Source organism: Camellia sinensis, chromosome 13 (genome assembly GCF_055761805.1).
Source record: "Camellia sinensis isolate YWXY chromosome 13, ASM5576180v1, whole genome shotgun sequence".
Classification (NCBI taxonomy): Eukaryota; Viridiplantae; Streptophyta; class Magnoliopsida; order Ericales; family Theaceae; genus Camellia; species Camellia sinensis.
In genome coordinates, this window is record NC_138973.1 from 86766677 (window position 1) to 86838765 (window position 72089).

At 37.0% G+C, this 72089-nt stretch overlaps 3 protein-coding genes and 2 pseudogenes across 9 annotated transcripts; 3 read left to right on the top strand and 2 right to left on the bottom strand.

Annotated features, from left to right (window-relative positions):
* The first annotated feature begins 2304 nt into the window (after nucleotides 1-2304).
* LOC145805532 (secreted RxLR effector protein 161 pseudogene) lies at nucleotides 2305-2871 on the top strand (annotated as a pseudogene).
* Nucleotides 2872-17800: 14929 nt separating this feature from the next.
* LOC114276656 (small ribosomal subunit protein uS3x-like) lies at nucleotides 17801-26576 on the top strand (annotated as a pseudogene). Its single transcript, XR_014349202.1, has 6 exons — nucleotides 17801-17974; nucleotides 18097-18232; nucleotides 18367-18535; nucleotides 24988-25042; nucleotides 25136-25267; nucleotides 26113-26576. The product of XR_014349202.1 is annotated as a small ribosomal subunit protein uS3x-like (transcript).
* An 879-nt stretch (nucleotides 26577-27455) lies between these two features.
* Nucleotides 27456-31158, top strand: RPA1A (replication protein A 1A). The gene is made up of 2 exons (XM_028218462.2): nucleotides 27456-28007; nucleotides 29320-31158. The coding sequence occupies exons 1-2, from the start codon at nucleotides 27748-27750 to the stop codon at nucleotides 30926-30928; spliced, it is 1869 nt and encodes a 622-aa protein (XP_028074263.2). The 5' UTR covers nucleotides 27456-27747; the 3' UTR covers nucleotides 30929-31158.
* A 1089-nt stretch (nucleotides 31159-32247) lies between these two features.
* Nucleotides 32248-32619, bottom strand: PSBX (photosystem II subunit X). Its single transcript, XM_028218463.2, has one exon. It carries the CDS (start codon nucleotides 32617-32619, stop codon nucleotides 32248-32250), a length of 372 nt encoding a protein of 123 aa, XP_028074264.1.
* A 1778-nt stretch (nucleotides 32620-34397) lies between these two features.
* Nucleotides 34398-40703, bottom strand: LOC114276659 (mechanosensitive ion channel protein 10). Of its 6 annotated transcripts, none has more exons than XR_014349200.1 (8): nucleotides 40517-40703; nucleotides 38884-40423; nucleotides 38668-38791; nucleotides 37125-37418; nucleotides 36837-37039; nucleotides 35799-36114; nucleotides 34849-34946; nucleotides 34398-34759 (listed from the first exon to the last, which is right to left on the bottom strand). XR_014349200.1 is itself a non-coding variant. In XM_028218464.2 (7 exons), the coding sequence occupies exons 2-6, from the start codon at nucleotides 40308-40310 to the stop codon at nucleotides 35841-35843; spliced, it is 2322 nt and encodes a 773-aa protein (XP_028074265.2). In that variant the 5' UTR covers nucleotides 40311-40423; nucleotides 40517-40703; the 3' UTR covers nucleotides 34398-34759; nucleotides 35799-35840. The 6 variants fall into 6 exon arrangements, 2 of the variants coding, with proteins under 2 accessions (XP_028074265.2, XP_082758894.1); XR_014349201.1 differs by having other exon boundaries at nucleotides 34398-34769; XR_003634331.2 differs by having other exon boundaries at nucleotides 38884-40703.
* Between the last annotated feature and the right edge of the window lie 31386 nt (nucleotides 40704-72089).

A 72089-nucleotide genomic window follows, 5' to 3' on the forward strand; every position in this document is an offset into this window, starting at 1 on the left:
AGACTGTCGGAATCGCAAAGATCAACAAGGTCATTCCAAAAAGACGAAGTATGAACAGGCACACATAACTGAATTGGAGACTTTGTCTGATGGAGTGATTAAGATAAACCCGGCAACAGTTGTGTCTAAGGTAAATCTGATGGGGTCAAATTCCAAGGAATGGTGGGTAGACACCGGGGCAACACGACGTGTGTGTGCAGATAAAAAAATGTTTACTACCTATTAACAAGTTAAGGATGAAGAACAGCTTTTCGTGGGAACTCCTCTACTGCAAAAGTTGAAGGACAAGGGAAGATTGTGCTCAAAATGACTTCGGGCAAGGAGTTGACGCTTAGCAATGTTTTGCATGTTCTAGAAATTCGAAAGAACTTGGTGTCTGGATCATTGTTAAGCAAGAATGGTTTTAAGTTGGTTTTTGTTTCTGATAAATTTGTTCTGTGTAAGGATGATGTTTATGTAGGGAAGGGATACCTGTGTGACAGGTTATTCAAAATGAATGTACTGACTGTAATTCCTACTATATTAATAAGAACTCCACATCTTCTGCTTATTTGTTTGAGTCTTCTCATGTTTGGCATGGTAGATTAGGACATGTTAACTATGATTCATTGCGTAGATTAATTCACTTGGACTATCTACCTAATTTTTCTATTGACTCAAATCATAAATGTGAAGTATGTGTTGAGGCTAAATTTACTAAGACACCATTTAATTCAGTTGAAAGAAGTACTGAGCCTCTGGATTTAATTCATAGTGATATTTGTGATTTGAAATTTGTTCAAACACGAGGAGGCAAGAAGTACTTCATCACTTTTATTGATGATAGTACCAAATATTGCTATGTATATTTATTACGAAGCAAGGATGAAGCCTTAGAAAAATTCATTGAATATAAAATTGAGGTTGAGAATCAACTTGGCAGGAAAATTAAGGCATTAAGAAGTGATCGAGGTGGTGAATATGATGCTCCTTTTGGAACGTTATGTTCACAACTTGGCATCATTCATCAAACTATTACGCCTTATGCACCACAGCAAAATGGAGTTGCTGAGCGGAAAAATCGTACATTGAAAGAAATGATGAACGCCATATTGATTAGCTCAGGTTTACCCCAGAACTTATGGGGAGAAGCGATTCTTTCTGCTAATTATATTTTGAATAAAATACATCACAAGAAGATTCTTAAAACTCCCTATGAATTATGGAAAGGTCGGAATCCTTCTTTCAAGTATCTGAAAGTGTGGCGGTTTTTAGCTAAGGTGGCCATTCCCGATCCTAAAAAGGTCGAAATCGGACCTAAAACTGTTGATTGCATATTCATAGGATATGCACATAACAGTAGTGCTTATCGATTTTTAGTATACAAAAGTGATAATTCAAATGTGCATGTCAATACTATAATCGAGTCAAGAAATGCATCTTTCTTTGAACATATATTTCCTTGTAAATCTATACAAGAATCAAGTTCTTCTAAACGTTCTTATGAAAATGCATTTGATAATAATCAAGGACATATTGAGGAAAATCAAGAAGGAACAAATGAGGCAGAACCTAGACGTAGTAAGCGAGCTAGGACTAGTAAATCCTTCGGTCCTGATTTCTTGACTTATCTACTGGAAAATGAACCTAAAACATTTAAGGAAGCTATGTCTAGGCCTGAAGCTCCTTTATAGAAGGAAGCTATTAATAGTGAAATTGAGTCCATTTTACAGAATCATATATGGGAATTGGTGGATCTTCCACCAGGATGTAAGCCTCTTGGATATAAATGGATATTCAAGAGAAAAATGAAGCCTGATGGATCGATTGAGAAATATAAGGCCAGACTTGTAGTGAAAGGTTATAGGCAAACTAAGGGAATAGATTATTTTGACACTTATTCGCCTGTAACAAGAATAACATCCATTAGAATGTTGATTGCTATAGCGGCTTTATACAATCTTGAAATACATCAAATGGATGTTAAGACTGCATTTTTAAATGGAGATCTTAATGAATAAATCTAAATGGAACAACCAGAAGGTTTTGTAGTTCCAGGGCAAGAAAAGAAAGTGTGCAAGCTTGTAAAATCTCTTTATGGTTTAAAGCAAGCTCCAAAACAATGGCATGAAAAATTTGACAATGTGATGATGTCAAATGGATTCAAAATAAATGAATGTGACAAATGTGTTTATGTGAAAGACACAAAAAAAGGGTTATGTCATTGTTTGCCTATATGTAGATGATATGCTTATTATTGGTAGTAATAATGAAAGTATAAAAACTACCAAGAAAATGTTGAACACTAAGTTTGACATGAAAGACATGGGGATAGCAGATGTAATTTTAGGAATTAAAATTATTAAAACATCTGATGGATATGTTTTGTCTCAAGGTCATTATGTGGAAAAAATCGTTGAGAAATTTAATAAACATGATGATCGTCTTTCAAAAACCCCTGTGGATGCTAGTCTTCATTTAATGAAGAACAGGGGTGAAGGTGTATCACAACTAGAGTACTCCCGAATAATTGGAAGTTTAATGTACCTTATGAATTGCACATGTCCTGACATAGCATATGCTGTCAGTAAATTGAGCAGGTACACAAGTAATCCAGGGAAAGATCATTGGACAGCCATAATAAGAGTACTTAGATATCTAAGATATACTTGTAATTATGGATTGAACTATACAAGATATCCAGCAGTACTGGAAGGGTACAACGACGCTAATTGGATATCAAACACTAAAGACTCTAAGTCTACTAGTGGCTATGTCTTTACCTTGGGAAGTGCAACAGTCTCTTGGAAATCATCCAAACAGACGTGCATTGCTAGGTCCACAATGGAATCCGAGTTTATTGCATTGGATAAAGCAGGAGAAGAAGCATAATGGCTTCGACATTTCTTGGAAGATATTTCAATGTGGCCCAAACCTGTGCTCGCAATTTGCATTCATTGCGATAGCCAAACAGCTATGGCTAGCGCACAAAATAATATGTATAACGGTAAGTCTCGTCATATACGTCGTAGACATAATACCGTTAAACAACTGCTCTCAAATGGAATTATTTCCATTGAATATATAAGGTCAAGAGATAACATTGCGGATTCGTTAACAAAAGGTTTGACTAGAGAGCAAGTTATGAGATCATCGAGGGGAATGGGATTAAAGCCTACCAATTAAGAACCGACTTAATGGCAACCCAACCTAGCTGACTGGAGATCCCAAGATCTAGGTTCAAAGGGACAACCGAATTAAGTATGATTCCTGACCATCACTAAAGAGAAAATCTCTTACCCATTTCTATGATAACAAGTGATGTCTGTAGCGAGAATTAGGATAAGTTTTACTTTTAACGAAGTTCATATCTTGGAAAACCAAGTAGGGTATAGCAGAATACTCTTAATGAGCATCACCTCTATGAGTGTGAATTGGGCCGATTCTATGAGAATGCTAAGGCTACATTCTTTAGAGCACTCATGAAAACCAGGTATTGCCTAGGGCCAAAACGGGCACAACCGAAAGAACCAAGTTGTGTATGAAAACAAAACTGTGTGAAAGTTGTTGTCTCGGTTTACACTAACGGCAGAATAGTTCAAGACATCATGTTCACTGATCAGCCAGTAAACCCGATAGTTTTTCACAAAGGAGGGTTCAAGGCCACAAGCTACCTATCCTATGCAGGATGTTTTCAGTTTTGTATTTTCTCAGGTTGCATGTTGTTGCATTTCCTTTTCGTCAATTTCATTCATGTGGGGGATTGTTGGAAAAATGGTTTAAATTCTGTTGTTTCGGAAACTTTATGCTAATTATTATATAGGACCCACAAGTCATTTATTGAGGGTTCGAGTAGCAATGTATTCGTTCTATATGGTGGACAAGATTATATAATTAGTGAGTCAAAACCATTTATAGGTGAATGGTAAATTGACTTCTAAAGTGAGGTTTATGAACATTAGACATGTTGTGGAAATTCTCAAAATGGTGTTGCATAATTTTGTTCCACATTCTTGTTCTACACAGGAAAATTATGAACATTTTGGAGAAGATATATAAGGTCCTAGATAAGTTGGGTTTGGGTCAAGCCCATTACTTATTTTCTTGGGCCAAAAATTTTGAATTGTTATTAGTTCGTTTGCTTGGAAAGTTTGAATTTTATATTCAAATTTGCAACAGACATCAACGAACAAATTTCAAAGTGCACAGACGTGTCTTTCCGAAACAGGTTTTCATTGCCTTTATTAAGGCAGTCCTCCGTCCTTTTTATTTCCAAGAAAGAAAACATTTTTTCCAAATCTTCATTTTCCTTCTCTATTCATCTTGCATATTCCATTTTTAGAGTTTAAGTTTGAGAGAGTATAAAGCACATATTCTGGTTCGCTGTACACATAGAGTTAGTGCAAATTCTGTGTGTGGTGATTGTTGTATCCTGGAGACAGGACGCCCATTGATCTCGTGCACCAGTGGAGAGGGCGTAATTCTGTCTTAAAGACACAGTGTCCATACACTGGCCTCAATCACATTTTCATACCATTGTTTAATCTGCTATAAAGTTGTAAGTTTTTTTTTATTTGTTTTATTCATTCGTATGTAAATTCGCATGTAATTAATTTACTGAAATTATTCTCCAACACAACTGAAATAGAAGTTGCAATCCAATTCAACTGTCATGTAAACGTAAGTTGCACTAACATTGTTATTGGATCAAATCTGTAACACCTTGATTTTTTTCAAGCCATAAGAATATACTATCCCTTATTAATTTTACTCCATTTCATATTAAACATTTATATAAGATAAAGACATGAATGGAATACCTCAAGTAATGATTAACTGCTTCTCTTTCTCCTTAAACTTCTCCAAAAGATTTTATGTTCATCTTACAATGACATTGTTCTCAAAATATAACTATATGACATTAGTAGTTCAAAAAGCTAGAGAGAGAAAAGAACAAATATAGTACACTAATGGCTTACACCTTTTTAAGATGATGGTCTTGATTACACAAAATAGGAATACTATCTGGATGATTTAACTTGAAGCTGTATCACATATAGCATAACAAAAGAGCGTTCGTGCCACCAAAATGTCCCATCTTCAACTCAACGGGGTGGGACTCCATTATCTTGACTTGAAATTGTTATTTTGATAAGAATGAGCAAATCTTGACCTGAAATTGTTATTTTGATAAGAATGAGCAAAATAGCCCAGTAGAAATATATTTAACGGAGAATATGAACATTTGATATAAGCATGATCGTGTTCATGCAATGTAATGACAAAATCCATCCTTTTCTTTTTACAAATAAAATGATGTTCATGTACTTTTACTCAAAATCAACCAACATCAAGTACTGGGTAGTAAATGTGCACTAGAAAACTCAAAGAAAGAGCCAAATACATATAGATAGGATTTATTTATCAAAAATAGTCTCACATTTACCAAATCAATAAGGAAGGGCATTTAGGAGCTTAAAATCAATAATTTCCCCACATTCTCTGGCATCAATCTCGAAAGCGCAATTGGTCACCTAGAAAACATCTTATTGACATTTTTTCGGCATCAAGCCTGAGACAAGGCAATTGGACACCTTGACTCTCCGCAGGGGTACCAACACAATACTCAATACATTTGAAAAGCTGACTCTCTACCCGGTTTACTAAGCCATTTACCCCATTTCCAATGTCTCAGCATCCATGTGAATAAAATAAGATGAGTTCAAAACTATGAGATGCAGTGCGATACAATGTATGAGTTTGTAAAATATCATAATTTAGTTAAGGTTTCAATTAACTTTATAATAAATAATATTTTAAATCCATAGAGGAAGTGAATCACCACAAAACTACAAATAGTTTCCACAACAACCCATCATTTCAACAACATTCCCAAGAATTCATATATTTCTCAAGATTCCCAAGCATATCCACTAAACATTGACTTAATATTATTAATTTGTTCCCCAATCTCTTCTTTATAACCAAAATCACAAATTAGGGTTTTAACAAATTTGGGGATTCCCCTTATTTCCTTCATAAATCAAGAACCCTCAAGGAAATAGCTATTTTTACACGAGCATTCAAAACATTTAAACTATTTGAGGGAAACTCCATTTTCAAACGCTAACACCCTTTTTAATCAAAGCCAATCACCTCACACATCAATACTTCTAAGAGATTACTACATACTCACATCAAAATGTAAAAATACTAAGTTAAAGGTATTCCTACCTCAAGGAAGAGATAAAAGAGTTGAAGGCCCAAAAGTTGATGGTGACGAAATCACAATCCACTTACACCCAAACGTAGCTCTTGACGTGCTCTACCTTTTATTCTCAAGAACTAGGGGTAAATTTCACCTCTAGGTAGATGAAACCCAAGCTTAAAGCTCTCAACAATGAAGGAAAGTGAGAGAGAGAGAGAGAGAGAGAGAGAGAGAGAGAGAAAGATAATGGAGAGAGAAAAGAGTGAGCAAAAGTATGGAAAATGAGAGAGTGGGAGGAAACGAGAGAGAAAGAGAGAGAGAGAGTGTGTGTGTGTGTGTATGTGTGTGTCTATTTATAGTAGAGGGATAAAATAGATTGTGGGGTCACTACAACAATTTACACTTTTAGCAATCAAATTTGGTGACTAAAACAAATTTAGTCACCAAAAGTGTAACAATAGGCGACTAAAAAAATGATTGGTCAGCCTTAACTTAGGTTTTGGGCTACTAAATTTTTTTAGTCGTGGTATATTAATTTTTGCCGACTAAAAAAAATTTAGTTGCCAAAAAAGTGTAACAATAGGCGACAAAAAAAAAAAATATTGGCCGGTATTAGTTTAGGGTTTAGGCTACTAAATATTTTTTTAGTCGAGATATATTAATTTTTCCCAACCAAATAATAATTTAGTCACCAAATAATTAAAATAATTTCATGCAAGTTTAATTTAGTCTTCGGTGACCAAAAAATTGGTCACTAAATATGTATTTTCAATGACCAAAAACAAATAGTCAGCAATGGCATTACATTTCTGGTGACCAAAATTCTTTTTGTCGGTGTTAGTTCATATTTTTGCTACTAAAATAATTTTAGTCGCCAATGTGTATAAAATTTTAGTGGGAAATATTTCATATTGGCACCCAAGTTTTTGCCCAAATCTCTTAGTCTTCACACGGTTCTTTCCTCTCTTGCTCTCTCCCTCTCCCTTTCCCTCTCTCTCGTTCTCTCTATCTCTCTCACAGAGAATCAATCACCATTGCCCCTCATCTCACTGTCGCACACGACCATAACATTTGTTAATCTTCCACCATTGAACATCGCCACTGCAATTTATCATTGCCTCACCTCCCATCAACATTTAGGTTATTCTTTGTTCTTTTCTCTTTCTCTCTCTCTCCCTTCTTCTATTTCCCCATTTCACTCTAGCTTTAGGGGTTTTTTTTTTTTTTTTGATGCTGTAGGATTTTTATTTTTGTGTTTTGATGAGTTTTGATTTTTGTTCTAGATTTAGAGTTTTTTGAACTGATTATCGAGTAAATAGGTCTCTTTGCTTCAAATCTATTTTCAAGTATTTTAACTGAAAAGTTTGATATTGATTCTTTTGCTTTTCTGTTTTTTCTTTTCATATTTTTTTTGGGGGGTTAATTTGTACAATTTGATACACCACTCAAGCTTGTTTGGGGGAAATTTCTAAATGAGGTTATCTTGGTTGTTTCTTCTACACACGATAATTGACTTCTACCTAAAGCTTTGATGATTACATTAATGGAGAGATAGTTGAAAATGTAGAAGATATATTCATTTATGTGTTTGTGTGTAACACATGCATTTAGTACTAATATATAGAGTTTTTTTTTTTCTTTCCATCTAACAGAAAAATAAATAAAGAAATTGGATTTAGCAAAAGGCACTAACAAAACAAAAGGAAACAATTAAAACCTAATCAACTTTAGCTAATCTATCCAGCAATGGACCAGCTTTCATAATATATCTATGACAAAATATTGTTGATGTTATCCCAGGTAGGCAATCTAAGAGGGGTGAATTGAGTTTTTAAATAAATTGTCAAATTAAAAATTAACCCAAATAAATAAATATGCTCAACAATATAAAATAGAGTAATGAAATTAAATGAGCAAAGGGAAGATAAATCAAACACAACAATTTATAATGGTTCAGCATGCCGGGCCTACGTCTATTCCCCAAGTATCCTCCTCGGTAATTTCTCCACTATTTTTCAAATAGCAATACACCACTAGCTTCACGGATGCTAGTGAACCTTTACAACAAGTGACTAATCACGATCATTCTGACTAGTTTAGAATCCGGTGCCTAGTCACACATCACCATGTGATTTTATCCCAAAAATCACTTACAAAAATTCTCTCTTTTTACAAGAATAATATGAATAAGGGATAGAAAATCCTTTCACAATTTTGCTCAAACTCTTAACAAATTTTCTCACAGAAAATATAACTCAATGAAGCACAATACAATATTTGACAATATCACAAAATTTCTCTTCTTCACTTCTACTTTTTCTCCAACCAAAATACTTCTTATATAGCCAAAACATGTATCTGTTGGAGGAGGGGAGGCGCTCCTTTTCTGACTTTGGAGATGTTGCAGCTCGGGCACACTAACACGTGGAGCACGGGCACCAATCATTTTCAAATATGGCAGGCGGAGGGATTGAAAATATAGACAACAGTCACTTTTGATAAATAGTAATTCAATTTTTTTCAATCATTTCTCGTAAAAAATAAAGAGTGCACAGTAACTTGCATAGTAACTTTTCTATTAAAATATTTAATTGCACATTAACTTCCCTTTTAAAATCTTTATAATTATTGTAAAGATTTTAGATACTCTCCAATAAAAATAACAAATCATCTCATGTGAGTATATCAAATTTTGTCAAAAGAAAACAACTCACCAATATCACATTTGTCAAAAGAATACAACCAATCAATATCAATTTGTCACAAGATGAATAGTGACCAACCGCATTTTTCAAAACATGAATAGTAAAATTCATAAAATATTTTTGTAAAATCAGATCTTGCACAATAATTTCGATTTAAATAATATTTATAACAAATACATCATACAATATATATTTTAACAGAGAATATTTTGTGTCAAAGAATATAAAAATATGTATATTAAAAAATCGCAATTTATCCCATAATATTTCAGACATCATCAAAATTAAACCACTGGATTAACAATTGATTTTCAAGAAGTTATCACTCTGTCCTATCATGTTACTGACTATGACAAATTGAATCCCTGCATTACTGTCACGACCCGAACCCGCCCCCATGGATTAAGGACGTAACCGGCCAGTAATCCTAAGATCACCTACGGCCTCAAACCAAAACAGACTTAACACATCAGAGTAAAGGGGACCAAAGGGAAGCCAAATTTAAAACTTTGTCCATAGAGCTGTGCTTACATGGCACATCAAAACAAACCATACATATGTACGTTAATAACTCACAACAAAAAGTGTAATGACATAAGATTCTATACAGACAGGATCATCTAAACTAAGTCAACCCATGAAAACTATACACAGACGTATTCAAAACTTCGCCGACCTGACAAAATGTAAATATATAACAAAAGGGCGAAGACGGGTCTCATGCGTGAGACACAAGGGCTGACTCTCTCAAAACCTTAGTTGCTCCATACAGACTTCACTGAGGCTGGGTCTGGACTTCTCTTGGCTCACCTACAAACACATGAATGAGCGTGAGCGAAAGCCCAGTGAATAATATCAAATCAGATACAGGAGTTACATAACAATGTAGAATAACATGTTCCAAACGGCCTTAGGCCCAATTCCTATTTCTATTTAACAGATATATAACCATACGAAATTCAAATCAAGTGACTGTAGCTCCAAACATTCTGGCCTTTGGCCCATTCAGATTTCCATTCATGTCAAAACGGCCTTCGGCCCGTTCATTTACGTCAAAACGGCCTTCGGCCCATTCATTTCTATCAAAATGGCCTTCGGCCCATTCGTTTACGTCAAAACGGCCTTCGGCCCATACATTCATGTCAAAACGGCCTTCGGTCCACTCATTCATGTCAAACGACCTTAGGTCCATTCATATATGTCGAAACGACCTTCGGTCCACTCATTTCTATCAAAACGACCTTCGGTCCATTCATATATGTCAAAACGACCTTCGGTCCACTCATTTCTATCAAAACGACCTTCGGTCCATTCATTTCTATCAAAACGACCTTCGGTCCATTCATATATGTCAAAACGACCTTTGGTCCACTCATTTCTATCAAAACGACCTTCGGTCCATACATATATGTCAAAACGGCCTTTAGCCTACTCGTTCATGTCAAACGACCTTCGGCTCCTTTGGCCTACTCGTTCATGTCAAACGACATTCGGCCTACTCATTCATGTCAAAACGGCCTTTGGCCTACTCATTCATGTCAAAACGACCTTTGGTCCATTCAAAACGACCTTTGGTCCATTCATGTTCATCAAAACGACCTTGGGTCCATTTATGCTTATTGAAACGACCTTGGGTCCATTCATGCATTCATATCAGACTTACGTCCACAATCCCACAACCCCAATCAGCAATTCATAAAGCTTAAAAGGGAGTAAACAATTGGACATTCACAAGCATTCAGATATCGATATTACTCACCGTGAACGGTTTGTGGATTTGCCCTGGAACTTGACCCTACACATTTCATGAGCACAAAAGGGTCACTAACAGCTCAATCCGTTCTTTAATTCACATATTCCTCTTTAGGCTTTATTATTATCTCATTAACTCATTTACAATGCTTAACATATGCCTAAGAGTGCTTGGAAGTGAAAGAGAACGGAAAACAGAACACAAAGTGCAAAAACAGAATTTCAGAAAATAGGGTCCCCGCTCGAGCGTGGACTTCCCCGCTCGAGCGGACGCTTAAGTCTGCGAAAGTACTGGTTGCCTTCTATTCCAGCTCGAGCGTGCGCTCGGCCGCTCGAGCGGACCGCCTGTCTACATAGCTCCCCGCTCGAGCGTAAACTTCCCCGCTCGAGCGGGAACCATGTCTGCAGAAAATGCTGGGAGCTCGATTTCTCAGCTCGAGCGTCACTTCACCCGCTCGAGCGGACGTCGAAAATCTGGGAATCCCAGGTTGAGTTCTTGAGCTCCATTCCGACTTTTAACCAACAAATCATGCATGTTGGAGCTCAAATATCACATATAAGTATACTAACAAGGTATAAACACCAAAACACCTTATTATGGAGCTCAATTTCAAGGATTAAACACTTGCATGTCTCAAATTGACACCAAACTCAATTCTATCATACATATTCATGCATTCAAAGCTCTCATCTTCAATTATTCAGGCATGCATGCCCATTTGACTTCATATTCACTTCAAATAATGTAATTAGTGCTCATTCCCATAAAATTTAACAAAGACATGCTTGCATGTGGGATTACACTACCAATCTTTCACAATTTCCCAAATTACATGCTAGATTTTGTGATTCCATAGTAATTCTTTACATGCAAGCACATATCAAGCCTCAATTTCAATAAAACCAACTCAAATCATGCTCTTGATCACAAACAACCCTTGAACACACAAGATTACACATTAAACTCATGAATTCAAGAATCAATGCTTACCTAGGGGCTCAATTCTTCCAATTTATGGTCAATTCTTGAGTTAAATCTTCAAATTCCCAAGCTAGAGCCAAAAATTGCTCAAGTCTCTTCCCTTCTCTCTCTATAGCCGGCCTCTCTCTCACTCTCAATTGTCTAACTCAGATTTTGAGTTCTAAGAGAGCTAAATGAGAGTGCAATACAAATATACAACAAGCCCCACTAACAAATATTTTAATATAAAATAATGGGGTACTTAATTTATCAATTTAATCAGTTTAAATTGACCAGAACCAATTTTCAATTAAATTTCACCGTAGGCTCTAAAAATTATGCCAAACACGATGGCGTAATCAATTTCGGGTTCTGTGGCCGATAAGGCCTTCAATTATATTTCCAAAGCCGATAAATCAAACAGATATTCCTACGGTGAACAGATAACAATTCAAAACCACATAATGGCACACAAAACCATAACAAACGCATAATCGTATACACATTAAGGACCAATTAGCATATTACGGAACAGGGGTATTACAATTACATTGCAGGATTTCCTTCATCACTATTTCTTTATTAGCTTTAATTGACTTTTAACTTTTTTTACATGGGTTATTATATCACATGAAGCATTTACTAATAATCAGTTAGTATGATGTTTAATAATCTCTATACTTCTCCAAGTTTACTTCATTTTTTCTTCAAGGAGATTTTTACTTCATTGATCTTCTCAGATATGATACTAGTTTACTGCAAGGATCGGGCCAACTTAAACTTTTAATTATATTAATAGAGACCTAGAAAAGTTTATTTAATCATAACTAGAACTCAAGTCCAATTTTTTGGCTAGTTGGCTTAGAAAGGGAGCATAAAGACCTCTAGCTATCTTCAAAGAATTGGCATTCTAAGTGGTGAAGCTAATGAAAATTGCATTCTCTGTAATGAAGAGCTGGAAGACTTAAACCATGTGTTGCTCTTTTGTTTTTTTATCTGGAAGGTTTGGTCTCATATTATCAGATGGTAAGGCTTGCAGTGGGTATTACCTGGCTCTGTGAATTGCTTCCTACAGCGGTGGGCTAGTATTAAATTTTAAAAATAGGATGATATAATCAAAAAGGCCATTCCTTTGGCTATGTTCTAGTCCATTTGGAAACAGAGGAATAATTGAGTATTTAAGGGGTTACACCCAGATATAGGGGAGTTGTGTGAGACTATTAAATTGAGGATTGTAATGCGGATCAAATTATCTTGCCCCTCCTTGGATTTGTCAGTTAATGATATTATTTTCAACTTGCAACAAGTCAAAGTTTGCATTAGGGGGATTGGTTAGCAGACCTGGAGTCTTTTGTCTCTTTAATTTGTTTAGTGGATTTAAATTGATATAGTTTATAATGTCCGTAATGGCTCAAGCTAAAATAGCTTGATACAAAACAACTAAAAACATTACATACTCTTTGCTAGAAATGAGTCTCATCAAAAACATAATATGATGGGTATGTCTAATATATCTCCTGTTACGTGGTACTTACTAGGTTTATTTCTGGTCAGGGACGGAACTAGGAGAAGACTACGGGGGGCCACGGCCCCCCTGTTTCTGGGAAAAATACGATTTGTCATGACATTTAAAAAATATATATATCTAATTTTACACATAAAATGGCCTCCCAGTATAAAAAATACATATCTCACTCTTTTTATTTTGCACCAATTTTTTTTTCATCCTATTACAAATTGCTTTTATGGTATTTGAATTTTTATTTTATTTATGTGTATAGATATAATTTATATATCATATTGTACATACATGTGTGCTTATGTATATGGTGAAAATTTTTATGTGTCTTTTAGACCTTCCGACGATGAAATCCTAGTTCCGTCCCTTTTTCTGGTGGTAGCGGTAGTGGTAGCGGTAGTGGTAGGGGTGGCGGCGGCGGTGGTGGTGGTGGTGGTGAGTTTATAAAAATGTTTATTGATATTATGTTTAGTATTTATAAATTCAATCAAAATTAAGTAAGCTTTATATGACTTAGAATTTTCTTAAATTTTAGCCTACATTTTAAGAGGCACTTAAATTTTTAAGTGATATCAATTATGATTATCAAACGTACTTATTTAAGAGATTTAGTCAAAAAAGGGCGTTGGGAAGGCGAAAATGCAAAACCGCCCTCGAACCACTCTATGGATGTAACCAATAGCTTCCTTGTGACAAATAGGACATGTGGAGACAACTGACATGTAATTAGCATACGTATGTTGGGAGTTAGAGTCGAAATCATCTTAAACTTAGTCGAAAAAAGGCATTTAGAGGGCGAAGATGCAAAACTGCCCCCAAACGAATATAGATGTCACAAACAGCTTCCTCATGAAAAATAGAATCTGTGGGGCTAGACAACATGTAATTAGCACACATAGGTTGGGAGTTAGAGTCAAAAGCATCTTAAACTTAGTCGAGAAAGGGTGCTCGGAGGGTGAAAATGTAAAACAGCCCCCTAACCACTCTTTAGATGTCACGAAAAACTTCCTCATAATAAATAGGACTTATGGAGAGATATGGCATATAGTTAGCGCACTTAGGTTGGGTGTTAGAATCGAAAATGCCTTAAACTTAGTCGAAAAAGGGCGTTTGGCGGGGGCGAAAATGCAAAACAGACCTTGAACCACTCTATGGATGTCACGAGGAGCTTCCTCATGACAAATAGGACCTGTAGGGACAGACAACATGTAATTAGCACATGTAAGTTGGGAGTTAGAGTCGAAAACGCCTTAAATTTAGTCGAAAAATGGCATTCAGGGAATGAAAATGCAAAATAGCTCTCAAACCACTCTATGGATATCATGAGCAGTTTCCGTATGACAAATAGGACCTGTGAGGACAAACGTTATATAATTAGCGCATGTAGGTTGGGAGTTAGAGTTGAAAATGCTTTAAACTTAGTTGAAAAATGGCATTCAGGGGACAAATATGCAAAACAGCTCTCGAACCACGCTATGGATATCATAGGCAGCTTCCTTATGATAAATAGGACCTGTGGGGACAAACAACAAGTAGTTAGCACACTTAGGTTGGAAGTTAGAGTCGAGAACGCTTGAAACTTAGTTGAGAAAGGGCATTCAGAGGGTGAAAATACAAAACAGCCCCTAAACCACTCTATGGATGTCACGAGCAGCTTCCTCGTGATAAATAGAACTTGTGGGGAACATATGGCATGTAGTTAGCACACCTAAGTTGGGAGTTAGAGTCGAAAACACCTAAAACTAAGTCGAACATATTTAGATAATTAATTATGTCACATGTACTATTAATTATAGATAACTAATTTCTGAGTCTTCAAACATATTTTGTCACTGCTCTTAGTGTTAAATTTTACGAGTGATTACTATTATTCACATGCATTGTGCTGCTTGAGTCTATTGTAGTAATTCTACTAATATTTTCTATGGTAATAAGTGATGGCGCTTGTTTTCATGCATCTGCTATTTTAAAAAAGAAGGCATACAAAATGTCATCTTTTCAGTTAATACTTCAATCATGTCTAAGAGTATAATGGAAAAAGCATTGAAGAAGATGAACAATTTAATTCACTCTCTGATCTTTTTGCCTCAGTATCAAGTTTTGCATGCATTTTTGGTACTAATGGGTGCAAATTATTATTATTATTATTATTATTATTATTATTATTATTATTATTATTATATTTTTATTTTTTGTAGATGTATTTTGGCATGGACTTGTGGATATTCTATTTTTGTGTACAGAGTACAATTTACACTTTTGTATAATTTTGCTATTTTGTCGTCCTCTACTTTTGTGTGGATTGGTATTGGTAATTTGTACCACGCCAAATGGCCATTTGGCTTGGTAGTGAATATTTTTTATTTTTTATTTTGTATACAAAGGACATGATTTTCGTATGATTCTCTGTTTTGCATAGAATTATTATTTTAGGTTGGAATATATTTAACTTGTATGGAATTTGTTATTAAAAGTTATTCCTTTTGGGATGGTTGGAAGTAAAATGGATGCAAATTGCGGAATGGTTGATAGTATATATATTGTTTTATTTATATACATGGTATAGATTGCACAGAATACATACAGGTTGTGGACAAATTAGAAAAATATATATATATATAATTATGTTTTTGGCGACTAAACAATTGGTAGCCAAAAATGAAGTAAATATTTTTAGCAACAAAATAGTTTGTAGTTGAAAAAAAAAATGAAAAAAAAGATTTTTGGCGACAAAATATTTAGTAGCCATAAAATAAATAATAAAAAAAAAAGCAAACTTTAGCTGACTAAGACTTTAGTAGCTAAAAATAAAAATAAAAAAATGAAAAAAAAAATTGGCGACTAAAACTTTAGAGAAAAAAAAAAATCAGACTTTAGGCGGCTAAATTTTTAGTAGCTAAAAAAAATTACACTTTAGGCGACGAAAACATTTAGCAGCTAAAAAAAATAAGATGAATATAAAAAACTTTTTGGCGACTAAATAAATTAGTCATCCTAAATAATTTCAGTTTTTGGCGACTAAATATTTTAGTTGTTGAAAATGCAATATTAATGTTTTTTGAAATCTTTTGGCGACTAAAAAATTAGTCACTAATTGAGGACTTTTGGCGACTAAACTTTTTTTAGCCGCCAAATACCTTTCTCGACAATTATTCAACAACTAAATTGGCGACCAAAAAATTTAGTCGCTAAAAAGTTTCAGTGACTAAAAAGTGACTTTTGGCGACTAAAATTAATTGCCAAAAGTGTCATTTCTTGTAGTAGGTCTAAGAATATACCAAATATAAAGTCAAAAGTTTTGAAAATGTAGGGCCTAAACGTGGCTGGAAGTTTTTGTCTTTTTGTCAAGTGTTGACATCATGAAGATAGGTGTCGACACCCACATATAAAGCAAAGAATGGAGAAGTTCAAAACATGTAGGTGTCGACCTTAGATTGCCCGATGTCGACCCCCAAGAGCATATTGCACCTGTTCTTATTTCCAACCCGACGGTGTTGACACCCAGATAGGGTGGTGTTGACTCTAAAAAGCACAATGTAACAAAAGAAAAATCAGGGATGTAGGTGTCGATCCTAGGAAGTTTAGATGTCAACACTAAGAAGGAATGCAAGTGTCGACACCTAGAACAAAATTCCAAGGTTTTATAACACATTTTTGACAGTTCTAAACAAGATTAAACATTCTAAATCAAGTATTGATCGGATTTCTCACCCAACTAACATTGATATACACTAACCAAGGAATTTCAATAACAAAAATAATGGAATCAATTGTATCCCAAAGAATTATAATTCACAAGTGTTACAAAATCAATATTACAACATCACTAAATTTGAAAAGGATTCACCTACATTAACGCTCATGTAAGAGCTAGCCCATAGAAAATGGCTCCCTTCGAACTGATCTAAATGGTATGGAATGGAGCCATTCTCTGGTTTGCATTTATTTCACATCCCGTCAAAGCGAACAAAAGCACACCCACGTACACATGAAAGAGAAAAATAATTACATACAGATTTACATGGTTTGACCTGAATTGCCTATATCTAAGAGAGAGAGAGAGAGAGCTTCCACTATGAATAAATTAGAGAATACATGTGAGATGATCAAAATACTCAAAACCCACACCACTAACCGAACCCCATGCTCAAGGAAAGTTGAGTCCTTGCTCACCTCGTTACTCACAATATTTTTGTCTTAACCATTACATCTCTATTTTTTCTCTCACTATTCTCTCAATCTCTCAACTCTCTTTTCGAGAAACCCAATAGTCTACATGACTATTTATAATAGTCTACTTATGAAAATTCTAATTCCATACAATTAGGTAAATCAAATCGTACACATATTAGGTTTTGTAGTAAATTTCGAACTCTACTATTCTAATCCAAATACATATATAATGAGATCTACTTTTATCACTTGGGCAGACTAATCCTAACATATCTTTCCTCCTCTGGTCTCCCATGTTGGACTTGGAATGAGCCCATGGGCCTCTAATATGCTGATTTGGATTGTTTCCTTGTATCCTGATCTGATTTGGGTTGGAAAGTCTCTGTAGGCCCGTATCAATTCATATGGGCCTGTGCAGTACCAATTCCTCATTTAGGCCTGCCAAAGTTGGCCCCATCCCCAACAGAACAGAAAATAATCTCAAAACTAATTTTGACCGTCCAATTCGGACACTTTTAAGTTCATTTTCACCGTCCGATTATTTCTCTCACAATCCCCGGTGTTCAATCCCAAAACCAGCAAATTAGGGTTTGCGAGGCACAAACCAAAGCCTTCCATTGTCGAATTCTTCAATTCAGCATCCGAAAATGGCAGCTCAGACGAGCAAGAAGAGAAAGGTCAGTTCTCCAATCACAAATGACAATCAATTCATATAATGTGTATATATATATATATATATATATATGTGTGTGTGTGTGTGTGTGTATATAGTTATAGATAAGATTTGAATTTGTTACAGTTCGTAGCTGATGGAGTGTTCTTTGCGGAGCTGAATGAGGTATCGACGAGAGAGCTAGCAGAGGATGGGTACTCCGGAGTCACTCCGTTGCGCACTGAGATAATCATTAGAGCCACTCGAACTCAGAACGTTCTCGGGAATTTGATTCCCTCTAATTTTTAGGGTTTTTTATTTTTATTTGTAGATGATTCACAATAGTCCTCTAATTGCTGTAGAGTCATAGAATTATATATTTTTTTAATATCTGAATTGATTTGGGGCTGGTTTTATGAAAGAAGGGAAGGAGGATCAGAGAGCTGACATCGGTTGTACGGAAACGCTTCTAGTTTCCGGAAGCCAATGGAGTTGTACGCCGAGAAAGTCAATAGCAGGGACTTTGTGCTATTGCTCAGGCTGAGTCTCTCCGATACAAGCTCCTCCGAGCCCTCGCAGTTCGGAGGTATGTGCATTAATTTCATTTGATCATCATTATCTGATCTTAGGGAAACACTATGATATGTATAAGTAAAGAAAAAAATGACATGATTTCAAACTTTTGATTCCAAACCAGACCAAACCAGACCAAGCTTTTAAGTCTCATCAAATGGGGTCGGGTACATGAATCATTCTTCTTCACGCGGCCCTATCAAAGACCATTTCATTAGTCAAATTAAGTAGATTCATATCTCTATTTAAAACGTTAGTCAACGTTAATCTAGGCCTACCTCGTCCCCTAACACTTCCATCTACCGTTACAGTATCGCATCTCTTCACTACTGCCTCTGTTCGTCTCCGTTGAATATGACCAAATTATCTCAAACGATTCTCTCTCAACTTATCTTCTATCAGTGCTACTCCTATCCATTCCCGAATACACTCATTTCTAATCCTGTCTTGTCTTGCCTAGTCTTACCACACATCCACCTTGGCATCCTCATCTCAGCCACACTCATCTTATCTACATATTATTCTTTGGTTGCCCAATACTTCGTCCCATACAACATAGCTGGTCTAATAGCCGTTCTATAAAACATACCTTTTAGTCTAGTGGGTATTCGTTTATCGCACAATACCCCAGACGCACTTCTCCACTTACACCATCCCGCCTTAATCCTATGGGCCACATCTGCATTAATCTCTCCCGCTGTTGTGATAATCGACCCTAGATAACGAAAATGTTCACTCTTAGGCAATTCTTGGTTCTCAATCTTCACTTCTCCTCTGCTTTCATTGTTACTGTTATTAAATTTACACTCCATGTATTCTGTCTTAGTTCTGCTTATCCGAAATCCTTTAGATTCAAGAGTTTTTCTCCAAATCTCTAACTTTGTGTTAACTCCTTCTCTAGTCTCATCCATTAGCACAATATCGTCTGCAAAAAGCATGCACCATGGCACGTCATCCTGAATATTTATTGTCAACTCGTCCATAACTAAAGCAAAAAGATAAGGACTTAAGGTAGATCCTTGGTGTAACCCTAAAGTGATAGGAATTCATTTGTCTCTCCAGCTGGCGATCTAATAGTGGTCATCACCCCTTCATACATGTCCCTAATCACGTCAATGTAACCTTTTGTCACTCCTTTCTTCTCTAACACCCACCATATTATATCCCGGAGCACTCTGTCATATGCTTTCTCAAGGTCGATAAACACCATATGAATGTCTCTTTTCTTTTCTTTATACTTTTCTATTACTCTCCTTAACAGATAGATCGCTTCCATTGTTGACCTACCAAGCATAAACCCAAATTGATTTTCTGACACCTCTGTTATATCTCGCAATTGGCGTTCCATCACCCTCTTCCACACTTTCATTATATGACACTTTAGCTTGATTCCTTTATAGTTGTTACAATTCTGGACATCACCTTTATTCTTATAGATTGGCACTAAAATACTCTTCCTCCACTCATCTGGCATGTTCCTAGTCAACAAAATTTTGCTAAACAACCTAGTCAACCAACTAACTCCCTTTTTACCCAAACACTTCCAAGCTTCAATAGGGATATCATCGGGTCTTAAAGTCTTATTTGATTTCATCTTCTTAAGTGCAGTTTCCACTTCAAAGTTCCTAATCCTGCGATAGAACCTATAGTCTTGGTTTATCGTATTACTGGCTATTTCTTCCCTTATTGTCGTACCTCCATGTTCCTCATTTAATAGTTTCTCAAAATAATTATTCCATCTTTCCTTAATCTCATCATCCTTCACCAATACCTTAGAATCCTCACTCTTGATGCACTTTACTTGATTAAAATCTCTTGTTTTCCTCTCCCGTATCTTAGCAAGTTTGTATACCCTCTTCTCTCCCTCCTTACTATCTAGTCTAGTATATAGGTCATCATATACTTTCAATTTGGTCTCTCTCACTACTTTCTTGACCTCCTTATTAGCCAATCTATAGCTCTTAAGGTTTTTCTCAGTTCTATCCTTCTGCTACTTTTTAAAGCACTCTTTTTTTGCCTTAATTACCGCTTAAACCTCTTCCCTCCACCACCAAGTTTCCTTAGAGCTGGGTCCCGTTCCTTTCAACTCTCCAAGCACTTCCCTTGAGATTCTCCTCATACAATTAGCCATCGAGTTCCACATAGTGTTAGCATCACCTTCTAAGTCTCAAGGACCTTCCTTATCCATTCAATTCTTAAATATTTTTAGTTTATCCCCTTTTAGGTCCCACCATCTCGTCCTACGACGCCCACCATCCTTCTTAGCTTGGTATTGCCCTCTAAAATATAAATCTAGTACCAAAATTCTATGTTGAGAGACCAGACTCTCTCCAGGAATCACCTTACAATCATTGCATTTTAGGCGGTCCACTTTTCTTACTAAGAAGTAATCTATTTGACTCTTAACTAATCCACTCTTAAAGGTTATCAAATGCTCCTCCCTCTTATTATACATAGTATTGGCCACCACCAGGTCAGAAGCCAACGCAAAATCTAAGATACTTTCTCCAGCCTCATTTCTGTCACCAAAACCGTACTCACCATGCACCCTTTCATAACTTAGTTTATCTATGCCCGCATGGCCATTAAAATCTCCACCTATAACTAGGTTTTCTCCTACGGGTATCTCCTGTAAGATCTCATCCATTTGCTCCCAAAAATCCCTCTTAGTCTGATCATCTAACCCTACTTGAGGGGCGTATGCGCTAATAATGCTCACTATATTCGCTCCAATAACTAGTTTAACTAGCATAATCCTATCTCCTTTCCTGGTGACCGCCACTACACTTTCCACAAGACCTTTAGCAATTATGATTCCTACCCCATTCCTGCGTCTATCCTTACCACTATAATATAGTTTAAAACCGGTATTCTCAATTTCTCTAGCTTTCTCTCCCGTCCACTTAGTTTCTTGTATGCAAGCTATACTAACTCTCCTCCTAATCATAACATCTACCAATTCTATCATCTTACCAGTTAAGGTTCCTATGTTCCAAGTGGCTACCCTAAACCTATAGTCTTGGACTAGCTTCTTTACCCACGCTCGTCCAAAAAAGTGCGAAAACTTTTGCCTATTTTTCATCGCACCCAGGCGTCGATGCGGCGCCCCTTGCTCACTTTTCGAAAGAAGAAAATTAGTCATTATTAAAGGAAAAAAAAATAGCTTAACTAAAATAATATCATAACGAAAGAAGAAAATTAGTCATTGTTAAAGAAAAAAAAATAGCTTAACTAGGGATGCATATGGTACATCTTTTCAAAGGCATGTATATTAGAATTTCCCTTGATCTTATTGTCACTATGTAAATGCAATGTGGTTTGTGTCATATATATATGCTTAGTTTCATTAAAATAGTGGAGCTAGATTTTTTTGTGATTGGCTTCTGTAAATACTAAATGGTGTAAGGCCATTTCCAACCCGCCCGTAAAGTTTCACCCAAAATTGAGTAAAAGCTTTATTTGATATGAATTACACCAATCGACAAACTCAATTTAAAAAAAAAGAAGGTTTACTAATGGCAAAGTGGTAAATTTGAGAGGCACAAAATAATCTTGCAAATTTGAGTAAATATTTGAGTCTTCCTTAATTTGGGTCAAGGAGTGGAGACTCTTTTGTGTGGTTTTCACCCAAATTTAAATTTGATATAGGTTTTAGTCGTGGAGATTCCCTAGGGCCATCTTCAGCGTTTACTCAAATTTGAGTAAAAGGTTTACTTGATATGAACCCTTTCAATGGACAAACTCAAATTTAAACATAAATTTGAGTAAAAGCTTCACTAATGGTAGAGTGGTAAATTTGAATGCCACAAAAATAGTCTTGAAAATTTGAGTAAACATTTGATTCTCCCTTATTTAGGTAAAAATTTGAGTAAAACTCAATTTGCTATAAGTTTAATTCAAGGAGTGTAGAATCTTGTGAATGAATTTTTATTCAAATTTAAATTTGAAATTGGTTTGAGTCAATGATTGGAGATGCGTTAGGGTGTATATATCATTTTACATGTAAGTATGCACCTGGTTATTGCTAATTTGCCACATAATAATTTGGTCATAATGGATTTCCTCTGCTGTGCCCTATTGTACAGGGCAACAAGTGATTCATCATCTTGCTTGTTTATGTAGCTCTAGGAGTAAAATGTTTTATTTTCTGATTTTAGATTTATTGTCTGCATAGTAGAAGCAAATGGAGAACAATTAGTACTTACTTGATGAGTTTATTATTCGTTTTGAAAGAATCGCTTGCTATAATGATTGGGAATTAAATATTCTATTTGTATGTCATCTACAAAGCAGCTTGGTTTTTTTTCTTTACCAACTCTGTTTCTGATGATGACTACATTAATTATGTTCCTCCGTGCCATCATCCTCTTGAAATGTACTGGTTTTCATGCAGTAACCTTAGAGAGGCACATGCCACAGGAAAACAATGCTGTCTCCTTCTGATTTTGTCAGTTTACAGGCTATCTGACTCTGTTTAGATCTTTTTCTTTTTTTTTTTCCCACTTGTCTTTTCATTTGAATATATATATATATATATATATATTTTCATCTTATCAAGATTTATAGGGCAAATAGTTTATTTATCTACCATTTTTGTGTCTGAAACATCAACCATGCTTCTCTATGGTGAGGCTTGTAGGTGAATTGTACGACTTAGTTTTTTGATGGGACTGCCAGGGGCATCTTTAATTTCTGCATCATATGATCAAATTAAAGATAGTCTCTCTGTTTTAACCTATGAGCCTTGTATTGTATATAGCTCCTCATTTGTATATCATGTTATGAAAAAATCCAGTCTGTGTGAAACTCTCGTGTCAAATTTAGGAATTTAGAAGGCTAGATTCCACCATTGGTACAAAAAATTTTGGATTTTGTTAATGTTAAATGCTCGTGGCAGAAGTTGCATTTTACACCAACAGCCTTCAATTCTCGTTTTAGTCTATGTAGCACCGACACCTCATTTTAGTCGGACACTCCACGTGGTTTGTCAATATCTTTAATTATTATTTTTTTGTGGAACACTTTGGGGAGCCGTCTTAGACACGACTTAGGACACCTTTGTGAGTTTTTTTTTTTTTTTTTTTTTTTTAATTTTAGAAAGCCGATTTGGAATCAAAGTAAAAGATATGAAATCAAAGAGGAAAGTAACAAAAATAAAAATACACCCACTTATACATTGATTCCTCTATAAATTTATATTCATAGACATAGCTAATAAAAAATGTAAATTTTTTTTTGCAATATTGTTGCCATGTCTGTATCTAGGGATGTAATGTAAGAAAAATCGAAAAAATCATTTGAACCGGACGGGACCCGCTATATTTGGTTTGTTTTTTTAATAAGAATTAGTCTGTGCGATTTTTTAGTTTTATTTTTTTTGATTTTCGGTTTGGTATTGGTTCAAGTACCTTGTGCATTGAATTAAACTGAAATTGACCGCTTCAACATATATTGTATTTCTATAATATATATCTATATATGATATCTAATAATATAATGCCATTAATAAGTATAATAAATTATGAACCTTAATTTATTTATCTTATCATCCTTATAACCTAAATTAGTAAACCCTGATTATATATAATCTTAACTCTAACTCACTATTTTTTAAGCCTTAGCATTTATTAATTTTTTTGTTTGTATTTTTGTTAATCTAGAAATTGGAAAGTATTTACTAAATGGATGGATTGGATATGTTTAAAATGATGGACAAATGACTAATTCAATGTTTTACATAGATTAGTGACTATACTATAGTTTTAAAAAATTGGCTCAAATTTAAAAGGTCCTAAATTGATCAAACAATACTGAACCGAACCATTTCAATTGGTTTAGCTTAATGGGAGAAGCAGTTTGTATCGGTACTCAAAATAATAAAACCGACATTATTGGTTGAGTGGAAAGTTTCACTTAAATACTAACCGTACCGAACTGATTACATCTTTATCCATATCCTTGTTTTTTTTTTTTTTTTTTTTTTAAATTGCAGTATCCTGTGTTCGTACCTGTGTACATGAGAGCATCTGTGCCTATGTCTATACTTCTTAGATTTTGCTTCAAACTCAACAATCTATATGTAGTGGTTTTGTACTTGCTAACTCTTATGCTGCCTTCCCAAACTTTGACTCCGATTCTAGCTCTCGACTTGGAAAGTATGACACTGTCTCTGCTTATGTGTATATATATTTTTAGTTTTTTTTTTTTAGTCTTTTTGTTTTTGCTCTGAATTTTGTTTTGTTTTGTTTTTTTTCCCAGTTCATATTTTGGAACATTTTGAGATCTTTTATATATATATATATATAGATTTGTACTCATTCACCTGTTTTGCATTAATTTCTCATATTGCATTGGTTGTTTGCCACTTACAGAGTTATGCTCCTTGTTTTTCAAACCCTTAATGTTGTATTCTTGTGGCATAAATGCTCCGGGATTAATGAGCCTGACGGCTCTTTCCTACCTCAGGGCCTGCTATGGTGTTTTGAGATTTATTATGGAAAGTGGGGCAAAGGGATGCGAGGTACATTCACAGACTAACCTTTTGCCTTTAGTATTCAATTATTGATGATTTAATTTGCTTTTAAATGTGAATCTAATAGAGGTTAGTTTTCAGGTGATTGTTAGCGGAAAGCTAAGAGCACAGCATGCCAAATCCATGAAGTTTAAGGATGGATACATGATCTCTTCTGGTCAGCCAGTTAATGAATATATTGATTCAGCTGTCAGACATGTTCTTCTGAGACAGGTTTGTGTCTAATTTGCTTGAACACCCACAACAACAATAATTGGTTAATTACTATGAAGCACAAATACTCCAAAAAAGGTACATGTTCATATCTGATACTTATGAGATATGGATATGCTTTTACAACTGGATATGTATCGGATATGTTTGAAGAGTATCCAAAAAATATTTTTTGTTATTCAATTTTGAATACGTCTCAAATAAGGATGGATACGAGAAAGATGCGAAGGGGTCAAAACATAATTTTTGAAAGATTTTAAATATGAAACTCTAAAATTATAAAGTTTAATGCAAGTAACAAAATGCCAAAATATGCTAACAAAGAAAAAAGGAGGAACCCTAGCTTCTGTAGAGAATGAAATGAAGAAACGATGCAACACCATCGACCTTGGTAGGTCAGTCCTCTCCCCTTCTCTTTTTCTTTGTATCTTTATCTTCACCAAAATACCCCTCTTATCTCTCTCTCTTTCTCATAGATGAAGAGAAACAACTGGGAGTTGACATTGAAGATTCATAACTTCTAACAGAACTTGTTTTATTTGCTTGCTTTGTTTTTGGCATGTATTGAATTAATGATATTAACTAAATGAATAAACTCTTGTTTTTTGTTTTATTTTTCTGTACAAATGTATTCCCATCGTATCTGTATCATACTTTTTTAAGGTTTTGTACGTAGTATCTATATCCTGTATCCGTATTTGTATCCATGCTTCCTAGGTTAATTACCTATAGTGCCACATCTTCAGGCCAACTTTCTATACACCTGATTATCTTTCGATAGACTTTCTTTGAAAAAAAATTAAATTTCAAAGTGTCCTCCGATCATGTTCTTCTCCGTCATGCAGGGGGTACTTGGAATCAAGGTCAAGATAATGTTCGATTGGGATCCCAAGGGCAAGCAGGGTCTGGTAACACCACTTCCAGATCTCGTCACAATCCATACTCCAAAAGAGGAAGAGGAACACATCAGGCCGGCAATTATGCCAACTGAGATCAAGTCCCCCATGGCTTAAACCATTAGTACCAGCTGTTATTTGGTTTAGTTTCCTTCGAATCCATTTAGAAATTTTATTTTTTCAATATCTGAGTTAATAATGTTAGTCTCTCATTGATGGCTTGGGTAAACCATAAAAGAGGATGATGCTGGAGCATCGACCTACTTGCAATTTTGTTCTCTCTAGCAATTCAAAAGTTTTGTTCTAAGGGATGGTCTTTTCTATGAGGTTCTAACTTTGATATTGTATTGGAGATTGTTAGATTGGGGCTTCTAAGTTGATTTTATATGCTATGACATTCATTTTTGTTTTAACTAATTTCTTTTCTTTTTTCTTTTTTTTAAATATCTAGTATAAATGAATCTAGAAAATAAAAATATTTTGATTTTCAATTTAAAAAAAAAAATTTAAAAACAAAAATAACTCAACAAGATAACTCAATTTATAAATGGCCGCAAAAGAACGTTCAACCAAGCTTCTACATTTGCCTTCCCCATTACCATAAGAAGCAAGAGCATGTTTGGATGCTTTGCAATAGGCTCGGGAGCACAAAGTATCATGTCTCTTCGTATTTATAAATTGTCAAGTTTTGATTGAAATTTTGAAGGGCAAGTGCAAGTAGATTGAAATGTTAGTGTTCACGAATATGAAAGTTTATAGTATGTTTTTTTAATTTTCTAGTTATATCTAAAGTTCATAGATTTGTAATTAAATCAACTCATGAGCTAAGTGTGTAAATAATTTTCTATCTAGTATTATATTTGCTTTTTGTAATTTTCAAAAATAAAAAATAAAAAAAGTTTAAGCTTCTACAATAAAGTCACATAATTTTAGATACAATTTCATTCCAAAATGGGTAATGGTAACATTTTTAAATTCATATATATATAAAAAGAGTCAGTATTGTTCAATAAATAAAAATGAAAAACAAAAACACAACAGCTCTAATGAATTTATCTAATTAGTGTTATTCTCTGTTTATTATTTAAATATTGAATATAAATAGATGCCAATAAAGTTTTAAAATAAGAATGATGAAAAATAAAGTAAACATTTTAATGTAATTAATTACTAATATCATTTTTTTTTTCTTTCTCAGTTTTATTTACTGTTGACTTATAGTATATACTAAAATATTATATAATTTAAATTTTAAAAAAAAATATAAAATAAATACATAAAAGTCTTTCTTTGACGAGTGAGTGTGAGTCGGTACTTCCCTCCCCGCCAATCTTTCTTTGACGAAGAGAGTCTGAAATTGGCCTCTCAAAACAAACAAAAAAAAACAAACAAACAAAAAATCATCATAACTTCTCTGATAATCCATTGTAGTATACATCATCTCAGATTCAAATTCTGATTCAATTTTCCAATCGAAAACCTTTGACTTCAATTCAATTTTCATTTCAAATTCATTTCCTTTTCATTCACCTTCAACAATTTCAATTCCAAATCTCTATCTCTTCGATTCCTAGGGTTTCGTCTATGCCGATCAATTTGACTCCGAACGCGATTCCGGCAATAAACGCCGGAGATGTGAACTCGAAGCCGGTGGTTCAGGTTCTGGACATCAAACTCATCGGTAACAATCAGGAACGGTACCGTTTCATGCTCTCCGATGGTGTGTCGACTCAGCACGCAATGCTCGCTACTCAGCTCAACGACCGAGTCAAGTCCGGCCGAGTCCTCAAAGGTTCTGTCATTCAGTTGATCGAATATATCTGTAGTACCGTTCAGAATCGCAAGTACGATCTCTCTCGTTCTCTCTCTCTCTCTCTCTCTCAAGCCTCACTCGATTTTGTATATTTGAAATTGTTGCAGTTTGGAAAAATATAGGTTTAGGAGGTTGAATTGCATTAGTTATAATCTGAAGAGACTAGGATTTCAAGTGTTGATGGTGATTTAATTGCTTGGATTGATGATATATATCGATTGAATAGACACAAATTTTCACATTTATATATGCAAATGGTTGTCTGTATGCTGTATCTGAGTGACATTGATGCAATGCAATTCATGCCTCACTCAATTAGACACACACAAATGTGTGTACATTTATGTGTATCATTGTATATATATACTAGCACGCATCTTGTTTCGGAAAAATAAAATTGTAAACTATATGATTGAATTCAAAATCTGAAAATTGAAATGAATTTGCAAAATCAGAAGTTGAAAGATTTGAAAAAAAAAAAAAATGCCCATGTAACTGCTATAGAGACATTTTGATAAACCAAAAAAATGAGACAACAACACCAACTCATGCCTTCCATTTATAATAGTATAGATAGATAGAAGATAGATAGATGTCCTCTCTGTATGTGAACAACACTGAGTGGGGATGACTTGGTTGGCTGAGTTAAGGTGGGAATGTTTTAGGATTTAGAATTTTACTAGTCATAACGTGAAGAGGGGATGATTCAGTTGTTTTAAGGTAACTTAACAACCGTTGTCAATGATGTATAATTGAATAAACATGCAGACACATATATACACACACTGTGTGTTTTGGATTGGAGGTACTGTCAGCTGTAGAGGTACAAAGGCACTAGTCATGATTCTTGTCTAATTTGAAGTTGAACAGTAGATTTTAATGTGAAAGTGGTTGCAAGGTCTGCTTGTATAACAGTTAAAAGAAAGCACATATGATAAAATTACCAACCTTCTTAAGAATTTCACAATAGCTCACTTTAACATATATCAATAATAAGGCCATAAATCGTCATCAATGAATTTTCCAGTTTTGATTTGTAAAATAACCAAATAGAGAGTCATTACTGTTTTTCTTAGTGTGCTGCAAACTAGCTAGCCTGCATTTGCTGCAGTTAGTTTGCATTGGCTTTTTTATAAGTGAGGGAATTAAAACTTTGTGTCTCATACTCTAAAGACTATAACCCAAAGTGATATGGCTCATTCTAATTTCTTTACCACTTAATATTATGAATTTGTAAACATTGAACCCACCGGGGAAGGTTGCTTTCCTTTTCTGATGAAACTGGATCATGTTTCTGATTTTTAATTTCAGAGTGAATTTACATATTTGATTTCTAATTGCAGGATCATTGTTGTTCTAAACATGGAAACTATTATATCAGAATGTGAAGTAATTGGGAATCCAAAAGTGTTCATGGAATCTGATTCAGTAGGACAAAAACCAGTGCCTGATGACAGCTTTGGGCGCACAACTATGGCTACCAATAATAAGAGTGCCCAAAATGCTGGAAACAATATGCAGAGTTTTCACCCAACTGTTCAACCTCCATACCAACCGCCTCCAAATTACAAAGCCCATGGGTCAATTATGAAGAATGAAGCACCAGCACGAATAATTCCAATTGCTGCTTTGAATCCTTATCAAGGTCGGTGGGCAATCAAGGCAAGAGTAACTGCAAAAGGAGAGATCCGCCGTTACAACAATGCCCGGGGAGATGGGAAGGTGTTCTCCTTTGACCTTCTTGACTCTGATGGAGGTGAAATACGAGCCACCTGCTTCAATGCTGTTGTTGATCGCTTCCATGATATTATTGAGGTTGGTAAAGTCTATTTGATATCAAAGGGTAGCTTGAAACCCACACAGAAGAACTTCAACCATCTGAAAAATGAATGGGAGATATTTTTGGAGGCAACTTCAACGATCGATCTTTGCCCTGATGAAGATGGTTCTATACCACAACAGCAATTCTCCTTCAGACCTATCAGTGAAATTGAGGTTGCTGAAAATAATTCAATCATAGACATTATTGGTGTTGTAATATCTGTGAACCCTTCAGTCCCTATCTTGAGGAAGAATGGTATGGAAACTCAGAGAAGAATTCTAAATCTGAAGGACCAATCCGGCCGGAGTGTTGAGTTAACTCTATGGGGTGATTTCTGCAATAGGGAAGGTCAAAATCTGCAAGAACTGGTTGACTGTGGGCTTTTCCCGATTTTAGCTGTCAAAGCTGGGAAAGTTAACGACTTCAGTGGGAAATCTATAGGGACCATTTCTTCCACCCAGCTCTTCATAAATCCAGATTCTCCAGAGGCCCAAAGCTTGAGAGTTTGGTTTGATCAACGGGGCAAAAATATTGCTTCTCAATCTATCTCTAGAGACATGACTGGAGGACCAAAGAATGAGATTCGTAAAACTGTGTCTCAGATCAAGGACGAAGGCTTGGGAAGATCAGATAAGCCAGACTGGGTTACAGTGAAGGCATCCATATCATTCATCAAGACGGATACGTTCTGCTACACAGCTTGCCCATTGATGATTGGAGATAGACAGTGTAATAAAAAAGTGACAAGGTCGGGAAATTCAAGATGGCAATGTGACCGGTGCAATCAGGAATTCGAGGAGTGTGATTACAGATACCTTCTTCAAGCTCAAGTTCAGGATCATACGGGGTTGACATGGGTGACCTCTTTTCAGGAATCAGGTGAAGAGATTGTGGGTTGCTCAGCAAAGGAGTTGTACTTCTTGAAATATGAAGAGCAGGATGATGTCAGGTTTGCAGAAATCATCCGTGGCAGTCTCTTCAGAGAATATCTGTTTAGGCTCAAAATCAAAGAGGAAATGTATGGTGATGAACAGAGGGTGAAAATCACAGTTGTCAAGGCAGACAAGGTGAACTATTCTGCTGAAAGCAGACACCTGCTTGATTTGATCTTGAGAGTTCGCCCTCACTGAATAATTCAGAACTGAATTGAATGGTTAGTGATGCAGTACAATTAGTTCTGTGAAGAATATTGGTCCGATTATGTTTAGGAGGAACTGGCAATGAATTCGTAGTTACTGATTTTATGAATAAATGTCAACAAATATATATTCATGTTCACCAAGAACAAGGTACGGTTACATGTAATTCTTGATTCAAATTTTCCACTTCAATTCGGATTTTAGATATTGCAATTTGATAATTACTTGGCCGTAATTGATCTATTGATAATTTAATGCATTACTTAATAATTGAATATATTCAGTGAAAATTAAGTCTGTTTAATAACCACATTTGTTCTACAAAATTCTTACTTAATTCTGAAAGTTGAATGCGATTTCTTATGATTGTAGCACTACTGAGGTGTATCATCATCACCCCACCAATGTCACTACTATCATTGCTACCATCACCACCACCCCTTCATCCATATTACCACTCACCACAGCTAACACCAGCATATCAACACTAACACAACCATCACTGCCGTTTCCATCATCACTAACCACCATCACCGCTGCCACCACCATTACCATAACACTGCCGCCATCATTGTCACTCCACTCTTGCCACTACTGTCACTCCACTACAACCACCATGCCACCACCACTACTGTCGTCACCACCATCTTGCCTCCACTGTCAGCACCATTGTTGCCACCACCACTCACTCCACCACCCCATCACCACCCCACCACTACCATGTCTACCAGCTCACCGCCACAAATATAAAGAGTGCAAAATAGATGTAATAATAAATTTCAAAATCTAGTTGGATTCTTAACAGAAATTATAGAGCAATTCTTGCTAATTCAAATTGTGGAAAACTGATGTAAAGCTGATAGTAATTCTACATTTCTGATGATTTTTGGTGATTGAAACTGCTGTTGTTTTTTAGCTGTTATTATTGCTTCTAGTAAGTTGCAGCCACTGTACTAAGCTCATTTTATTGCCATAATTGTACTCTGATGAATGCGTTGCTGAAGCTGTTCTAACACAAGGATGTGTAGTATTCGTCTTGCAAAAAAGAAAAAAAGAAAAATGGAATTTCGATTCTGATGTTCGCATGCTTTCGATAGAACTAAAGCTAATAGAGTCGTCGATTACACACACATTATGGTGCTTGGATTTTGATCCTCAATTTGTTTATAGGAAAACGAGTCAAAATATTTTTTTAAAAAACGAGGTATCAACACACGCACGTAACACAGACAATGACTACAAATATTAGACAGATACATCAAGCTGGAAAATGAATGCCAAAGTACAATCCCAAAACAACTATTTCTCTCTCAGCCCCTCTTGACAGGGTCGAAGTTGGCGACTCCTACCACAAGACCAACAAGGACGGTGAGCACAACGCCACCGGCTACAATGCTGAGCAAGAAGTTCTTGAGAGAGGGCGAAACCCCGGATCCTGCAGCCTCGGCCACGTCCGGAATCACCATGGAGGCTGTCATTGCCGCCGCTGTTAATCCCGTCACCACTTTCTCTTTCATTGAAGCCTTGACTTCAAACTTCCCAATGGTTGTTTTTGATCCAACCACCGCTGCCTTGGAGGGCCTCACCGGCAGTGGCTTAAAGAAGGCGGCGGAGCTCGGAAACCTCTTTTGGGTGGCTGAAGTTAGTGGCGTTGCTGCCAAAATTGCAGAAGTAGAGGCCATGGTCTTGTCTTCCTCTTGTGAATTTTGGTAGTGTTCAATGTGAGGATGGTGTTGATATGGGTTGGTTTCGAGGGAGGAATCGGAAGTTGGATAGAGAGGGTATGATGAGTGGTGGAAAATTGAGATACATAGCTTTGTCATCCTCTATCTTTGTCCTAGGTGGCAGTTTCTCTACTGGGCTATGGTGGATAAGGTTATCCAATTCTATTACACCGCATTCTCCATCAATTTTAGATTTTGGATAGTGTACTCGCTAGGGTTTGACAGGCCATATTGGTTTTTTTTTGTTTTTTTGGGGTTGGTATTTTTGGAGAGTTGATGGTATGCCCAGGCCCAAGGTCACTACAGGATTGACCCATTAGACAGGAATAGAATCTCCCAGCCCTTCTGAGACTCAACCCATATTTGGTTCAATGACAGGAATAGAATCTCCGTATCAATTTGCCTCATCTCATTTTGATCTATTTAGTTCTAATTATATCAATTTTTTACTTAAAATTTTCATAATCTGTCAATTTAATCCAATCGATTCTTTTCTTTTACACTTAAAATGACATCAAGGGACAAAATAGTTCATTCACTTTTTTCAAGAGAAATTTTGTCTGTCAATTTGTAAGACTACTGCTATTAGTATGTCACTTTTTACTTTAGACCCCACCTCCTCCACCACTGACAATGGGGGTGTTTAGTGAGGCTTTTTTGAGCCAACTTATGACTTCTGGCTTTTAAAAAGTTATTTTGGACTGTTTGGTTAAACTTATTTCAAACAGTTTATGATTCTAATAACTTATTTGAAGTTAAAAAAACTGATTCTAAGAAGCTGCTCACCCCTTGTTTCTGATTATCAGCTTCTACTGTGGACATGTTAATTCACGATTATACTCTTAGATTTTTTTATTTTTTATTTTTTAAAAAATAGAAAAAGACCCAAATGGATTATAGAATATTATTATTATTTTTTATGTGAAATGTAGACAAATAGTGAATAATAAAAAATAAAAGTTAATTGAAAAAGCTACTTCACAGCTTATTTAACAAACACTACTTAGCAACTTAAATCTATAATCCAACAATTACACCAAACAGATTAACAGCTTCTGATTAAAGTCATAATTTATAATCTGTTAAGTTATAATCTATAATCTGTTTTAACAATTATACCAAACAGCACCAATCTCTTCCTGTCCAAACCTTTGCGTGCGTGCATGCACACACATTAAGGAAAAGAATAAGAGACAGCAATGGGATTTGGGAGAAGAAGGTAGGGATATCGCATATCACGACAGGGGGAAAGGGTTGGGGAAGCTGGCACTTAAGGTGGAAAGGGATTGAAAGAAGATGCAATGGGTTGTGTGCAGAGGAGGAGAGAGGAGCTAAAAGAGGGATGGGGAAAGGAGGAGAGAGGAGCGAAAGGGGGCAAAGGGGGTAGCGCCAAAGGTGGAAAATGGCTAGGGATGGTAGGCAAGGCAAAGGAGGGTTTGGTGAGTGGTGACTAGAGTTGGGTATGGATAGGGGAGGGTAGCCGAAGTTGGTGGCAACGGATAATTTTAATATGAAGAGAGGGTGTTAAAAACAATAAATTTTAAATTTTGTAGCTTGGGGTCAAAAAAAATTTCCCCGCAACTACTAACAATATTTAATTTGTAAGTGATTTATTCTCTTTTAACTTAATTATTTTGCTCCTAGTTTCCATTCAATTTCTTCATTCCAATTTTTTCATATATATTATTAATAGGACTAAATTATCGCAATGCAAAATAATAATGAAAAACTGATACTTTTAAAACTATAAAGATCAAATTAATATGACATAAATTATAGCAACCATAAGTATAATTTGCCAAACATAATGGAGCACTGAGAAACTACCACATTACAAATTATCAAATGAATAAACCTAAACTAGAAGTTTAGGATATTGTATAGAACTATTTTTGGTACAATACATTTGCAAATCAAAGATGAGGACTTGGTTTAGTTCAGAAGGCTGAAATTTTGGTACTGCAGCAAGAAGGCATTATTCATTTTCCAGGTTAGCAGTCCAGCTTTAAGAACTCTTTTTCCTCCAGAAGATGAAGCAAAATCACTGCCCGTGTTGTCTCCTCCGTAACTTGTTTACAGATAACTATCCTTCCAGCTCCTGCATTGTACTGGTCGTCAAATATAAAATAAATAAAAAAAAAATCCAAAACCATCTTTGGATGACAGTTTCAATATAAGATCCATTACCATCTACAGACACTTGACTGAGCTATCAGGTTCTCCATACATTCGTTAGCCAACCAGTTTGTTCGGAAACTCAATCGACAGGCAAACATTATCTATACCTTCATTGAATGCCACAATTTTGAAAGTGAGAGTCGAGCTTGGAGAGATGACAAGGAAAGATTAAGAAAATGGAGCTAGTCAATCCATGCTATTAGATTGGATGGGTAATTGGCTTTTTTATAGAAAAAGTGCAACAAGATATTATTCTTTCTTTTCAACAAACTAGTCAAGAAAAGAAAATAATAGACCTAATGGGAGCCTGAGCCGTTTAGAAAATGATAAATCATGCTTTATGAGAGAAAATGCCACCAAGTACGAGTTCGAATGAATTAACACAAGAAGTCAGCACCCCGCATGAACAAACTCTTGCGCACTAAGAGAGGGAGAGTGTAACATTCTCATCCCGGACTGTAGCAATATTGTGTGCTTTGTGCTACGCTCACACACTCTTGCGCACTAAGAGAGGGAGAGTGTAACATTCTCATCCTGGACTGTAACAATATTGTGTGCTTTGTGCTAGACTCACAAACTCTTGCGCACTAAGAGAGAGAGGGTGTAACATTCTCATCCCGCACTGTAACAATATTGTGCACTTTGAGCTAGGCTCACACGTCTTTAAAATGTGTTGTTACTAGAAAGGGATGTGAACTGGGATAGGCCCTCATGGCTTTAAAACACCGCTGTTACTAGAAGAGGATGTGAACTCACCTATATAGCCCAAAAGCTTTTCCTACCTAACCAATGTGGGACGGAATGCTACAGGGAGGTGCATATTCATGTGACATTGTGTAGAGTGTACAACTGTGGTTCTAGTGTTTTTTGATTTTTTATATGCCAATATCAGGCATCTATAACTCATGATACAAGCAGTCATGCAAGCTCAATATGAGGTAGAGAGCAAAGGTGCGTACTCGTCGGAGAGTAGGAATATTCTCATGCTAGCAAAATGATCATCAACACGAAGCATTTGGAAACATTGGGGCTGAAGACCCAACATAGCTGAGGTGAACTTCTTGAGGAAGAAGATGAAATTTGATACCAAGCTCCTCGAAGATTTTCTTTAGCTCAAGAACTAGGTCAGATCTTCGGTTGCCCCTCTCCACATAATTCTGAAAGTTTATGGTATGATTAACAAATAGTGCCATTTTCATCTTGTTCACATCCTCAATCTCCTTAACTTGCACGCTGTGGTTAGGACGCCAGTGTTGAGGTTTGCTCTCCAAGTACCTGAAAAGTACCCGAAAGCTGCCTTATTCAGGATGTCATCTAATTGAAAAAACAATATCAAAAGACAAAAAGAAAAAGATAATATGAAAATTGTATTTAATTTTCATTTATTTAATGGGAACATGCAAACACTAAAGGGTTAAAGTAGAACCATCAATTTATAAACAACAGGTTCGTCCTCTTTGTTGTCAAACTCTTATAAACAACAACAACAACAACAAAAGTTAACCACTTTGACAAGAATATGAAAAGAATTAGCAATAACATAATGAGATATGAAAAGTGACCATAAAAATGAGATGAGAATGTAGTTGGAATGTTTGATTATAGCCAGAATCTAGGAACATTTCCACACTTTAGCAGCTACATATCAGAAATTCAAGTGTTGAATATTCAAAATGCCCGGAAAATGAGCTTTGCAATCATGTGAAATGTGTAAACAACACATACATAGAAAGGTACTCGACTAACAAGATGTTTGCAAACAATAGAAGTCACCTGACATCAATTTTTCATGTGTTAATTCCCACAGAAAATAGAGAGTCGAGCCTTCAAACTCTAAGCTATAGCGGCCTTTGAAATAAAGCTTCATAATAGCATGGTTTGAGTGATAAAAAATCCTATAAAGATGACAACCTTGATCTAATTCAGTCCTTATGTTTACTTTGTCATAGTTATAGTGGTATACATTTGGAAGACCCAGAAGAATGGAGTTGACATACCCTTTTATTTTGGCTTTTAGAGCTACAATACTTGCAGCCGAAGTCGACACATCAATAGCAAACTCCACGGCATCACTCATCTCTGGGCTTCGATAAAAATTGCTGATTGGTTTGCTAGCCAAAACTGAATTCGGATAGAATATCTTTTCGTTGTCATATCTCAAGAAGATTGTTGTCAAAATGTTCATCTCTTCAACGACCATCTATGAAATTTCAACATACTATGATAAACAAATCAAACTAATTTCAGTACTGTAAACTTTATGTATTCTAGGCTGAGAGAGTTACCTGTACCCCATCAATGACACAACGATCACCTACATCGAATGGGTGCATCACAAATACAAAGATGAGGGCTTCGAATACAGTCTTACAAGTGTTTCCAAACATGAATGCCACAAGTAAAAGCTGAGATGAAATGAAGACGATCACTTGGGTTGTTGCAAATCCCATCAAAAGTAACCACACAATAATGATCACCACAAGTATAATTCCTGATAAAATTTTGTTCAGTTCCTCGATGGCTGTTTTAGTGTCGTTTAGAGAATGCGCCAGTGATTTACGTTCATTGTAGACATTTACCTGCAAACAAAGACTAATTTATTCGAGCCAAAAACAAAAGTCCCTGCATACTACAGGTTTTTCTATCCATCTATATGAAGTGGAAACATACAAATTGGTTTATATCCTTTTCCAATGTTATCTTATCAAAAAGAGCAGGCATATTCTGGACAAAACCACACAAGCATGTCCCCTAGGAATCTAGTATTATTATTTTAAACCCCGAACTCTCTGTGAAGGATAGTTTATATGACTAAACTTTCACTGAAATAAAATATCCACTTCAATAGTAGTCTAGGTCAATATTGCAAATTGTATTTTATGGAAAAATGTTCCATCTTTACGCAGCTTTGCAATCTTTCTTGTTTCCTTTAGCAGTAACTGTTACATGGACTCTTCTATTTCCTACAAAGGACCCGTGTCCATAATATATGACAAGGGTAAGGGTGTAGGGTATGTGCCCAACATCCGTACTCAATTTAGACACTTAGGCCACGTTTGTTTGGCTCTATAAGATGGAGGAGATTAAGAGTACGGTGTGATTGAATGAGGAGATTATTAGTGTAGTGATATTAGGTTAGAGATGTAAGATAAAGAGCGTTTGTTTGTACACCACCGAATTAGTAATACTATAGATAGTATTAATATACAATTAATATTTAGTATTTTTTTAATATTATATATTTATATATATTGGTTCTAAAAAATATAAATTTTGCTTAAAAATTCACTAATTCCCTCACTCAATTTCTAATCCTAACCTCTCTATGGGATTGGTAATCCTACCAATTCGGGCGCCCGGGGGGGGGGGGGGGTATTACTGGGATAGCTAATCTCCTCACGCATGTCTCCAACCAAACACTTTAAGTGGATCCCACGGACTATTAATCCAACCCTCCTCCCCAAAGAGCCAAATAAACATAGCCTTAGATCCTATAATTTTTTACAATGATTGAAAAAGAAGAAACTCAACTTTTGGATACGTATCCTACATATCCTATGATTTAAGTTTATGAAAATTTGACGCTTGGACACACACTTGCACCTAATACTCGTACCCAAATCCATGTAACATAAGTGGTAAGGTAGCACAAGTGATAGTTACATTTTAGGATACAATCAATATGGATGAGAGGAAATGTGAAATTCTATTAACTATTTATACTGGAAAAACACGACTTCATGAAGAAAATTATAAGAAAAGAAAAAAAAAAAAAAAAAAAACTTGCATGGAACCTATACGAAATAAACGAACCAACAGAGATCTCACCACCCATTTTTGTAAAGCCGATTTCTTAATCTTTCCTGTTTCTGCTACGCCCTGAAACATTGGGAGCACATTATCCACTTCGTCCTTTTTCAAGAAACGCAAGAGGTCCTCCTCTTCAATATACCTAGATGGTATAACAATAAAAACAATGAGACCATTCCAGGACAAGCAAACATAATGTAAGTGCGTAAAAATTCAAAAAAATAATATTCATACTTGCAGCCAGGCTTTGCAACATTTTTAAATATTCGATACGCAGCATCCCTTGCTTCCAACTCACTAGTAATCTCCTTATCTTTTTGCTCAACACCTTCATCATCAACACTCTCATCGAGTGCATTTGAAACCGTAAAAAGCCCTGAACCCCGTATCGCTGTAATCAATCCTTTCATGGTCCAAGCTGAAATCTTCTCTTGTTTCATTTTATGAAGCTTCTCTATGTCAATCACGCCTTCTTTCTGTACATGGTTTCCTTTCTTCATATTCTTGAAACTCAATTGACCACTAATTGTATTGCCAACCCTTTCTGCAAATTCCATCAATGGAGGCCCCGAAAGCGTCTGAAAAACATACTGCTGAAATATAGATTCTTGAATCCTGTCAAAGAATCTCGTGACATGAAAGGAAGAAGCCAATAGCTTTACCAGAAATGTCTTCGCCATCCACATTCCTGCCCCAATAAGACATGATGCAAGAGCCATCGTGACATAGTTTAAAATCCTTCTAGTCTTCCTTGATCGCTTGACCCCATGGTTTATCAACAGACACCAAGCCAGAAGAACCAAACCCAACCAAATGAAAACCCGAACACTTACTCTCAAACCATGAACAAAATACAGAACCTTCTTCTTAAGCAAAAAGTTCCTTTCAATCAAGAAAACAAGAACATTGATAAACCATCCAGTGAACAATCTACCACAAAAAATCACCAATACGAGCACACACCATTTCCAAAGTTCCAAACTCCAAATTGCAGCATCATGAAATTTTTGAACAGTTAAGCTAGCAATTAAAAAACCCATTATGCACATAAACATAACCCATTCAAGTAAAGCCATGATGTTCAATTTCTTGCACAAACTTTTATCAACTCTATGAGTTGAAGTCTTATAGACATCATCATCCTCCTCCTCTCCTCCTGGCGAAGCCAATAGCGGCGTTTTTGGAGTAACTGGGGTTGTTTTTACATTCTCTTTAGGAGTACTAGCATTGGTTTTGGGTGAATTTCTATAAGGTGAGCTTGAATGCACCAGTTGGCTGCTCTCTTCAACCGGATGTGAATCATTGGTATAATAAGGCTCCACCAATCTTGATTTGGGTTTTGAATACGCAGACCGTGGAATTGATCTTCGTCGAGTAACATTTTCATCTGGGATTTTGAGAGGCCTATCTGGTGTTGTGCATGATTTGGTTATCTCTGGAGAAGAAGAGTTTGGAAGTGTGGACATTTGAAGCTCTGTTAATCCAGCATTAGGAGAACCTGTTTGGGCATTCTTTGGAAAAGAGGATGACCCAGATTCCAGTGTTGTGAAACTTTTAGAACTCCCACTTTGATTGTCTTGGTCTCTCCTTGAAGATTCTTCAATACCCAAAATGGAGACTACAACTTCATTGTTACCCACCTTCTGTTTCTCACCTTCCATGGGAGCTACTCTGTAAGTGTTAGCATCAAATTGAACACTGGGGTTTGTTAGTCACCTCTGTTAGTCAAAACCACAAACAGTTGGAGTGCAAAGGTTGAAACTTTGAAATATCCCTGCAAAAATGGACAACTGAGTTGGGAAGTAGAAAAAGAAATGAAATTGAGTTGTTTAGGTTTCAGGGAAAAGTTGAGAGTAAGCTTGAAAACCTTGCAATGGCTACTCAAATCCCCAGTTTTTCTGGGCAACCAAACACAACGATCTCTCTCTCTCTCTCTCTCTCTCTCTCTCTCCCCCACCCTCTCTCTCGGTCGCTCAGTCTTGAGTCTCGGACTTTGCTTTTGACTTGTTGTCAGGACTGGGAAGGTAAAGACAACAGACATATTACCTCCACTTGAAGAAAACTTTGACAAAAAGTACGTAAATGTTGTTTTCAGAATAATTTTTTATTTTCTAAAATTAAAAATTAATGGAATAATTATAAAAAATAAAAAATAAAAAATAAATTTTTTTAAACTTTTAATTTTGTGACAAAACAATTCTTTATTTTTTAATTTTATCAATTTAAATTTAAATTTTTTATTTATTTTCAATCTAAATTATTTATTTATTTTTATAACTAAAATCGAAAGAATATTTTAATTATTAAACTTAATTTAAATATACATCAAATATGTTTTTATTAAGTTTAACAATTAAAATATTTATTATTTCGTCAATTTTATTTAATAAAAATAAATAAATAGTTTAGTGGTTGGATTGGAGGGTGGCAAATAACGGAGAGATTTCATGGTTGTGTCTAGTGGTGTGTGGAGGTATATAGCAGAGATTAAATTTTAAGATTTTGTCCATAAAAGTAATTTGCTTGACATACAATCATAATTTAAAAAAAATAAAAAATAAAAAAAATAGTGTAAATTGAGAGAAGTATGCAAATAGAAGCTCTCTACAATACTCGATAGCCTTTAAATGGACTCCAAATTTATTGTTGGTACCTTACTTTTCAATATTATTTTGAATTTCATTATATCTTTAAATGAAAGTCTTGTTTGGAAAGGTGAAAAAAAGTTAGCCTATTGATTTATTAACTTATTTGGATCTTATCACATCACTTTTATATTTTTTTTTATACAATTTTTCATAATAAATCAATAAATAGTTTTTTTTTAATAAAAAAAAATCACTTCCTAAAATAGGTAAATTACCAAAGAAGACAACCCAAAATCCTAAGCCCTACCACTCTCAACTCCAGTTGCTGCTATCGCCAAAAGCACCATAGCCCTTCTCCCTACCCCTTCTCAGCTCTTCTTTGCCACTCCCCACCACCCCTTAGCCTCTCATACCCTTCTAAACCTTCTCTAACTTTTTATCTACCTTCAGTCCTTTTTCTTTGTTGCCCACGACTAGCTACCTTGCCACTGTTCCTTCTCACAACCTCCACCCTCAAAGTACCCCATTCTTTGCAACCTTCCACCTCCACAAACTACCTTAACAAACCCCATTTTCACAGCTCCCCCCTAACACCCACTCTCTCTCTCTCTCTCTCTCTCTCTCTCTCTCTCTCTCTCTCTCTCTCTCATATTAGATTTGTTGTAGGGACTAGTAGGGGTGCTTGCGAATCGATGTTTGACGGTTCGGTTTGCGATTTGGACCCTCCAGCATATTTGCGATTTGAAAAAAATTGAACTCGCATCCGCACGCAATGTGGGTTACGGTTTATGCGGATAGGGTTTGCAGATATGGGAACGGTTTGCAGATTGAGCTTTCTTTTAAAATTTTAATTTTTTGCTTGTTTTTTCCCATTTTTTAAATATTTTTTAGTGCAGAACATTCAACATTATCCTCCATTAAAACTCTATTACAAATAATTAGAATGAAAATTAAATAAAAACTAACATAGAAAAAAAAAAGAAGTCACATAACTAGATTTGCAAAAAATTAAAAAAACTTCAATTAAATAAAAAGTATTTCAAATAAGGCAATGTGTGATATTATTATAATGTTATAATGTTAGAGCCTACAAGTTTGATAATCAAATTAAAGTGAGTGAGAGAAGAGAAGATTAGGGTTACACACTTACAAAACTTATAAGAAAATCTGATAGTCCAGATAAATAAAAAAAATAAATAAATGTATATAGATGCGACGGGCGAGTGCAGACCTGCCTTCAACCCACAAAATAGGAAAATCTTAAATCACATCTGACCCTAACTGACAATTTTGTGAAACAGCCCAAATAGGCGTGGGCAATTTGGATTAGGCAGTTTTTGCAAGTCAAATAACCCTATGCCCAGCCTTAGAGACTAGAGATGTGCCACTAGAGGTTAGAGGGCATTGGTGAGGGATGTGAAGGGAAGGGAAAGGGTAACAAGTTGAATGGGTAACGGCAATGGAAAAGAAGGGAGACTCAATGCAAAAAATCTTGCTGGTGGGCTGGGAAGTGGCAAAAGTGTCACTGGCAAGTTGGATGGAATATGTGAGAGATCGGTGAAAAAAAGGGAGACTTCAGTCGCCATTATCGCCAATAGCACCATAGCCCCCCCCTCCACCCCTTCTCAACTCTTCCTTGCCACTCCCCACCGCCTCTTAGCCCTTTCATACCCTTCTAATCCCTCTCCAACTCTCTGTCAACCTTCAACCCTTTTTTTTTTTATTGCCCACGACTAGCTGCCCTGCCCATATTCCTTCCCCGCAACCTCCATCATCAAAGGCCCACATTCTTTGCAGCCTTCTATCTCCACAAACTACCTTCATAGACCCCATTTTCACATCTTCCCTCCTCCCAACACCCACACTCTCACACACACACTTTCTCTCTCTCTCTCTCACTCTCTCTCTCTCTCTCTCTCTCTCTCTCATATTAAATCTCTTGTAAGGACTAGTAGGGGTGCTTGCGGATTGGTTTTTGACGGTTCAGTTTGCTGTTTAGACTTACCCGCATGTTTATGGTTTTGGAAAAATTGAACCCGCAACCGCTTGCAATGCGGGTTGTGGTTTGTGCAGATAGAATTCGTGGATGTGCGGGCCGTTATGAGCAATTTGCGAATTGAGTTTTTTCCTCTAAAAATTTATTTTTTGGTTTGTTTTTTCCCATTTTTTAAATATTTTTTATTGTAGGAGATTCAACACTTTCCTTCATTAAAACTAGATTACAAAAAATTAGAATGAAAATTAAATAAAAACAAACATAGAAAAAAAAAATTACGTAATTGGATTTGTAAAAAATTGAAAAAACTTCAATTGAATAATAAGTATTTCAAACAAGGCAATGTGTGATATTATTATAATGTTATCATGTTAGAGCCTATAGGTTTGATAATAAGATTAAAGTAAGTGAGAGAAGAGAAGATTAGAGTTACACACTTACAAAAATTACAAGAAAATTTGATGGTCTAGATTTAAAATAAAAAAAAAAAGTTATATACAGATGTGGGCATGTGAGTGTAGGTATGAGTAAAACCCGTGACCAGCCTACAACCCATAACATAGGAAAATCTTAAACCGCATCCGACCATAAAAATTTGAAAAATCGCTTAGATAGGTGCAAACTGTTCAGATTAGATAGTTTTCACAAATTGGATAACCCTTTATCCAACCCTAGGGACTAGAGATGTGGCACCAGAGGTTAGAGGGCATTGGTGAGGGATGTGAAGGGATGTGGCACTAGAGGTTAGAGGGAAGGGGAAGGGTAACAGATGAATGGGTAAGGGCAATGGAAAAGAAAGGAGACTCAATGGAAAAAATCTTGCTAATGGGTTGGGAAGTGGCAGTAGTGTCACTAGGAATGGCAACGGGGCGGAGCGGGGCCGGGGACCACCCTCCCCGTCCCCGATCCCCGATGGTCAAAACTTCCCCGTCCCCGGCCCCGATCCCCGACGGGGAACCTGTCACAGTCCCCATCCCCGTCCCCAACGGGGATCGGGTTTCCCCGACCCCGAAAAGTCCCCGATCCAACTCTGTTTCAACATTCAACACCATCAACAGATAAAAAAAAAAAAAAAAGAATAACAGATCATCAAAAAAAAAAACAGATCTGTTTCAACATTCAAATTTCAACATAGATCAACAAAAAAAATAACAGATCAAAAAAAGAAATTTACAGAACATTAGATCAAAAAAAAAAAATTTACAGATCATCAGATCAAAAAAAAAATACAGATCATCAGATCAAAAAAAAAATTACAGATCATCATATCAAAAAAAAAAAATTTACAGATCATCAGATCAAAAAATCAATAACAAATAAAAAAAAGAATAACAGATCTTACAGATCTGAGCTGATGAGGCGCCGGAGGAGGATATCGACGGAGGAGGGCGGCGGTGGAGATCGGTGAAGGAGATCGGCGGTGTGCTACACTCCATTAGATCTGCCGTGGCGACGGAGGAGGAGGCTGTACTGGCCTGGTGGAGGAGGAGGAGGAGGCTGTAGTGGCCTGGTGGAGGAGGAGGAGGAGGAGGAGGAGGAGGTGGTGGCTTGGAGGAGGCTCCTGCGTCTGTGTCTGTGTGAAGAGAAGAGAAGAGAAGAGAGAGAGTGAGAGAAGAGAAGAGAGTGTGACTGAGAATCTCTCAGTCTGAGATAGAGCTACTGGTGCTTAGTTATTCAACACAGGGATTGAAATATATTTAATATAATATATAAATATAATATAATATATAAATATAATAGAGAGTTGAGATATATTTAATATAATATATAAATATAATATATATCTATCATATAATATAGATAGAGCGTGTCAGAGTGTAAGTTAACATATATATAATATATATATATATATATATAAATCGGGGGCTGACCGGGGCGGGGGGCGGGGCCGGGGCCGGGGCGGGCCGGGGATGAAATATATATCACCGTCCTCGGCCCGAATGTCACCGGGGATTTATTTTTTAATATCATCCCCGCCCTGCGGGGAGTATTTTTCGGGGAAAAACCGTTCTTATCGGGGACGGGGGGTCGGGTCCCCGTCGGGCCGGGTTCAAATTGCCATCCCTAAGTGTCACTGGCAAGTTGGGTGGAATGTGTGAGAGATAGGTGAGAATTAATTGGAATGGTCAAAGAAAATTAAAAAATTTGAATTTAAGAATTGAGTGTCCAACAACAAATTTAAAGTGTAATTAGAGGCTCCCCAATTACTCTCTTTTTTATTTAATGAATTTACCTATACCCACATTCTTCTAACAATGTCTATTATTCAAATATGAAATATGCTACCTTTAATCCAATGGCATTAGGGGTTTAAATCTCACCAAAGACAAGGCTAGGGTGTGCAAAAATCCTTTCAGCTCTTAAATGTTCCACTCGCTTCTGCCATGTAGTCGCTCCTCTTTGCCCCATATTTTAGAAGTACGCTAATTATTTTATATTTTAAATGAATCCTTAATTATATATATATATATATATATATATTCTTTATTTTAATTAACATTTTATTCTAAATGTAATTTTGGAGAAGATAGGGGATAAAATTATCTTTTTATCGTATTAATTTAATTTAATTTTTTTAAAAACTAAGCCCACTCTAAAAAATGGTGTGTGATAAACCTTCTTTAGTTTGTATAAAAAAAAACTAACGGTAACATTCACTACAAGAAATAACACATTCAGCGACTAATTTTGCTGACTAAACTAAATTTAGTCGCCAAAGGTATACACATTAGCTACTAAAAATTTGTTTGTCGCCAATGGCAGACACATTAGCTACTAAACAATATTTGGTCGCCAAAGGTACATGCATTAGCTACTAAAACTTTTTGGTCGGTAAAAGTCCACTATTTTGCTACTAAAAATACATTTAGTCGGTATTGTCTTTACTTTTGTCGACTAATTACATGTTTGTCGTTAAAAATATCATTTTGGGCGGCTAAAAAAGATGTTGGTCGCTAATTGCACAATGTTTAGAAATTATAATTTTTTTTATTGGTATTTATTTAATTTTTGGCTACTAATTGTGTGTTAGTCGTGTAAAATAAGATTTTGGGCAATTATTTTTATTTTGGTTGCTAAATTTGAAATCTTTACCGACTATAATTCAGTAGCCAAATGTGGCAAAAAATTGTGGAGGGAATATTAAATTTTTCATACAAAAATTAGCTACCAAATTTGAATTTTGGTCGGGAATAAATTCTTGTGTTGTTTTATTTTTATTGCAATAGAAGTCCATTTCCCTCCCTCTCTCACGCCCGCCTCTGTCACTGCTCTGTTTCCATCGCCATCACCACAAGGTTTGCTGGATCATCACTTTGTCTCCCTCCCAGGTATGTCCTCTATTTCGCCTCTCTCTCTCTGTGTGTATCTCCCTCTCGATTTCTATCTCCTTCTCACAGAGGGCTCTCGATTTCCCTCTTTCTCTCTCTCGCTGTTTATACACACACACACACACATACATGCATATATATATATATATATATATATATACACACACACACACAAATCATATATATACAATCTTGATCCCATATATAATCGATTATACATTGGTACACTCACGCCTCTGCCCTTTTCTCTATAGCTTTGTCTTCATCGCCATCACCGCAAGGGTTGCTAGATTATCGTTTTGTCTCCCTCCAAGGTAAGTCCTCTCCCTCTCTCTGTATCTCCCTCTCGATTTCTCTATCTCCTTCTCACTATCTCTCTCTCGATTTCCCTCTCTCTTTCTCTTTGTCTCTGATTACACACACACACACACATACATACATATATATATATATACACAGAAATCATATAGGAAATGCTAAAAATTAGGGCATTGTTATTGAAATGTGATTGAAATTAAAAATTAGGGCAATGCTTGGGATGAGATGTTATTGCAATTAGGCCAATGTTATTGAATTTGAGTGTACAAATTACAAAAATCCTAAAATTAGGCCAATCATTTACCATATGTTGTAAATTATAAATAAATAAATTACTTTAAAATAGTTAATTTGCCTAGAATTGTGGGCATATCATTTACCATATGTTGTACAAGAAAATCTAAAATAATTTAACAATAATGAAATTCATAATTTAACTTCTATCAGTCTGAGAACTGGTAAATAATAGGCTGAAAAAGTGTGTGTGACTGTATCTGTTCATGTGTGACTGTATCTATTAAAATGTGTGCTTATATATAAATTGATCTGTCTATTAATCATGTTATGCTCTATCTAAGAGATGGTTGGGCAATAAAACCATGAAACTTATTTGTGTGTCGCAACAATGCAAGGCTTTCAACTTATGAGATTTTAGCGCGATTAATTATTTCAAACAATTGCATTTTTTAGCTCGATTGACTAACCTAGACCCTATATCTCAAATTACTTTAATGCTAGTCTATAGTACATTAGTCCTTTCATATTACTAGGAGAACAAAGTGTAATCCCAACAAGGTAAATTTTATCTTACATATTGATTACTGAATGAATGACGAGCAAACAGTGTCATGTTACCTTTACCAGTTTAATTTCATCTGAACGCTTAGTTCTGCTACATGGACATCTAGTTCTGCTATGGCAATGTCAGTTCCATTATGGACACCTACGTCAACAATTTTGTCGCTCTCCTCTTTTTTGAGATTCCATGCCACACATCTTGTAACCATGCTCGGTGGGTGCTACCACCATTTTGTTAGAATAGTAGTTATGTTACAGTTAGAATGTATTAGAGGATTCGTCTCCATTCTTATTCTGTCTACATGGCTTGCGAATAGATGATTGAATTGCTTGAATGATGAGAAGTGCAAACTTTTCCCATCAGCTAGGTATTTGATAGCTTTTTATCCATTTTCTTAATATTATTAATGCTTTGGTACCTTTATATGTATGATTAAACTTATATTTTAGCAGTTTATATTCTACCTTTTTGAAGTCAACAAAGTTCCTCCTCAATTAACCTTATGTTAGAATAAGATAAATAGGTTACTGTTTCCCTGGCTTGTTCTTCATACATTTGTTCTCACAAAACTGTTCAAATTTCAATGAAATTGTTTTCACCGACGGTTTCTCCTTTGCAGCCCACATTCCCTTATATCTGTACCCTTTTCTTAATACAACAAGCAAATCAAGGCCATTTGAATACTTAAGGCTTACTTCCTGGGGTGTCATCGGTGCTATATATTTATGTGTGTGTTGTCATGACTATTCCTGTTATTTTTTATATATTCGTGTCAAACATTAGATTTGGAGGTGGATATGTTTATTTGACGTTGATGTATGTACTAAATTTGAAAGAAAAATCAGTTTAAAAGAACAATAATTAACTACTATTGACAATGTTAGTCATGGGCAGCTGGTTATATTGAGAAGCTGTTTGCAGCCAATATTGTACATTTTGCTTTTACTTCCTCAAGCTCACGGGTACCCATGAGGAATTTTTCGTGAATAAAAAACATGTCATGCACACACACCGCTGAGAGCATGAAAGGAATTTGATTCTTTTGATGTATCATTCTATTATTGACCATATGGTTTCACTAGTAGTAGTGCTCTACTAGTTATGCTGTCTAGTGGTCCAAAATTAGGGGTCATTTCTTAAATTAATTTCCATAATTACGCATTTCATGGTACAAATCGTTTCATTTGGTCCCACTCTAAAAGAGATTTATGTGACAATGCAAAACAGTGAATGAAAAAACAACATAATCTATCTCAACTTGAAACGCGTGTTCTCATTTGTTCCTCGGTTAATCTTTGCTTGAGTTGTAGGTGGCAAAAAATGGACAAGAGTTGGATGACGATAAATAATAGGTTGACAAGTAAAGAGTATCAACAAGGGGTGAAGTCATTCCTTGATTTTGTTACGGCAAATTTAGGTGTAGAGGATAAAATTAGGTGTCTGTGTGTCGATTGCATTAATGGCACAAAATATAGTAGACAAGTTGTGTGGATGCACTTGATCCGAAGAGGAATGACATCTTCATATATAACTTGGGTGCACTACGGGGAACATGTTCTCGTGTCTCATCCTAGTGTATCAAATGACCAATGTGGAGGTAGTGGCGAATGTATGACAGATATCGATGATCTGCTCATGGGTGAATTGCCTATTATGTTAAAAGAAATTTATGTGAGTGGTCTTATGGATGATCATACCGATGAGGAACCTAATGGTTTGGAGATGGAGGATTTGCATAAGTTCATTAGGTTATTCGAAGATACACAACGCAAAGTTTACCCAACATGGGAAAAGTTCTCTGTGTTATCATTCGTCATTAAGATGCTTCATGTGAAGGTGTACAACAAATAGAGGAACAAGTCATTCGATATGGTTATGCAGGTATTCAAGGACATTCTACCAGAATGTGATCAAACTGTTCCATGGACACTCTATGATGCTAACAAGTTCTTACGTGACTTGGGTTTGGGATATGAAACAATTCATTCGTGCAAGAATGATTGTGCACTATTTTGAAAAGAGAGTGAAAATTTGGAGAAATGTCCTACATGTGACACGTGTAGATACAAGTTGAACGATGATGGTGGTAAAAAGATTCCACACAAGGTCTTACAATACTTTCCTTTGACACCGAGGTTGAAAAGACTGTATATGTCCAAAAAAACAACCGCAGATATGAGATGGCACAATGAGAAGCGTGTGAATGATGACATATTAAGGCATCCGGCCGATGGTGAAGCATGGAAGGACTTTGATAAGCAACATTCGACATTTTCTGATGAATCTCAAAATGTACAGCTAGGGCTGGCAACAGATGGTTTCAATCCATTTGGAAATATGAGCACATCATATAGCATGTGACCCGTAGTTTTAATGCCTTACAATCCCCCATCGTGGAAGTGTATGAAAGAGCCATTTTGCATGATGTTATTGCTTATTCCCGGACGTTCAGCACCTAGAAGAGACATTGACTTTTACTTGCAACCATTAATAAAAGAATTGAAGAATTTATGGGACCATGGTGTGCAAACATATGATGTATCGAATGGGCAAATTTTTATAATGCATGTGGCGGTAATGTGGACCATAAATGACTTCCCTGCATATGGTAACATGTTAGGGTGGAGTACAAAATGTTACTTGGCTTGCCCTAATTGTAACAATAATGCATCGTCCCAGGGTTTATGAAGTAAAATAGGGTACATGGGTACTCGTCGTTACTTGTCTGAGAACCACACTTGGCGAACAAGTAAGCTCTTCAACGATCAAACGGAGCATAGGTCCAAACCTTTGGACTTATCAGGGGAACAAATACTAGAGCAAATTGATTCTGGGACTTACAAGCCGTATGGAAAGCACCCACAAAATCGAAAACGACAAAAGAATGAAAATCAAAATTTGAATTGGACTAAGAGAAGCATTATGTTTGACTTGCCCTATTGGAAAACGTTAAAGCTTCGACACAACCTTGATGTCATGCATATTGAAAAGAATATATGTGACAATGTTGTTGGGACACTTTTGAGCGTAGATGGAAAGAACAAGGACACGGACAAAGCATGCTTAGATTTGGAGGACATGAGAATACGTAAAGAGTTACACTTGAAGAGGCGTTCTAATGGGTCCTTTGAGAAGCCTTTCGCATTGTACATATTGTCTGTGAAAGAGAGAGAAGGCTTTTGTGATTTCTGGAAATCAATTAAGTACCCTGATGGTTATGCAGCAAATATCTCCAATTGCGTAACCGCTCAAGCTAGAAAATTATCTGGCCTTAAAAGTCATGACTGTCATGTCCTCACACAATGACTTCTTCCAATTGGGATGCATGGCTACCTTATTAAGGAAATTGGGACCACACTTTTTGAGTTGGGAAATTTTTTCAAATAGTTGTGTTCAAAGACATTGAGGCGTTTAGATTTGGAGAAATTGGATGAACAAATCGTACTCATACTTTGTAAGCTTGAGAAGATTTTCCCGCCGGCTTTTTTTTATGTCATGATCCACATGGCAATTCACTTGCCTCGAGAGGCTATGCTTGGAGGCCCAGTGCAATATCGATGGGTGTACCCAATTGAGAGGTATTAACTCAACCCTCTTATTAATGTCAAATTTTAATTAATGCTTTAGTGTTGATATAAAGATTGCAGTATAATATTGTCATCGGCTTGATCGTTAGGTTACTTGGCCGTATAAAAGGGTTTGTGGCCAACAAAGCTCATCCTGAAGGTTCTATTGGCGAGGCTTACATCTCCAAAGAATGTACAACATTTTGTTCAATGTATTTGGATGGAGTTGAAACATTGTTTAACCTCCTAGAAAGGAATTATGACATGGGTGACCGTGGCCTAGGGTTGGCGGTATTCACTCAAAATGTCTGTCCCTTTGGTCTAATGACAAGGGCGTCCGATGTGTCTGTAGCTGAACACGAGATGGCTCATTGGTTTGTCCTACACAATAGCACAGAAGTGGAAAAATACATAGAGTATGAATCCATCAAACGTATTTAGAATGCTATAGTTGTAAATTGATTAGTCTTTATCTTAGTAAATATTTTTGAATCGCATTTCCTGTAACTAGGGAGCGCAAGAACTTGTTACAACAAAGAGCCGATGGATTCGACATCGAAAACAGACAATGCAAAGAATTCCCTAAATGGTTCAAAGATCATGTAAGCTAGTATTCTCCGCATACAATTAATCGTACATTACGTTAATATTGTGCATGCTTGTAACATGACACATGTTCTTGATGTAGATGAATGAATTGCGGATCTAAGTTTCCCCCGAAGTAACTGATGAGATGTGGTCACTAGCCAATGGTCCTAGTGGCTTAGTGAACACATATTCAGGATGTATTTGTAATGGTGTCCATTTTCATTCTATCGACTGTGACAACTGTCGTAAAAGTCAGAACAATTGATTAGTCGTGGAAGGGGAGCATGAAGGCCAATTGATACACTTCTATGGACACATGTGCAGAGTGTGGGAAATGAACTATTTGTTCAAACGTCGGATCGCATTGTTCCAATGTGAATGGTTTAACACCGGTAGTAGAAAAACTACTCGTGTAGAACCACATTTGACAACAATTGATGTAAGAAGTCGATGGTATAAAGACGACTCATTTGTATTACCAAGTCAAGTTGAACAAGTATTCTATGTTCATGACACCAAATTAGGTACCAATTGGAGAGTCATAGAAAAGTTTCAACATTGAGGAATTTGGGATGTGCCAAAGATGTATGATGTAGAACCTGATGATGTGTTCCAACAAGAAGAAACAACCGAGGTCGTACTAACTATGGCTATTGATGATTATGTGATTTTTCAACGAGATGATGTTGAATCTGAAATTATTCCAATAGAAGTTTTACAATCTGTCAAAGGTGTAGAAGTCAAGGGTGTTACAGATGATGACTTCATCTGTGATGATGAAGATGGATTAATGAGGGAAGATGATGACCCAGAAGAAGAATATGACCTACAAAGTGATTTTGATACAGATGTTGATGTAGAATCTTGATGTATATCATGCTTTAGTTCATGTAATAATTAGAGCAATGTGAATGTTCAATTGGTGCACAAATGCAAATCAAACTCATTATAAAATGAGGGCTCTCTCTTTGTAAATGTCAATATGTCGTAGATATAAAACACTAGCTGCATTCGGTGTGTGGGGAGAATCAAATCTTTTAAAAACTAAGAGGATGATAAAGCATGTGAAATAAGACCAAATTTGCACTATCGAAAGTTACACCAGCAGAATTTTGCATACTTCATGCAGACATAAAGTGATCATGCTTTTTTTTTTTTTTTTGAACAATTGGTGCTCGTCAAACTTCTATTATGCTTCCGTTGCAATTATTGGAGTTTCCAAAATAGATTAGTTTATTGATTTGTAAACCACTTGTTTTTTTCTTAATTGGATATTAAATCGAAATAAAAAAAAATGGGAAAAGTACTCAAATCTCAAACCATAAATTGGTAAAATAAATTTTACTCCAAACTTTTTTTTTATTTTTAATTTTATTTCTGTAATATTACACTAAAATATATGATATGATCAAAAACAATATCAGCAAGTGCAATTATATAAACTACATCTAAACATTCTCCCAAAAAGCAAAGTATATCATAACAAGACGTTCAATAATGTCAACCATAAAATGAAATTTCTATTAACAGTTGTGCAAAGAGTTTCTTGAAAATTCAATCCCACCTAGAATGACTTAAAAAAAAAAACCCTACATTAATTAACAGCATGCATGAATGCACTTAATCTATCAAAAAACAAACAAAAAGAAATCATAGAAATCAGCTTCCACATTTCAATTCAGTTGGTTCCAAATCAAATCGAAACACAAAAATGTCACGAGGAATCATCTTCAAGTCATGCAGCTTCACGTTGGTCGAACCACAGTTCTGAAACTTCTAAAACATTTTGTTGCGAAAACCTTTCATGACTGCAATATCACCATCGTAGAAAGTTGCGTAAGAAGGGTGAGGTTCTTTCTCTTCAACCGGTTCAATGTTCAGTTTGTTTATCTTTCGCCAAACGTGATTCGTGTCCATCTCCCATAAAACCAAATACCCATCTGGTTCTCTATAGATGAAAGCGAGCCGACCTTTGTACACTGTAAGTTGCTTGTCTCTGTAGTGAAATTCATCTTCTTCAGTTATTATTGGTTCTGGCAATGGAAATGTGGAGTAAGTCTCTGAATTTATGTCTAATGCGAATACTTGATCGTTGCTTGTGAGCCAATTGATTGCTCCGCTTGCAATAATGGTGGGTTGGTTGATGAAGATCACGCGGGGTGGCAGCAATACATCATTCAATTTTCTCCAGGTCCATAGATCTGAGTCATAGATTTCGTATTGATAACTGTAGTAGTACTTTAGCCTGACAAAAAAAAAAAATTATTGCATAGTTATTAGTATGAATATTGTTGGCTACATATTTTGTACAGGCTAATCATAGTTCAACACATGGCAGGATGAGGGCAATACGGGAAGACAATTCAAATCTTTAAACGTAACCACACACGTGACAGTTAGGATTGGTTATTGTGGATCTACATAGCACTGGATCAGCAAAAAGATGCAAGATGACATGGCTTTAATGGTTACTCATATATTTAAATTCAAAATCAGGAGAGAAGCCTAACGGCAGACATGGCATAGTGGAGCTAACTGTGAGGAAACATGATCAGCGATTATGGAGAGATGTTTCGACGGTTAGAAGCTCATTTCGATGGTTATCATTGAGAAATATAAATAGCAGAAAAGGCCCCAAAAAGAAGCCCCAAACCCAGATCCAGAAACCAGTTTTTATCTACTTTATTTTCCTTCCAGTTTTTACATTTCTTGTTCTTTACATTTCTGTACTTCAAATTTCTGCACTGCACTTCATTCATAGGAGTAGTTTCAAGTAACATGTTGTTGTAAACTTCTACGAGGCTGAATTAGATCATTGTAAGTTTTTCATTTTTACTTAATGAAATGCTATAATTGTTCTTCATTTAATTGTTGTTTGCTAAATTCTCCTAAACAAAGCCACCAGTAAAAGTCCTATTCGTTGAGGCTGAAAGAACTGAAACACAATCGTCTGATAATTGGTTGGCAATTAATCTTCTGTAAGGACTGATTGATCCTTACTGGCACGCTTAAAATTGCAATACTAACCTTCGAAAGCCAAAAAAACCAACATATATTTTTGGCACGCTCGGTGGGACTAATTGAAATGGCTAGACGTAGGAGACAAGGAAAAAATGAACGCTTGGAAGAAGGCGTGTAAAGAGAGGTAGAAGTACCTAATCCAGAGGATAATGTGATAACACATCCTGTGGAAGTACCTGTCTTATCAGAACCTATGGTCGAACAAACCAGCACTTCGGAGCAAGTACCACATGTTCAAAATATTGGACGAGGTCATGGAGTTGGATTATTCACTGTTCCATCTACTCAGTCAATGAATCCATGGGAAGGCCTAGTAGATGCCATGGGATAGCAGTTAATGAACACAATGAAAAGATGGGCAATATCCTTTATGGATCAAATGAATACCCATCAACCAACTAACACAAGGCATATAGAGGAAATTTCAAATGTCCCTCAGCAAAGATTGGCTAAAGATAAACAGCCTATGCAAAGTAATGGACATACTAATGGTCAAACTAGTAATCAAAACTATGAAAGACCATCACCTCAGTCTTGGTATGAGCTTCTTTCGAGGCCTGTGACAAATCAAAATGCCTCATTACTTAATAGTGAAACCTGGTGGATCTGGGCCAACACAAAAAAATTGCATAAGGATGTTTCCAAATCCTATGTTCGAAACCATACCTGGCACAAGGGGGTTCACTAATCCTTTGTTCGAATTTGTACCCGGGGGGTTGAAAAGGTTTCCTGCGACTGGAAGAGACACAACACCTGTTCCAACACCTTTCGCAGGACAGGCTCAGAGAGGTCACCCATACCCTCAACAGTAGCCAGCACTACATGGATAACCAGTCCCAAATATACCTCTGTATGGACCAAGAGGACCTCAGGCACAAGGTTGTCCACCAAATCCTGTGTTTGTTCCTCCAGTGGTGGTTCAACAAGCACAAAATATGGTTCTTAGGGACCAAATTGCTGATATTGTTAGAGAAATGTGTAGACCTATGGCTCGGGGAGTTCAAACTCCTGTGTACAGCAAACCATATCCAGAATGGGTAGATAAGGTACATGAATACCCAAGAGAGTTTAGAATACCAGACTTTACTCTTTTTTATGGAAATGGAAACCAGTCAACGATAGAACATATTGGTAGGTTCGCTGCTCAGTGTAGTGAATTTACCAATAATGATTACATGAAGTTAAGACTTTTTCTAAATTCTCTAACTGGAGCAGCTTTTGTATGGTATATTAACCTTACACCTGGCTCTATCCAAACCTGGCAACAAATGGAGGATTTATTTCATGCCCAATTCTTCCAAACAGAACCAGAAGTTTCTATAGCAGATTTGGCAAAGTTGAGTCAAAGGCCTGATGAGAAGGCTGTTCAATTTATTGCCAAATTCAAAAGAGCAAGAAATAAGTATAGGATCATTCTACCAGAGCCTGAATTTGTGAGATTGGCTCAAAATGGTTTAGAGTTTAGGCTTCTAAATAAGTTCGACTTAACTGAGTTTCGAGACTTAGTGGAATTAGCCTATAAGGTGTCTAGGTATGAATCATTACTTGAGGAAGAACAAGATTGGAGTAATGAATCATACAAGACATATTATAGAGATCCTAATTATGAGATTGATGCAGCAGAGATCATAGGAAAAGAGCCTGTGATCTGTGAGGCGTTAATTCATAAAGACACTATAATAGACCAGCAGTTTAAAAAGAAATACCTTCATAGGAAATATTCTTTTGATTTAACAAAAGCAGATGATATTTTTGATCGTTTGCTTGCAGCCAATTTCCTAAAGTTACCAAAAGGAGTCAAAATTTCTTCTCCAGAAAAACTTAAAGGAAAAATGTATTGTAAATGGCACAATTCTTGGTCTCACTCAACTAAAAATTGTATTGTTTTTTGGGATAGGATCCAAGAACAGATTCGGAAAGGGAGTCTAAAATTCCCAACTAAAGCAGAGAAAGCTATGGGGATTGACACTAATCCATTCCCAGAAATTGGAGAAGTTATAATCAATGTTATTATGCCAAACTTCCAAAACTTATCCTTGAAGGAAATGGAAAAGGTTAATATGCAGAAACATGTTGCCAGCCAGACTACTGTCAAGAAAGATACCAAAAGTTCACCAGCGAATGGGCAGGACTTTGCAGACCAAAGGAAAGACTCTGATGAGGAGGCACTGGATGATGACTCTTTAAAGGCAGTTGTCATACAAAGAATGTGTCCCACATGGAGGTTAAGCTACAAATGGTTGAAAGGGCTCCCGATTGATGGGAAGCAGTATTACAAGGATGTGCAAAGACGCCCTAAACCAACCAGGGCCTACAATAAAAGACCATACCCAACTGGTCCTAAACAGTAGGCATTCTTGGCTGGACCAACAACCAATAAAGTGCACTCCAAAGGCAAGAGACCTTTACATGAGTTCAGGCCACCCAACTATTATAAAATGGAGGACAATCATCCTGAGAGGAGATCTGAAGTGAGTTCAAGTTATGAGATCAAAGCCAGAGATTGGCCTCCTAGACTAGCCTCACATAAGATGAAAAGTGGCCATCCTCATGGAAAGCCTGAATTGGGCCCAAAACAGGGGGTCAGGGTCAAGCAATGGCCTTCACAGGCAGCTTCAAAACTAGCCTCGAAAGCAGAAGGAGACAGTTCAACAACTGAGCTAGTAGGTTCATAGGTGCCAATGGTTCTAGATTGGTTTGTCATGCAGAACAAGCCTAAGGAATACCTACCCAGAGAAGTGTCGTTAGAAACCAGGATAAGATGGTTAAACCTCCCTTGGTGGTTCCAAATAATTGGGTGTTACTAAAACATCCAAAAACAAAGGAACCAAGTATGGTCCCAGTAATTTCTAAGTCCCAAAGGAGGAAGATCCAGCAAAGGTACATTCAGTACCAAAGGGATCCAAAAGAAAGTGGGGAAAGTACTTTATTGGCCCAGCCAAAAGACCAAACAAAGGGAAGAAAAAGTTCCAAGTTGGATCATAGTCCAAAATCGACCCCTCAGGATAAAAGGAGTTACAGCAGAAAGCAGTTAGCTAAAGTTCACTTTGAACTAAAAGCCAAAGAAATATCCAATTTAGCAGGTCTTGAAAAGGCTTTGATGGAAAGTGACAGTGAGGCAGACGGAGAAATTGACCTAGACCAAAGGAAAGAGATGGTTGAAGAGAAAATGTTTGAAACCTTCATGGCTGAACAGACATTTTTGGTCAAAAAACCAGCAGGAACAAGCCATTCAAAGGAAGTCACTAGTACTGAAGTGCCAGAGTGTAGTATGGAGGATGCTTCGGAGGTAATTGAACAAGTTAGCCTGGAAAAGAAACAAGAGCAGCCAACAGTTCAGTTTGGCTCATTTCCTCCAGTGTCAGTGAATATGGTGCACATATTGCCACAAGAGTTCCAGGCTGAGGATGAAAACCAAAAGGGTCAAGAGATTGACCCTATTCCAGTTTCTAGTGAAGACTCACAAGTTAGCATGATTCAAGATGAGTCTGAGATAGCCACACCAATGGAAACTGAAGATGAGAGTGAGGAAGTAAGTATTAACCTCTCATACCCTTTTGAGTATCCTATAACATCCATGACATAGCATGTCAAACCCTTGTACATCAAGGCCTTCTTCGATGGGATACAGATGAACCGGGTATTAGTGGATAATGGGGCAGTAGTAAATCTGCTTTCGAAATCTTCTTTGAAGAAACTAGGAAAAAAGAACCTCAGATTAATCCCAACCAGCACAACCATTGCTAGTTTTACGGGAGATAAATAGATGGCTCAAGGTATTTTGCCCATTAACTTGAGTGTAAGGACCAGAGATTGTATGATGGTATTCTTTGTCATTGATAGCAATGCTAAGTATAATGCTTTACTTGGTAGGGACTGGATTCACACTAACAAATGTGTGCCTTCCTTTCTACAACAGAAGATAATGATGGCCTTATGCAATAAAGAGACAGACAAGATCAATGCAGATCCTCAATCCTTTGTTGCTTGTGCTGATTTTGCGGAGGCCAAGTTATATACTGAAGGAGTAACACTACTCAGTATATTGAGAAAACCTAATGGTTCAGCCGAAGTGACAGCTGATGAGGAAGTAACACACCTGAAGCACTTGGTACAAGAGTGCTGATGAAGAATTTGTCGTCAAAGATGATAATGATGCCTGGTTGTAGGCAAGAAGGTGGAGCCCAAGAAGCCAGACCTTTGGCTTTAGTTAAGTTCATAGCATTGGACTTAAAAGCAATAGTCCAAAAGGTTCAAGAACAAGAGAAGGAAGCCATGATAGTTGGTTGTAAGCATAAACAACAACATGTCAGACCTTTGACCTTTGATAAATACTGTGCATTGGACATTGAAACAAAAGTCCAGGAAATACAGGAGAAAAAATCCTTATAAACAGACTTTGTCTATGAGAAGGAGGGCAAAGATGTTAAATCAAAGAAACTGGGAGCAGAACAAAGCAAAAAAATTGTTTTGAAGATGAAAGAAATCAAAAAAGAAGCATCAGTGAGTAAGTTCTCAGATACATGACCCTGTGGAAGAGGTTAACTTAGGAGAAGGTTCTACATAGCAACTCACCTATATAAGTGCTTGATTAAATGCTCTTAACAGGGACCAGTTATTGATGGTTTTAAAGAGATATAAATATTGTTCTGCATGGTCTTATAATGAATTGCTAGGATTGCATAGGTCATTAGTAGAACATAGGGTCCCTATGAAGCCTAATTTTAAGCCATATAAGCAAAAACCAAGAAGGATGAGTCCTGAAGTGATTTAGAAGGTCAAGGAGGAAATTCTTAGGCTCCTTAAGGCAGGCTTTATTAGGATAGCCAAGTATGTTGAATGGCTATCCAATATTGTGCCTGTAGTTAAGAAGAATGATAAAATGAGGGTATGCATCGATTTCAAAAACCTAAATTTAACAACTCTAGAAGATGAGTACCCCATGCCTATAGTAGATTTATTGGTAGATAGTTCAGCAGGGCACAAGATTTTATCAATGATGGATGGCCACTTTGGTTATAACCAAATCTGCATTGCAAAAAAGGATATCCACAAGATAGCATTTAAATGTCCTGGGAACATTGGCACATTCGAATGGGTTAAAATGCCATTTGGCCTGAAGAAAGCTGGGGCTACATATCAAAGGGCTATGAACGCTATCTTTCATGATCTCATTGGAGGATATTTAGAGTGTTACATTGATGACATTGTCGTGAAGTCCCAATCCATAGAGGAACATTTGTTTCACTTGGAAGCAGCTTTTGAAAGAATGAGAAAGTTCAAGTTGAAACTTAATCGTTTCAAATGTGCTTTTGGCATATCAGCAGGAAACTTCTGGGGCTATATAGTACACAGGAATGGAATACAGATTGATCAGAACGAAGCCAAAGCTATCATTGAAGCCAAACCTCCATCAAGTAAGAAAAAAGTACAAAAGTTCCTTGCACAGGTTAATTTTCTTCGAAGATTTATTTCTAATACTGTAGGGAAAACTAAAGTATTTTCTTCCTTATTAAGGTTGAAAGATGAAGAGGAGTTTGTGTGGACAGTAGAGTATCAAACTGCTTTCAAAGGAATCAAAGTCTACTTGGCCAAGCCTCTAATACTGATGCCACCAAAGGGTGATAAGCCCTTGAAGTTATATATTGCTGTAGCAGAAGATTCACTGGAAGTTTTCTTAGCCCAGGACAATGAAGAAGGCAAAGAACAAGCAGTTTATTACCTTAGCAGGTTTTTAAATTCTTGTGAATGTAAATATTCAGCTATAGAAAAGTTGTGCCTTGCATTGTATTTTGCTGCAATGAAACTAAGATACTATCTTTTGCCTACAACTATCTGGGTAATTGCAACCACAGATTTGGTTAAATATATATTGTCTAGACCTATGTTGAGAGGAAGAATTGGCAAATAAATACTAGCTTTATTAGAATTTTATCTAGAATATGTCCCCCAAAAGGCAGTAAAGACAAGTTTTAACTAATTTCTTGGCAAATCATCCATGTCAAACAGAAAGCCAAGAGATAATGGAGCTTGGTATGGTTAGTGTTAAACCATGACAAATGTGGTTCGATGGATCAAAAGCCAACGGTCTAACTGGAATTAGTGTGGTGATTAAGTCACCACAAGAGGTAGAAACCACACATGGTTTCAAAGTGGATGGAATTGCTTGTTCCAATAATCAAGCTGAATATGAAACTTTAATAATGGGACTGGAAATACTTATTGGATTACAAGCTCATGCAGTTGATATATTTAGAGATTCTTAGTTGGCGGTTAACCAGGTGAAAGGAATTTTCAAATGTCAAAGTGCAAGCATGTTGTCATACTATGTTGTTGCATTATATTTGTTTTCTCAATTTCAGATAGCAAATGTGACTTATGTCCTAAGATTCTTGAATAACAAGCTAATGATGTGGCTTAGAAAGCTTCGAATTTCAGGAGAAGGGATAACACTCAAATGAATATAAGCCAAACAACATATCAAAAAGTAATGCCACCCTTAAATAAAAGGAATATGGTCTTAGAAGTCAATCATAATGACTTACAAGAACAAGATTAGAGGCATCCAATAATGCAGTATCTAGCTGGCCCATCTTCGAAAGCCAGCAGAAAAATCAAATTGCAATATATGCAATACATAATGTATGGTAATGCTCTTTACAAAAGAGGGGCAGACGGGTTATTATTGGAATGTTTAGGCCCAAAGGAAGCATTGACAGCCATGGCTGAGGTTCATGAAGGCATCTGCGGTGCTCATCAGCCTGGTGTGAAGATGAGATGGCTGCTTTGAAGACATTCCTACTATTGGCCAACCATCCTTAAAGAATGCATAGAATATGCTAGAGGTTGCCAGGCATGCCAAAAGCATAGCACAATAAGACATTTACCCATAACTGATCTGCATGCGGTTGTGAAGCCTTGGTCGTTTAAAGGATGGGCTATGGATATGATAGAGAAAATACGTCCACCATCTTTGAAGCATCATTGTTTCATCTTAGTGGCTACAGATTACTTCACTAAGTGGGTCGAAGTTAAACCGTATAAGGCTGTAGACCAGACTGACGTTATTGGATTTATTAAAGATCTGATCCACAGATTTGGCATCCCAAAAACTATAACTGTTGATAATGGGACTATATTTGATGGGAAGATGGTAAAGTCTTTTATGGCAGAATTAGCCTTGTTAATTCTACCCTCTATTATGCACAAGCCAATGGTTAGGCAGAATCATCTAATAAGTCTTTGAAGAAAGGAATACAGAAAGTTGTGGAAGACAATCCCAAGAATTAGCATACTTACTGTTGGATGTATTATGGGCTTACAGGATTTCTCCAAGATCAAGTACCGGAGTCACTCCTTATGCCTTAGTATATGGGCATGATGTAGTATTACCTGTAGAAATTAACATCAAGTCCTTGAGGGTAAGATGCCAAGATCAGTTAGTTCTTGAGCAGTACCATCAGAGTATGTGCTTGGAATTAGAGAATGTGGATAAAGTTAGAAATCTGGCATTAAATAACAATCTTTTCCAAAAGAAGAAAGTAGCCAAAAACTATAATAAGAAAATCAAGTACATTAGCTTTGATGAAGGTGATTTGGTATGGAAGACAATACTCCCAATAGGGATTAAAAGCCACAAGTTTGGCAAATGGTCACCTAACTGGGAAGGACCATATCAAGTTCATAGAGTCTTGCCTTAAGGAACATATCATTTGAGAAATTTGAATGGATATATACACCCCAAGAAAATTAATGACAGATATTTGAAGCCTTATTATCCAACCATGTGGGAAACACAAGGAACATAATAAGTGCTAAACAAAAGAAGCATGAAAACACTCAAATAACAAATAAAGATTTTATTTTAAAAAGAGTTGAATACATGCAACCATAGATTGGCTTAAAAGTCAGTACAATGTTTCAGTTGTTCCTTTACAATTGACTCTCTACTCTTGAGAGAGGGGAACAACTGAATGGCTGTAGTCATCTCTTGCTTTCGATCAGCCAGTCCTTGGTTAGTAATCTGTAGCTTGGTGGCAGTTCGATCTAAAGCCAGGTTAACTACTGATAACTTTTCTTCAAGCTGAGCTTTCTTCTCCAATAGTTGAGCTTGAAATTGGGAGACAGAGGAATGTTGTTCTTTCAATTCTAACACTTCAGCATGTATCTGGAAAACAAATCTTTGGTCTCTCAGCAATTTCTCTTCTGCAGCTTTGGCAACATGGTAGATGTTGATGTAAAAGTCAATGGTAGCTGCCGCCTAAGATAAATGACTTGAAATAGTCATGCTGGATTGCTTAACAACCTTGTAGCACTAGAGGAAGCCATTCTTGATAATAGGCCTTTGCAAGGCTTCGAAGGGAATCCTTGAGAAGAATGTCAGCAACTCCAAACAGCTGACCAAGTCTAATGAAGGCAAGGAAGTCCTACTGATAGAGGAAGAGCTCTCAAAAATTTTTAAGAGAGAATCAGCTAGGACTAATGGCTCAGTTTCATTGCTAGCTGTTGGAATGGTGGAAGGCATGTCAAAAAGGTTAGCTAGTCTAGCTTCGAAAATGTCTACCTCTTCTGTTAACATGGTTGGTGCAGAAAGGGCTCTAATAGGAGGAAGAGATGGCTGCATAAGGATAGGAGAGGAAGATGAAGTATCCTTAGCAGTTTCTATAGTCTTAGCTACCAGTAAGTCAAGATAAGAGGAATTGGAGCTAGATAAGGATAGTGGACAAGGAATTGGTGAGCTACTAGTGTCTTCTCTACGGGAATCAGCTATCACTGGAGATGAAGTAATAACTGGAATTTCCATAGGAGGGGAATGAGCAGCAAGGCTTGAAGGGAGAATAAATTGGGTAGAGTTGAAGGATATAAGAGGAAAGTATAGAGTTAAGCCGAAAGATAGGGATACGGGAATGCTTTGCCTCAAGAAAGGTATGAAAAATGTAGGACCAGGGAGTGGGAGTATTGCTTGAATTGGCTCCACATTTTGAGGTCTTTCAACTTCAGATGATACTAAAGGAGTCCTTATTAAAGGAGAAGGCAGAGTTGTTGTTGCTGCAAAAGAACAAATACAAAGTAATGTTAAGTCTTAGTATCAATAATTTGAGAAAGGAAAATAAAGACACGAAAGGAAGTTATTGGTTTCAGAAGTGGTGGCAATGATTGGAGAGCTGCGAAGGGTATAATGTTCAGCAGTTTGTTATTTTCTTGTAGCTTCTCTTTGGAGTTCATTAGCAGCAGCAACTTCATCCCTAAGCATTTGCTGTTGCCTTCTCTTCCCAGTCCTCTGAAATACAATAAGTTCTTTGGAATGTTCTGCTTCTACTGCTTTAACAGATGCTTCGTGAATGGGGTCTCCAGTGAAATCAGAAAGAGAGACAATCATTTTCTTCTTTCTTTTTAATGGTGTCTCTTGCTCTTTTTCTATCTCTTCTTTTTCTGCTTCCTTTTCTTTTACATGAACCTCAGGTACCTCCTCTTCAGGGTCAAGCAAGAGCTTTCTTTTCCTTTGTTGTTGTTGTTTGCTCTTGAGAAGATTTAAAGCTTGAACCTTTTGGAGAGAATCTCCCTGTGAGGCACTCGCACCACCTACTCCAAAGAAAGAACTATAAGTGAGGGCAAGAGCATCATAAAGGGGGAGAAGAGAAAAGAAGCAGGAGTATATACTTTTCTTCGAGGCAGCTCGAGTAACTCTAGAAGGAGGTGAGGCAACAGGAGCAGACTTTGTAGTGGCAGATACAAGAGCTGGAGTAACATGAGCAGTGCAGGAAATAACAGCTCCAATCCCTTTGGATTTGGCTTGAGGTACATCCACTACCATTAATAGATCTTGAGGAGGAATGGCCAAGTGCACCTCCATATTAGCCATCCACCAGTTCTGGCACCTTTTAAGTATGTTGCTTTGAGGTATGAAGGGTAGGTACTCAAAGTCAATTAAATCTTGGATGAATTTGGAAGTTGCTTCTTCTAATCTAGATCTTCAAACCTTCAAATCTCTGCTGGTAAGGCTTAAATTGGACTAACTGCAGAGAAGAATAATGACCCTTTGTGAGAGTCCAAATTGCCTAACAAATTGGACAGAACAATATGGCTCAGAGATGCACTTGTAAGCTTTGGGGTTCATAGTCCTAATGAATAGTTCCTTGGGAATCAGAATAGAGGCCCACATGTTTTTGTGCTGAGGTATAGAATAGGACCTATCACTCAAAAAGGTCCTCAACCAGGATGGGCCAATATTGGTAGTTTCGAAGGGATGGAAGCTGTGAAAAGAAGGGGAAGATGGGAGTTGGTGAAGTAAAAAGCAAAGATAGAAGGATAGAGTGAAACATTGGCTAACGTCATACCATGAGTGGTAGGGTTTGGCTCCAAAAACCTTAGGCATTTAGATTGTAAGTCGGTGAAGTATGCAAAAAGCTAAAGTTGAAGTATCCAAAATGGGCCTCCTTAGTTGGCATCCAAGGGTTTTTCACAAAAAAAGGAACAAGCTCTATAAACATGACCTAGAATGTATGGAGCTAAGACCACCTTTCTTTGTAAAACAAGGGCTTTGGCAAGAGGGGCAAATTCAGGCATGATCCTCTAAGAAAAGGTACAGAAAAGGAATTTACAAAGCCAATACAATATAAAAGAGAAAAATTCCTTATCAGTCATAGGGCCCTCTCTTTTGTTCTCAACCTTGACAAAGTCACTATAGGATGAGTTCAGAGAGGGGAGGGAAAAAAGGGTTTTGAGGTCAGGATAGTCTAGACCAATGGGGGTACCAGTAGGGGATAGTCTTAACAAATGATAGATGTCAAGGACAATAGGAGCCATCATCCTACATCTAAATTAGAAGAAATTGAAAGTAGAATTCCAAAAACAAAGGGCAATAGGTATTAAAAAAGGGTCCTCTGAAATGGTGAATCTGGATAATTGAAGGGCGTCGAAGAGGCAGAGCTCCTGAAGATCCAATGTCCTATCAGGGACGACCCGATCATATCATTTCTCCTAGTCTGGTCTCACTGTGGGCCAGCAGCGATAGGGTTGGTTCGTCCTCCAGCTTCCTCAATCAAGACCACCTTCATAAAGAAGGCAATGATCTTTCAGACATGGATACAGAGCTGGAAGCTTAGTGGGAATCTCCTTAAAAATGGGCCCAAGCACGTATTCTTGTTGCTCATGGCGACGGGAAATGAAGATGCGTCCGTCGATGGCACTTTTCTCACCAGCCTTGTATTTCTCACACTCTTCATCAATGATCCTTTTTAAGGCTATGGATGGACTCGGACGCTCCACAACTGGTATTTTCAAGGAAGAATAAGCCATTGACAGGAGTTTTTTCAGAAGACGAAGTTGAGAAAGAAAGTAAAGGGAAAGAGAAAAACCAATAGAGATGAAGGGTTTGTGTGTTAGGCGACCAAGTGAATTAGAAGCACAAAATAAAAGAGTTTTTAAACCTTTCTGTCTGAAAAACACCCAGTCATTTTAAGTGGGCAGAATTCATAAAGAAGTACTAAAGGTACGGGTGCGAAAAGTTCATTTCAATGTTGATAGTTATGGAGGTAAACGTATCTCAAATACTAATATTGGCTTCGAAATAAAATGTTTGGCTTCGAACCCAAGCTTTGGCGCCAAACTTTGGCGCCAAAATCAAGTGACAAACAGCGTTGAAAGCAAGAAGTTGACTTCGAAGCACATTTCACACCTAAAGGTGCAGGAATGCCAGGTTTTTGTTTACTTCAAAATGATTAAAGACCTGCTTTTAGGTTTTTTGATAAGAGTAAAATCCTTCAAAGTAAAGTTTGAAATACCTTACGGTTAGAATTTGTTTGTTCTAGGTTTCAAACCAATAGTTGGTTTAGTAGTATACAAAAGGAATCACTTTTTTAGAATAAAACAATGCAATCCTTAAAGGAGGTTTTCATATTTTGGAAAGTGTAAACTGTTCGTTCGAAGCAAAAATAGTTAATTTGAAACTGCTTGATTGTATTAACCATATGTTGGGGAATTGGATATAATCAAATCAAGTTTCGAAGGGCAAAATTGGTGAATTTGAAGCTCTGATTCTGAAAAGAGACCTAAGGCAAAGGTTGTTAATTACACTCCATATGTTGGAAAAGTTTAAATTGGGTTTCCAGTATTTCATTGGATACGATCGAATCAAGTTTCGAAGGACAAAATTGGTGAATTCGAAGCCCTAATTTTGTTTGTTTTTTGACAAATAGAATAAAATCAAACCATGCCAAATAAAGAGAAGACATCTTAGCTTTATTAAGACAAAAGCAATTACATCAGAAGCCTTTATTGGCTACATATTCAAGTTTATAAAAATGAGGAATAGAGTAAATGACAAGATCATGGATTTTGTTCCAACTATGGTCAATGAATTTCTGTTCCTTTTTAATTCTATCTTCTATCTTCTCCAGGCTAGGCTGCTGAAGTTGATATGCTCTTATTTGATAAAAAAGTTTTTCGGCTTTTATTTCAAACTCTATTTCTTTCAACCCTTGTTCTATCTCATCCATGTCCAAGTCATCCCAGTATGCAGAGTCTTTATTCTTGAAATCATTATATTCGTCGATAAGGTTCTCTACGGGCTGAGATTTGGTCCAAAGATCGAGTGGTGGCCACAGAAATTTGATGTCAATGAAGAAGCAGTGGGAGTTGGTTTAAAAATATATGGAGCTCTGCTTGGCCGATGGGGTTGAGGATATGACCCCAGGTCATAACATCATAAGCCCATCGAAAGTTCTTAAGAGGAACAGCACCCTCGAGAACATTGAAGGGCAAGTGAGAAAAGGCCGCAAGCAGAAGTTGGGCTTGACATCGTTCGAATATAGTAGGGAGAGATGGAGGGCTATAGAAGGGGAGAAACTGGTCCTCAAAAAGAGTAAGTCTCAGTTCTTCCATCCAGTGAGGGTTTTGCGGAATAGGAGGTGCAGGAGCTTCTATTTTGAAACAATGAGGGAACTGGGGGTTGCTGACGCAGTCAAGCCAGTCAGAAGAACAAAGTTTTGCCTTTCAGGCTAAGAACGACAAGCTGTACCCTTATGCCTCTTCTGGACGACGAGTAGCTTGTACTATCTTCGTAGGCATGGAGGATATGTACCATGCTACAAGTAAATTGTCTTCCCAATGGCATCAGCGGTTGATGGGTACATACGGGTAAACCATTGAGCTCCGAGCAAAAGGAGGGAAAGTTAGAGGATTAACAAATTCGACAAAGTGATGATTGATTCGCTCTCTTAACTTGGACTCCTCAGGTTCTGGCCAGCTTCTCTAGCCAGAAGTGTAGACACCCCATTTTTGACCGCCCTTAAGACTTGGGCACTACTGATGGTTTGCTCTGTGTTGAGAGATGTGCAGGGCAAAGAATCAATTTCTTTGGCAAGAAGAGAGGCAAATCTTTCAAAACACTTTGTTTAGGGTTTTGGAGTCGAAGAAAAGAGGAAAGGAGAGGAGAAAACTAGCTTGGGAGAAGTTCGGCATGAATCCGGATAGAAGCGAGTCGAGCAGTCCTCGCTGAATCGGGCTTATCTGTCTGTACACTTGGAGTTTAGCTATGGGGCCACCACCGTCGGAAAGCTTACTTCCGGGGCTTCATTTTGCACTCAAGAATCTCCTAGAGCCAAGTCCGGGTGGGGGAGATATGATTGGTTGAAGTTGGGTATCATCCCGGTTGGATCGAATCTACGCGGCTTCACGGAAAAGGGCATAACTTTTTGCACAGAAGGAATTTTAATGCAAGGTTTGCGCCATTGGAAAGATAACTTCCGGGGCTTCAATCTGGACATCCACCGGCACTTTTTTGACCTCACCGGCCAACCATCGGCACTCTGTTTGTGCCGGCCGGTAATTTATTGTGCCAACCGGCCATTTATTGTGCCGACCGGCAGGTTAAAGTAGCCGACCGGCCTTTTTTGCTAGCCGATGACCTTCCGGAGTATTCTACAGATTGAATGGATGCCAGCTGTGGCAGCTGGAATGCACAGACCCTGCTCCCCATGCAAGTGTGTGGCTGTTTTGCACCATTTGCACACCTTTTGACCCTTTTTTTTGCACCCTTTGCTCAAAGCTTCTTGAGGAAGCTTTGACCCCTTGTCTTGGCTTCCTCAAGAAGCTTGCACCTTTGCATTAGCTTCTCTTAGAAGCTTGGTCCCTTTGACCCTTTTGTATAGCTTCTTTGAGAAGCTTTATGTCATTTTCCTTGCTCTATAAAAGGAAGCCATCCTCCTCCTTTGTTTTGGTTCAGCAAAACCAGACCTAATACATACATATAACATATATATCACCCTCTCTCTCTATATCTCCCTCTCTCTCTACATTTGGGAGTGTTATAGTGATCAAACACCCTTGTTCTTGGGCCATTTCTTCATCAACTCATAGCACAAGGCATCCAACGCCCATTCCAGCAGCTTGAGGCTGTCCTCCAGAGGTTAAAAGCTCCCAAACTCAGTCCAAAGGTTGCTAAAGTTTGGTTCTACAAGGGTGAGTCTCATTTTCCCTCTTTTGCGCATTTTTTTGGCCTATATCTAAGCCATAGTTGCTTGCACTTTTGGGCTCCGACCTAAACTTCAAATCATCATATTTTGAGGTCCTCTTCATGTTTGATTGAGGACCTCTTGCTGTTTGAGGATAGTAGCTAGCACTTCCTTCTTTATCTCTCATTTAGGCCCTAATCTTGCATGTTATTTTTGGCCTATGTGTAATCTGGTTTTGAGCCTGATGTAAACTGAAGATAGGCTTATTTTGAGCCCTTCTTCAACATTGAAGAAGGGCTCAACACTTTTTGGGACTTCCATGTTGTACTTCCCTTTATATCCTCTTTTTGGTCCCATTTTTGTATGTCTTGGCAGCCCCTGATGTTGCTGTTTTTGGGCTGAGGTCCGAACTCAAAACAGCCATATTTTGACCCCCTTGTCATGTTTTATTAAGGGTCTTTGGCTGTTTGATGAATATTTTGTGTACTTCATGTTATAGCCCTCTTGTGGCCTTAATCTTGCATAAATTGTTTGCCATGCTTGTATCTGTTTTTGAGCCTTGCCATGAACTGTAAATGTGCATATTTTGGGCCCCTCTTCAATGTTGTTGAAGGGCCCTAACATGTTTGGGGACAGCAGCTGTGAGTTGCTTCATAATCGCATGTTTAGGGCCGTTTTTGTATGCCATTTTAGCCCCATCTTTGCTTGCTGATTGGCCATGTCATAAACTGTAAAAATGCTTGTCTCAGAGCTGTCTTGCTTCTTTCTTCATGCTCCATGTCCATATTATGCATGCTTTGTATAGCTGTAAGCCATTTCGGGTGCCTAATTTCGCATTTCGGGAGGAATTCCATGCATCGGGCATACTTTCGCCTCATTTCGGGGCTGTTTTGCCCCTCATTTTGCTGCTGAAATCCCATTGGCATGTTTGCATATCATTTCCATGCCATTGCACTGCGTATGCCATTGCCTCGATTTGCGTGCCCGTGCGCACGCATTTCGAGGCACTTCATTTTCATTCATCGGCCTCTCATGTGAGTGTGGCTGAGGCTCTCTCATGTTAGTATAAGTCCATGTTGCATTCTATATGCCATTTTAGCCATTGCATTGCATATGCCATTGCCTCGATTTGCGTGCCCGTGTGTACGCATTTCGAGGCACTTCATTTTCATCTTATGGCCACTGATGTGGGTGCGGCTGAGGTCCACTCACATTGGTGTAAGTCCATCTTGCATTGTGTATGCCATGTTTCAAAGCGTTGCGCATGTTATGTTGTTAGCATTGTGTATGCCATGTTGCATCCCTAGCTTGTATGCTTAGGTTGCATTGCATCTTGCATGCATGCCTTGTTCCTTGACTTGGTGATAGGAATTGGGCCTTGTTTGTTTGATTGGTTTGCATTGCATTTGAAATCAAAGTTGCATACTTGATTCCTTGGGCCATCATGCATGGAAATGCGTGATTGGTGGTCCGAGAATCGAGGCACATGCCCCTTTGAGTCATTACCATGATAAGGGACATGAATGGTGCATATATGCCTTGAATTGTGCTGCCATGCTTTGCTTTGCACTCTGTTGCTGTCAATTGCAGGTTCTGCAGACATTCCTTGCCGACCGGCAGTATATATTGCCGACCGGCAGTAAACAAGCAGCCGATGGATTCATATTGTGCCGGTGACTACACCACACTGCCGGTGGCAATTCTACTCAGCCGGTGGCACTCCTCAGTGTCCAAGGAAGTAGTCCTGAGGTTTTGGTAGCCTTTAGAGGAGCAGAGGAAAGAAAACAGAGGCAGCCTATGCATGGCGGCGCATTTCCCGAGGCGGTTTACCTGTTTTCCTAGATTAGTTAATTTGTTAATTAATTAATTAATTTGTAATATTTAATTAGCTTGCGTAGTTAATTAATTTGTAATATTTATTTGGTCCCTCCGAGCGAGGGCAAACCTGTAATAAGTGTGTGTGGGTGGTGTGTATGTCTTCCAACCCCCACTTCTTTCTCCCTTTTATTTACCTGCTTATGATGGTAGATTAGGGCACATTCATTTTAGCATACCTTATGCTATGCATGCGTGCATTCATGCATTTGTTGACATGCATTAGGCTCGGTACATCACGCTAACTGCATTCGTACTTCAATTCAAAAATTGACTATGTGATAGTTGATCGCATTTCATATGCCATGTTTAGGGCTAGCCGAGCCTGCCTAGATCGCATTTTGCATGTGATGCATTAGCCACTTTTAACATGAACTAGGACATGCATGTTTGCTAACTAGTTTACTGTTTTGGCACGGAGTACGATGTAAGTATTTTTGCTTTAGCATCCAGCATGCGTGTGAGTGTTGCCATGACAGTATGCTTGCCATGCGGCTAAGTGCTTACATGAGATAAAATGCTTGAATGCCTGTGGGTGGAGGTCAAATTGCTTAAATTGGGATAATGCGTTAAAACTGTGAATTTTAAGCCCACTAGATAGTGGCAAAATCATCTTCTCTAAAAGCCCACTTGAGGGTGGCAAAATCTGTATTTTAGCCTGCTTGCGAGTAGCAAACCATTTTCAAAACGAACATGAATTGTTTTGTTCCAATTTGGGCGATTTGGTCTATACTTGTTTGCTGCGCGCATAACATAGTAATTCTAGGCTAACAATTGGTTTAAGAACACATAAAGTTTTCAAAAACGGATATCACGGTTAGTAGAGGCCGGTCTTCGGACCGGGCGAAAGGGGGTGCTCATAGCTGACCTTCCCCGATCGTACCCAAGCTCCCGAGCCGAGACAACT

Excerpts from the sequence above, each read along its gene's own strand:
- RPA1A (XM_028218462.2), top strand. The coding sequence starts at position 27,748 with ATGCCGATCAATTTGACTCCGAACGCGATTCCGGCAATAAACGCCGGA. Across the intron at positions 28,008-29,319 it reads AGTACCGTTCAGAATCGCAA|GATCATTGTTGTTCTAAACA; the intron begins GTACGATCTCTC and ends TTCTAATTGCAG.
- PSBX (XM_028218463.2), bottom strand. The coding sequence starts at position 32,619 with ATGGCCTCTACTTCTGCAATTTTGGCAGCAACGCCACTAACTTCAGCC.
- LOC114276659 (XM_028218464.2), bottom strand. The coding sequence starts at position 40,310 with ATGGAAGGTGAGAAACAGAAGGTGGGTAACAATGAAGTTGTAGTCTCC. Across the intron at positions 38,792-38,883 it reads GTTGCAAAGCCTGGCTGCAA|GTATATTGAAGAGGAGGACC; the intron begins GTATGAATATTA and ends TATACCATCTAG. Across the intron at positions 37,040-37,124 it reads GTGTCATTGATGGGGTACAG|ATGGTCGTTGAAGAGATGAA; the intron begins GTAACTCTCTCA and ends GAAATTTCATAG.